The sequence below is a fragment of the Impatiens glandulifera genome, chromosome 1 (genome assembly GCF_907164915.1).
Source record: "Impatiens glandulifera chromosome 1, dImpGla2.1, whole genome shotgun sequence".
Taxonomy (NCBI): domain Eukaryota; kingdom Viridiplantae; phylum Streptophyta; class Magnoliopsida; order Ericales; family Balsaminaceae; genus Impatiens; species Impatiens glandulifera.
Genome location: NC_061862.1, coordinates 32,512,660 through 32,584,748, shown reverse-complemented (window position 1 = coordinate 32,584,748; position 72,089 = coordinate 32,512,660). Strand labels below are relative to the sequence as shown.

General features: G+C 32.3%; 1 protein-coding gene across 1 annotated transcript; it reads left to right on the top strand.

Annotated features, from left to right (window-relative positions):
• Positions 1-33,559: 33,559 nt before the first annotated feature.
• On the top strand, positions 33,560-60,463 carry LOC124923890 (subtilisin-like protease SBT4.3). The gene is made up of 11 exons (XM_047463878.1): positions 33,560-33,597; positions 33,856-33,997; positions 34,433-34,483; positions 57,153-57,247; positions 57,508-57,599; positions 57,819-58,065; positions 58,173-58,659; positions 58,896-58,990; positions 59,152-59,482; positions 59,645-59,843; positions 59,928-60,463. Exons 1-11 carry the CDS (start codon positions 33,560-33,562, stop codon positions 60,461-60,463), a joined length of 2,313 nt encoding a protein of 770 aa, XP_047319834.1.
• Positions 60,464-72,089: the final 11,626 nt, after the last annotated feature.

Genomic DNA, 72,089 nt, shown 5'->3' with positions numbered 1-72,089 from the left:
TTCTAGTTGTGATTCAGAAATGACTATTGAAACACCTACTTTCAACACGAGGATACCGATTCCCGCTAATCATCTAGATAAGCTAGAAAAGTTTGATTGCGCAAACTTTAAGAGATGGCAACAAAAGATGCTTTTCTACCTCACGACCTTGAGTCTCGTGCGATTCCTCACAGATGATCCTCCCACTTCTAAAATTGATGAACCAGGCGCGACTTCATCATCGGATGCAAACGTGCATCCGAAAGTTGATGTGCAAGCGGCTTCGGCCATTGATGCTTGGCACCATTCAGGTTTCTTATGTAGAAATTACGTATTGAATAGTTTGTCAGATTCATTGTACAATGTGTACAACGAAAAGAATACGGTCAAAGAACTATGGTAATCTCTTGAACGTAAGTACAAAACCAAAGATGTGGGTGCAAAAAAGTTTATGGTCGATCAATTTTTGGACTACAAAATGGTAGATTCAAGACCGTTCATTAAACAAGTTCAAGAGATCCAAGTTATTTTGCATGAAATTCATGCCGAGGGCATGATTTTGGGAGAAACTTTTCAAGTGGCGACTATTATTGAGAAATTTCCACCGCCTTGCAATGATTTCAAGAACTACTTTAAGCACAAGCGAAAGGAGATGAACGTAGAAGAATTGATGATTCGTCTACGCATTAAAGAGGAAAATAAAACCTCAAAGATATACTTTAGTCAACATGTGGCTAAAGCAAATGTGATTGACCATGGGAAAGACAAGAAGAAACACAATTCTTTTGTCAAAAACCGGAATCTTAATTCTAAAGGAGGAATTTCTAAGAAGTTCGTGGGAAAGTGTTTCAATTCTTATGGCATATGCCATAGATCTTTTGATTGCAAGAAGCCGAGAAGAGTTCGAGAGGCTAACTTAACTCAAGGATTGTCAGACATGGATCTATGTGCTATGATATCTAAGGTTAACTTGGTGGGGTCTAATCCACAAGAATGGTGGGTTGACACAAGAGTTACAAGACATGTTTTTTCCAACAAAGACGTATTTTCAAGCCTCGAAGAAGTGAAGGATGGTGAAAATCTGTTCATGGGGAATTCAGCCACTTCTGACATACAAGGTGAATGAAAAGTGATGTTAAAGTTGTCTTTAGGGAAAAAATTAACTTTGACTAATGCGTTGTATGTTCTGGAGATCCGGAAAAAATTGATATCCAAATATCTTTTAAGTAAGCATGGTTTTATAATTGTGATTGAGTCGGATAAAATTGTTTTATCCAAATGTGGAATATTTGTAGGTAGAAGTTATGCTAATTCTGAGCTTTTTAAGCTCAATATAATGGTAGTTAAGCTAAGTATGCATGAAAAAATAACTTTTCTATTTATTTGTTAGAGTTTTCCATTTTATGGCATGGTAGATTAGGTCATATTATTTATGATTCAATGTATCGATTAATAAAACTGAACGGTATACCTATATTCAAAATAAATAAAAAACAAAAGTGTGAAATTTGTGTTGAAGCTAAATTGACGAGATCATCATTTCGAAACGTTGAAAGAAGTAATAGACCGCTTGATTTAATTCATACAGATGTGTGTGATTTAAAAATAACACCAACACGTGGTGGAGGAAAATACTTCATTACTTTTATTGATGATAACATAAAATATCTTAAAAGTAAGATAAAGCCATAGAGAAATTCACTCTCTATAAAAAATGAGGTTGAAAACTAACTTGATAAAAAGATCAAGGTGTTAAGAAGTGATAGAAGAGGTGAATAAGAATCACCTTTTTCCGAACTATGTTCTCAACATGGTATAATCCATGAGACAACATCACCTTATTCTCCTCAACAAAATGATACGGTTAAGAGAAAAAATAGAACATTAAAAGAAATGTTGAATTCACTTCTATTAAGTTCTGGTCTACCACAGAACATGTGGGGAGAATCTATTTTGACGGCTAATTACCTTTTAAATAAGGTTCCATGAAAGAAGCTAGATAAGAGTCCATATGAGTTATGGTCTGAAATAAAATCATCCTATGAATACTTACGAATGTGGGGATGTCTAGATAAGGTAGCCATACCATTACATAAAAATGTAAAAGTTGGACCAAAAATTGTTGATTTTATATTTATTGGATATACACATAACAATAGTACTTATCGTTTTCTTGTGTATAAATCAGACATTCCAGATATTCATAAGAATACGATAATGGAATCGAGAAATGCAACGTTCTTTGAACATGTAATTCCATTTAAGTCTAATGAAGAACAATATTCTCCAAAAAGATTTCTTGAACTAGATGAACAAGAAAAGGAGAATGAAGTTGAGGTTGAACTTAGACGAAATAAACAAGCTAGAACAGTAAAATCATTTGGTCCAGATTTTATTACTTTCATGATGGAAAGTGAACCTCAAATGTATAATGAGGCAATTACCTCGTCTAAACTCGAAGGGCCTCAATGGAAAGAGGCAATTAATAGTGAGATGGAATCTATCTTACAAAACCATACATGAGAACTAGTGGATCTGCCTCCATGAAATAAACCATTAGGTTGCCGATGGATTTTTAAAAGGAAAATGAAAGTTGATGGATCAATTGATAAATGTAAGGCAAGAATGGTGGTAAAAGGATATCGCCAATGAGAAGGTCTTGATTATTTTGATACATATTCTCCGGTTGCGAGAATAACTTTATTCGGTTGATTCTTGCGATTTCTTATTTGCGCAATCTAGAAGTTCATGAAGTGGACGTAAAAACAACTTTCTTAAATGGAGACTTGGAAGAATTGATTTACATAAATCAACCTCAAGGATTTTCTACTCAAGTACAAGAAAACAAAGTCTGTAAGTTGGTTAAGTCTTTGTATGGCTTAAAACAAACTCCAAAATAATGGCATGAGAAATTTGATCATGTTATGATCTCAAGTTGATTTAAGATCAATGAATGTGAAAAATGCATTTATATTAAAGAAACAAAAATGGTTACATCATTTTATGTCTTACGTAGATGACATACTTATCATTGGAAGTAATAATAAAATGGTTAAATCCACTAAAGATATGTTAAATTCAAAATTTGACATGAAAGATATGTGATTGAATGATGTGATTCTTGGAATCAAAGTGATTAGAACATTAGAAGGGATAGTTCTAAGTCAATCACATTATGTGGATAAGATCCTTGAAAATTTTAACAAGGATGATTCTGCATTGGCTAAGATTTCGATAGATGCGAGTCAATGTCTATCTAAAAATCGCGGAGAGAGTGTTTCTCAATTAGAATATTCTTGAATAATTGGGAGTCTAATGTGCTAAATGAGTTGTACAAGACCAGACATAGCCTATGTAGTAAGCAAACTAAGTAGATACATGAATAATCCAAATAATAAACATTGAAAATCCATTGTACGATTACTTAGGTATTTGAGAAATACTCGTGATTATGGTCTACACTACACGAGACATCCTTTTGTTATCGAAGGGTACAATGATGCTAATTAGATTTCAGATATGAAACACTCTAAGTCAACAAATGGCTATGTATTTACACTTAGAGGTGCATATATATCTTGGAAATCTTCTAAACAAACTGTTATTACTAGATCCACGATGGAATCTGAATTTATAGATCCTTACAAGTGTGGTGAAGAAGTTGAATGGCTACGTATAGTCTTAGAAGATATTCCAATATGGTCTAAGCCTGTACCAACAATTTCTGTTCATTGTTATAGTTAATCTGCATTCGAACGAGCTAAGAGTCATATGTATAATGATAATCTAGACATATACGTCATAGTCATAATACCATTAGATAATTACTCTGTACATGAATTATCTCAATTGATTACGTAAAGTTAAAAGATAATATTGCGGATCCGTTAACCAAAAGGTTAAATAGAGAGTTGGTGTTAAAGTTCTCACAAGGAATGGGACTTAAGCTTACAATAAGTTATTATGAAGGGAAACCCAACATATGATGATTAGATATCCCAAGAACTAGGTTTAATGGAACAACCTAATTGTATTAAACTGGGTAGATTGTTATGGGCAAAAAATCCTACGATAAAATAGTATTTTGGGAAAGGATAAGCACACGAGCTTTTAATGATTCTTTGTGAACAAAGAGATCACCTATGTGAGAGAGAAGTGGGGCCTCTTCAAAAGAATTACACGGATCAATTCTATACCTTCTCAATTCTAGACCCTCTCACTAAACCAATGAACACAATCATGTGAACTGACATGTATCAAGAAAATTCTATGTGAAAGTGTGTAATCGCTTACACAAAAGGCAGAATAGTTCAAGAACATCAAGTCTACTAATCAGCTAGTAAAGTTATATAATTTAATAAGGGAATGTTCAAATGGTTACACCTACCTATCCTATGTAGAATTCAACTGTTAAACATTTCACCGGGTTAATCTTTCAATTTCCATTAACATTGAGGATTATTGGACTTAAACTAATTTAATTCATTAAAAAGAAATGATATTTGGGCAAATAAATTTTACACTAAATTCAAATGTGAATTAATGGTGAAATTTAATCCAAATGAAATTCACACCAAATTCAAATATGAATTAATTTTGAAATTTAATCCAAATGAAATTCACACCAAATTCAAATGTGAATTAAAGTGAAATTAATCCAAGTGAAATTCACATCGAATTCAAATGTGAATTAAGGTGAAATTAATTCAAATGAAATTCACATCAAATTCAAATGTGAATTAAGGTGAATTTTAATCCAAATGAAATTTACATCAAATTCATTGTGAATTAAATATGTTAATTGTTACAATTAACTTTAATTCCTTGAATGAGGCAATTAACAATTGAGGTTAATTGCTATTGTAACCATTAAATGAATGGTTGATGGATTACTGGCCGTTGGATTAAAGAATTGATTATGAGTTTAATTTTCAACTATAAATATCCCTTAACCCTGTATTCATCCACATACATTATCTTATCATTGTATTGGTGAAACTATTTTAAAGGTACTGTGATTTCACATGCCTCGGAGCAAACAAGAAGACTTTTCTTCATCTCATTACATAATCTATTGTATCGGTTCTATTATCATTATATTGTATTTATATATTATTTACGTGTAATTGTTACGAGAGAATATTACCAACATCTTCCACTTCAACTTAGAGGGATCTAAATTGAAGCAATACATTATCTATTTGAGTTAATGTACTTTGTACACTTTTATTCATTTGTTTTAAAAGAAACTAGTTTTTTTTTGGGAAAAACGACTTAGCGTCATTTCATTAAAAATTCCCAAAAATGGGGAAAAAACCACGAGTTTAAGAGATCATTCTAGACAGGTCTAGAATGATTTTGAAGTCGTAACATTCTGAATAAAAGCTAAAAAGCTAAAAACGTAAATGAATTATCTGCTTACAATGCTTTTAATTCTAGTGAGTTTAAAAAACGGTAAATTCCAGTTTCTACAGATATTCCAGTTCTGCTTCGTGCTTGGAATTCTTGTCCACGTTCCCGCGAGGGCGCTACAATCCGATATAATATCTTTCCATAACTCTTCAACGCTCCTACGGGTTATTCCATATAACCTTGCATTCCGTTCTTGCCAAATGTTATACACCACTGCTCCAAAACCGCACTTGAACACGCTTGTTAGAAATCTATTTCCATTGGCTTTGAGTAGTGTTGCATCTTTGACTTCATTCCATTTGCTCGGGAAACAGATCAGCTTCAGGCTTTTATAGAATCTGTCCCAAAGCTCTGAAGCAATATAGCAACTCCCGAATAGGTGATCTATGGTTTCTTCATTTCCTCTACATAGAAGACAGTTCGTGTCCGAGATGCTCATATACTTGCTGATACGATCACGAGTTCTGAGTCTTTCCCAGAAGGCAAGCCATAGGATGAACTGGTTAGACATGAGACTTTTAAAAATTACCATCCTACTTAGCTCATTGCACAATTACACTATGTTAGGATCTAGGTCGCGGCTGACGGACCAGGGTCTGACCGATTTGCGCTTCTCACTCAAAGGTGGTGATTAATCCGGTTAAAGATTAATACCGGGGTTTCAATACTACACAAATTGTCACAAACCCTTGAACCGAGTTCAAGCGCGGAAGTGGTTTGTTTCAGGTTGAAGCAGCAAACACACGAGATAGGCAGAACCGGATTTGAATAAGACAAGTTTGGAGATTGCTGGGTCGGTTTTGGAGCTTAGTAATTTGGTTTAGATGATGTTGAATCGGTTGGAGCGGTATTAGTAGGTTAGTGCAGATCGGTTAGAAAGTAAAGTAGGCGGAAAGTAAATAACAAGACAGGTTTTTATGGATGTTCGGAGATGAAACTCCTACGTCACCCCTTCCTCTCGAAACCGCGAGAAGGATATTCACTAAGGAATACAAACACAATCCGATCGAGACTTATTTCCTACTCGATAACACCCGTACAATTTTAACCAAAATTGTAAATACACTTCAAATAAGCGCTTAAGCTTTCTAGAGATAGGACACAATCTTTTACTTAGGCTGTAGAAAATTCAGAACTTGTAACCGCATTTATTCCTCTTCAGCTCCTTCTTTTATGGGTGAAATGTGTCAACGGTCACATTTCATTTCCTTGAATCTGATTAGTTGAGCAGAAGTTTAGTGATTCAGACCTGACGGTCTAGTCTTCAGACCTAGAGGCCCAGTCTTCTAGTGTGTAGGTCAAACCGGCTAAGTTTGTCTTTTACTCAATTTGTCAACTGTCGGTTGGACAGTTGCCTGTACATGGAAGATTGCCTTTCTGATTTATCCTGGAGTGGAAAGATCTTGTAGGACGGTCTTTTGCAGCCTGCAGACTGTCCTCAGACTTGTATGAATATGGCAATACTAAGTCTGTTCCTTTGGTATCATTCTCAACAGATACCCGAAGTGTCTTTTTATGCTCGTCGGTTGTTTATGTTAACCGGATGACTTCCGGTTTTTCCATATCTTCTGATTGACCTACTGTTCAATGATTTTGGCCTTCTGATTTGACCGATCTTTGTCTTTCTTGTTCGGTCATGTTTTTGGTCGGTTTGATTGCTTGACCGGTTGAGTTTCTTAACCGGTTGATTTCTTTGACCGGTTGAGTTCTTTGCCTATTCCTGCACAAGAGATTTGTTTTTGTTAACTTTTGTTTAACCGATCTAATTTTATCTAACAATTTCTCCCTTTTTGATTATTTTATTTAAAATATTCAAAATCATGTAGGAGTGCAAATGTAGGCCGATTTTGTTTTTTAGAGTTTATTTGGCCGGATTTTTGGAAACTGACTTGGGAGAATTTTTCGAAAAATTTTGGAAAATTTTGAGAAAAATTTTGAAAAATTTTGAAAATTTTTATCTTTTATCTTATCAATTTCTCCCTTTTTGATTATTTTATTTAAAATATTCAAAATCATGTAAGAATCAAAAAGTAGGCCGGTTTCCAAAAATCACTTTATATATATAAGAAATATTCTAAGGCAAAAATACTATTTATATAAAACCGAAATAAACATAAGGAAAGAAAGTAAGTGAAGCCCCTATTTCTTCGATCTGGGCGGTAGGAAATGTTCCAGCAGTTCATCGGCTGTTTTTCCCTTGTCCGCTTGAGCCGGCCTGGATGAGGATCCTCGACCGCCTGAGGTGCCGGTGAGAGGAGAGATCGGTTGACCGAACGATCTAAGTGGAACCGCATTCAAGCACCGTTGTCTTCTGAGCTGCGGCTCGACATCTTCCTCGAAATCTTCATCGGTTTGCAAAACCGGGTTAAATTGAGGTTCAACTACCGTGTTAGTGACCCCGTCCAGTAGTCCCGTGATCTCCGCCCTCCTTGAAGCAGCCTTTCTTTTGCGTGTAACCGGAACGGAAGGAGAAGCAACCGTCTTGGACTTCTTGTGAGCCTTGGCGAACTTATTATACGTTTCTTGTTGGGCCCTTAGCCGGGTAGCATCTTTGGCTTGTTGAACCGCTATGGACGCTGCGATGAAGGTGCATTGATCGCTATGTTTTGCATATGTCCGACTATGTTCGCATCAGCCGCTGTTGTTTCCTTCTGTATCCGGGTCTGTTCGTCCAGGGCATCTTGGATCTGCTGAGCCGCGAGAACATTCGCCTCCTCAAGTGCCTTATTGGCAGCCAACTTAGCCGCTATTAACTCCGCCACCTGTTCGGTGACCGCCTTGAGATCGGCTTCAAGCTTGACATTCTTTTCTTCAAGGGTCGTAACCCTCTGACGATCAGATCCGGCTTGGGCACCGGATTGAGCCAGGTCTTCCTCGACCTTTGTCAACCTTTGATCGGTCGTTTCTTGAGACCGTTCCATCTTAGCTACCTTTTGGCTGACCGAAGCTAGGTCGTTCACCAGCTTCGGAGTTATATTCTCCAATGCCTTGGTTCAATCAAGATGACCGCCGTACAGTTGATCCGTATTACCGTAATTTGTTTCAACGGACGTGATCCGATCGACCACCTTTTTTAAATCATCCTTTGTTGTCTCGGCCATCTCGAAGGCTTTAGCCGCGGTTTTTTTGATTTACTTCTTCCATGGCTAAACCGCATCGTTGACAAATTCTTCAATGAGGGTCTTGACCCTCTCTTCCGTTATGGCCGGTTCCGAATCCCCGGTTTGAACAGATGATCGCTGGTCGTTGGGAGGTGTACCTGTCCTGACTTCGGTTATGTTGATGTTCTGGTCTGGTGGAGGAGAGGATAGCTCTTTATCGGGCAGATTCTGACCGCCAACATCCTCAGGAGGGGATCTGGATGAGTTCGATGTTTCTTGGTGGTCGGACTCCGTTTCGAGCCGCGCCAACTTCTCGGTTAGTGCCCTTTCCTTGACCGCAAGGAATTCTAACACCAACAGTTCAAGTTGAGAATTCGGTGTCCCCGGAGTATGCTTTTCTTGAAGGCGTTGAATGTGTTCGGTGAGCCTTTGTAACCGAGCACGCGGTTCGACCATCGTGTTTCGTTCTAAGGCGGTTGTGACATCTTGAGCCTTTGTGAGGCTGATGACCTCCTCCTCCATCTCAACCAACTTCTCGAATTTCTGGCTAACGGTGAGATCCGGTAACATGTTTTTGTAGAGTATCTGATGCCGGTGCCGGATCCATTGAAAGAACACTTCGGATGCCGCGCTAGCCTGCTGATGTATTTCATCCATGATTCTACTGACGAGAATCTCGGCCGTTTTCCGGGTGTTATCATCAGCGTAGTCATCTTCCTCCCCAAGTCTGTCCGAGCCAGCATCAGCATTATCATGACTGACTGATTGTTCCTCGACTATCGGTCCTTTCCCCTTACCGGACTGATCTCCTCCGGTATGTTGTGAATCGGTTCGGCCAGAGTTGGATGCCGAGTCTTCCGTGTTGGGTATGTCGGACATCGGATTAGCCGATCCAGTTAGTTGTCTATCTTTCTTTCTTCCGGAATTTTCTTTGACCGAAGCTGCTTTCTTACCAGTTGCCTTCTTCTTTCGGCCACCTGTAGAACCGGAGGCCTTCCTTTTGCTTTTCATGTCCTTGAATTAATGAAACTTTATTATTTTGCTGGGGGCGAGGAGAACACCAGGGCTGGTGTTGATGTTGAAATGACGCATGATTTTTCCAAGTGGGATGGCGTATCCCCATGACCGAGTGGATGTCGGATCCACCATTTCACATAGGTTAGTGAAGACTACCTTAGCCCAGTTTATTTTGATGCCGTTGACCAAACCGGCAAGCATCTCAATCTTTGCCCGGGTAAGACTGTCAAAGTTTCCCTCTCTTGCTTGGACTGATTTTGTGAAAATATCACATAGCGGTCTGTACTCCGGTCGAAAAGATGATTTCTTTCCGGAGATCTCGATAGGAACCGCGGTTTCCGAAAGAACTTGGCAAGCTGCCTCGAAGGTCTCCTCATCTAAAGCCGGCGAGAAGTTGCTCCCTTCGGATGGTAGATGTAGTATTTTAGCGACTGACTCCTCCGTCAGTTTGTGCCGTTGACCGCCTATGGTTGCAATTATTGATCCTTCGGTGATGAATGCGGTTAGGAAAAATTCGTTATCCGCATCCTGGTATAATACGAATGGACCGCCCAGAAAATGTTCAAGACCAGACTCGGATATCCGGGATAGCACCTGCTTTGCCTAAGCTGAACCATTTGCCCGATTTCCTCAAAATCAACTTGGACAATATGTTTGAACAGCACGGAATCGCGACCCATTTTAGATAATCGAACCGAGAAATCAAGAGAATAAGGATTTGAGAGAGTTTGAAGAAGCTGAAAGCTAGAGAGAGAAAGCCGATTCGCGTGAGAATGAAAGAAAATGACTAAAGACCCTATTTATAGTTGCGGTTTGGAATTCCAACCGTCGCGAACCGTCCCATCATGATTTAGGCGGGAATTTTCCCTCCAAGGACTTTGAGCGGGAAAGTATGGGCGGGAATCCATGGGCGGGAAACTATAGGCGGGAATCCATAGGCGGGAATATTCCCTCCAAAGGTTTTGAGCGGTAATTTTGATTGTGTTTTCCATTGCGGTTATTTAACCGGCGATGAGACGATTTTTCGATTTTGACCGGATTCATCAACGAAGTGATTTATTGATATTAACCGGTTAGTTAGATGGATATTCCAATATTGCGATTTTTGACCCGATTAACAAGCTTAAAAATTAGATAGTCATTTAAAGAAAAGGTACATGATAGAAACCGATTCATTGATCAGTTTAGAATACATAAAAAATAAAATTACAACCTATGTAATGACTATTCTGGAGAGGTTGTCCTCCACCCCATCCATATTGAGAATATTAGATGGGGATGCCGGTGTACCTGGTCCAAATTCTGGACGGTACTTAAGAAGGAGCCGACTTAAATGAAGAGCGTAACCGAGACCTTTCTTGGTCTCCACCATAGTCCTCAGGTTTTTGTAGATGACCGATGACCAATTTATGGGTGTATAGCTAACAATGTATGTCATCATGTCGAAAACCCTCTTGGAGTAGTGTTGGTTCGGAGATTGGCAGATGATGGATCGGTTGACAATCTCGTAAAGGAGTTGGATGTGGTGGGCAAGGCGGGTTTTCAGCCCGTGGTTCTCCACCGGCACCTCGGTTCCGGAGAACAATACGGAATATTCGGTCGCTGCGCTTCCCACCCTGGTTGGGAAATCAGAAAACCCTTCAGTGGGTAAGATAAAAATTTGAGCGAGGGCGTTTTCGTCCAGGAAAAAGAAGTGGCTTCTCACTGTGGAAACAATGAAGTCTCCTCTCATAGAGGCATTGTTGAAGAAGTCGGTTACGTCCGGAAGGAGTATGGGTCCGGATTCTTCAAGAAAATCACGAAGGCCGGTGTCGATTAATGATTCAAACATGAGTTCCTTTGTTTTCAAATCATAATGTTCCATGCAAGAATCGAAATCGATGCTCAAATAGTTCCTTAGAGTTCGGCTCGACATATTTTGAGATTTTGCCAAGATAGAGAGGGTTCAAGAAGTTTTGATTTTAGGGTGTGTTGAGTTGATAAGGTGGGGTTCTTTATATAGATCTGAAATTGGAGGGAAAATATCAACATTTAATGCTGAAATTCAGTTTTGTCTCATTTATGAAAGTAATAATTATGTTTCCAAAACTCCTTGAGAAGGAGTTACTTTTGACCGGTTGCGGAGCTCGAGGTAAGGAATCTAGTTAGAAAGTAACTAAGCTTGTTAGATAGTAATTACTCATGTAGTTGGAAGTTGAAAGTTACTTATCATTAATGAGAGAGAGTACAAGAAACCGGAAGTTGAATAATTAAAAACTGAAATTATCATAGACTAAACTGAAATGATTATGATAGAGTGGAACGCTGATACAACCGGCGTGTACAGCAAAATGACCGGTTGTAGGAGGGAGTGACTTAGTTGCTTGAGGAGTTGAGGTGGCGGTTCCTCCTCTTCCAGGCCTTCTCAAACCGCTCATAGAATGAGTCGGTGACCTCTTTGGTGATGACCTAGGCTTGGTTCAACCCTTCTCCCGGACAGAGTGGAACCTCAAGTTCCAAAAGTAGGCAGCTTATCTGGGGGATGAGGCCGGTTTGGCGAATGTCGATCATCCAGATTAGAACATCGAACAACACCCTTGACCAGTTGACTGGCGTACCCGTGGTTATGGCAGACATCATGTTAAAAACTGCTGCACAATAGGTGTTTGTTACATCCCGACCTAGGATGCTTCGACCGATAACATCGTTGAGAAGCTGGTACTCAGCTCTCAGTGATGACCTGGCACCGTGGTCATTGACCGAGCGGTTTGACCGAGCAAAGCATAAGGCGATTTCGGCCTTTAGTTCATCCGGAACGTTTAGATCGGTTAGCCCTTGCTTCGGAAGGTCGAAGCATCTGGCGAAATCACTTTCTGTGAAATCAAATACAGTCCCTCCTACCTTGGACTGAATGTTTGTGTCGAATTGAGGAGTACCTCGGAAAACCCTGGCATTGTAGAAAAATTCCAGGACTATTTCAGGAAAGATAACGTGTTTGTCATCTAGAAGGTGTTTGAGACCGGTGTCTTCAAGTGACTTAATCATCTTGAAGACTTCATAATGCTCAGTGCCTCGAGCTAAATCGAAATCCACTTGAAGGATGTTTGGAAACTGAGACATTTTGTCTTAGTAAGAGGATAAGTTGGAGCTTGTGATTGTTTTGTTTAAGGTTTGCCTAAATTATATATTAGTGGAGAGATGATACTATTATCCAGTGTGTGACATGTAATGATGTCTATTAACCATGGGGTAATGCATTTTGCATGAAACAAGCATGTCTACAACCTAGGATCTAGGTCATAGACCTGGACGGTAAAAGATATCGTATCTTCACGTCTTTTGAGGTATGACCGTTTTACTTTGAAAATGTAGTTTTTCAGAACAGATAAGTTTAAACACAGATAATTATTCCACTTTTGTTTGGAGGCCTAATAATCCGAAGTAAACTATTTTCAAACTGGTTGGTTTTCAGTCATTCGTTCCGATGCGGATAATTGGTGCATGCACTAAGTAACCGGTCGGTTTACTTTAACTGATAGACAAAGCGGTTCTTCCATAGGTACCTTGGTGAATTTGGAGTATGACAATTTAGGAGGAACTACCGGTTTTGTCTGTCCGAACCGATTTCCCTTTTGAACATTTTTAGAGATAAGTTGATTTATATCGGTCAAACCGAGTGTGAGTCTGAATTGAGAAAACTTAGCTTCCTGCAGAGACTTTGTGAAGATATCGGCTACTTGTTGTTCTGTTGATACGTATTCCAGCCGGATATGCTTCAGCATGACATTTTCCTGAATGAAGTGATGCCTTATGTCAATGTGCTTGGTTCTAGAGTGTAGAATCGGATTGTAGGTGATTGCTATGGCACTCGTATTATCAAAGAAAATTTGAGACTCTTCGGCTGTGATACCGAAATCCTTCAATTGTTGTTGGATCCAAAGAAGTTGTGAAAAACAACTTCCGGCTGCCAGGTATTCGGCTTCTGCGGTTGATGTGGCCACCGATGTCTGTTTCTTGCTTTGTCACGAAACAAGCCGATCACCTAGGAATTGGCATGTTCCGCTGGTGCTTTTTCTATCAACGTTACAACCTGCATAATCTGCATCTGAGTAACTTGTGAGGTTGAAGGATGAATCCTTTGGATACCACAAACCGACTTCAGGAGTTCCCTTTAGATATTTCAAGATTCGCTTTGCGACTGTGTAGTGAGATTGTTTTGGATTAGCCTGGAATCTTCCACACACACCGACCGTAAATAGTATATCCGGTCTACTTGCTGTCAGGTATAGGAGAGAACCGATGATTCCTCGGTAAGCTGTCAGGTCTACTACTTGACCGTCATCATCCTTGTCCAATTTGACCGATGAGCTCATTGGAGTAGCGGCTGAGGAGCACGTGTCCATCCCAAATTTCTTTAGAAGTTCCTTAGTGTACTTGGGTTGGCTTATGAAGGTTCCTTCTTCGAGTTGCTTGACCTGAAGGCCTAGGAAGAAGCTTAATTCTCCCATCATACTCATTTCAAATTTGTTAGTCATTAAGGTTGAGAATTTATCACATAGTTTAGGATCGGTTGAACCGAAGATGATATCATCTACATATATTTGAATAGTGTATCATACCGAGCTCTAAGAGCTTGCTTTAGACCGTATAAAGCTTTGTTTAGGCGGTATACATGGTTGGACAGTTTAACATTTTTGAAACCGGGTGGTTGTTCAACATATACTTCTTCACGTAGGTCACCATTCAAAAATGCACTTTTAACATCCATTTGAAAAACTTTAAAATTTTTGAATGCAGCAAAAGCTAGAAAAATCCTAATAGCTTCAATCGTAGTTACAGGGGCAAATGATTCTTCAAAATCAATGCCTTCTTCCTATTTGTATCCTTGTGCCACTAATCTGGCTTTGTTCCTCGTGACCAAACCGTCTTCATTGAGTTTATTTCTAAATACCCATCTTGTTCCTATGACTGGTTGATCTTTCGGTCTAGGGACTAGGTACCAGACTTTGTTACTCTGAAACTGGTTTAACTCTTCTTACATTCCCAAAATCCAGTCCGGATCTGACAATGCTTAATCCACTCTTTTCGGCTTAATCTAGGATATAAAAGCGGAATTGAAATATTCCTCCAGGATTTGTTGCCTAGTTCGAACGGGTTCTGAAGGGTCACCTATAATTTTCTCAGGAGGATGATTTGTGTTTCTTTTGAAATTCGGTTCAGGAGCGTCTACAAAATCACCGTTTATTTGATCAAGGCTAGACGTATCGGTACGCTGAACAGGAGTGTCAGACCGACCGATTTCCTCGGTTTGAACCGAAGTGTCAGCTTCCTGCCGTGGGACTACTTGATCCGGCTGGGTTTCATCATTACCCATTTGGTCATGGACAAACCGTCTAAGAACCGGAATCTCATATTCACTATTAGAATAGATATTGTTATTTTCCAAACTGTTGTGTAGATTAAAGCATGATGCAGTGTTGCTTTCAACCGATTCATCGAAAACAACATGAAGTGATTCCTCCACGGTTAAAGTTCTAGTGTTATACACTCTATATGATTTGCTAACTGCTAAGTAACCTAACATTATCCCAATATCAGATTTTGCATCAAAAGCAGATAGATAGGTTTTGCCATTTATGTGAATGTAGCATTTACAACCGAAGATCTTAAGATACCTAAGGTTAGGGACCCTATCAAATTATACCTCATAAGGTGTTTTGTTGTGAAATTTGTTAATCAGAGACCGGTTTTGTGTATGACATGCGGTATTGATAACCTCAGCCAAGAATTTCTAGGTAATACCCGAATCGGCTATCATGAACCCTGCGGCTTCCTTGAGAGTTCGGTTTCTTCTCTCGGCCAGGCCGTTCTGTTGAGGAGTCATAGCACTAGACAACTCGTGTCTAATACCAGATTCATCAAGGAATGCATTTAGAGTACTATTTGTAAATTCGGTTCCTCTATCACTTCTAATGCTATTAATGCGTGTTGATTTTTCATTTTGCAAACGTTTAAGCAGTGTGATCAAATTTGATGCGCTTTCACGTTAAGATGGCAAGAATATTACCCATGTATACCTAGAATAATCATCAACAACTACCATAGTGTAAAGCATACCTCCTAGGCTGACGACCCTAATTGGTCCAAATAAGTCCATGTGAAGAAGATCTAAGCATCGGTTTGATTGAATGTGTCCTTTACTTTCAAAGGTTGACTTAGTTTGTTTACCCATTTGACATGCTGAACAGATCTTATCCTTATTAAATACTATATCAGGAATTCCTTCAACTAACTTTTTACCGCGGATATAATTTAAGGTTTTCAGGTTTAAGTGGTTTAGTCTTTTATGCCACAACCAGGTTTGATCGGTTTTAGCTATCATGCAGACAGGATATTCTACTTTGTTCTTCCAATCTACTTTGTAAATGTTTCCTAACCTATTTCCGGTTAGCAGTATGATTCCTTGAGAGTTTTTAACTAAGCATGCATGTTTAAGAAATTCTACAGTGTATCCAGCATCACACATTTGACTAATGCTTAGCAGGTTAAAACGTAGGTTTTCGACTAAGAGTACATTATTAATTGTTAAGTTACCATGGACAATCTTACCCTTGCCCACAGTTCTACCTTTTGAGTTGTCACCGAAGGTGCTCAATGCACCGGTTTCTATTCTGATGTCGGTTAGAAGACTGTTGTTCCCGGTCATGTGTCTGGAGCAACCGCTATCCAAGTACCATTCAGAGTTTCCTAGTCGTTTCTTCATATCCTGTAAAATGTACATATTTACAACTATTTGGTACCCACATTTACTTGGGTCCACAGGTGATTAGTCCCTTGGGTATCCAGACTTTGACAAGTCAGACAACTTTCCCGGTTAAGGTTTTAACTAATTTTCTTGCACTCAGTTTGGAGTCTTTCTGCTTTCCTAAGAGGGCCTTATGTGGGGATGATTTTTGGTTTGTCCTATGTGGTTGTGAGTTGGCTTGCCTATTTTTGAACCGGTTGACTTTCCTTTTCTCAGGGTGAAGCCATTTTTCAGAATCAGTTGGACCTACATAGGTTAGTTTGTCTTTCGGATATGAGGCACTTAATTCTTCTTCAACGGTTAAGGAACTTCTGACAAAACTTACAAAGGGGAGATTATCTTTTGTGAGCCTCATGATGTCGAAGTGTTTCCGGTTGTTGGATCTGTTGTTTTTGTATCCTAGACCAAACATGCACATAGGGTGTCTTTTATAACTACACATTCTGTTTATCATTTCACTAGATCTTTTCCATGCGGCCATTCGATACTGGATTCGGGCATTTTCCTCTTCGGTCAACTCTTGAACTAACTCCTTGAGCTGTTCGGTCTCACATGATAGTTCAATTGTTGCCTCGGTTTCTAGGGTTTCTAGGGTTTCATCAGGTTGTATGATCTTTGGTTCGGTCAAGGTAGGTACTATGGGGTCGGCTCTAAAGTTGAGTTGAGTAGGTAATAATGTTAATAGGTTTTTATACTCTACTACCATATCATTTAGTGCATTAAATAACTCATCTTTAGTAAATTCGTCACAGGGAGAGTCAAATACTTGTTCCTCGTTTGCCATAAGGCAGGTGAGTTCATCATCACTGTCACTGTGAGCCCATAAGCTTCCTCCATCATCGGCTATCAGTGCTTTCTGAACTTCATTTCCTTCACCGGTTTGTTGATAGTTATTTCGGTGATTCTGATTGTCCGGTTTCCGGTCATCTCTCCTTGGTTTTCTGCATTCCCACTTGAAATGTCCCAAACAATTGCAGTTATAACATCTAACATTGGATTTATCACCGTAGTTATAGTTGTTGTTTGTCGGTTGGGTTCTCTTCATGAATCTGCCGAATTTCTGTGCAAGCATTGACATGGCATCCTCGGTGAACTGTTCAGCGGTTTTGATCGATGTGGGAGCAACTGGTTCTGTGGATGTGATCAATGCTCTGGTTGAGGTTGAGGCTGAGACTTCTTCTTCAGTCCTAGATCTCATTTTAAACTCATATGCCTTAAGATCTTCGAATACATCATGTAGCTTCATCTTGCTTAGGCAGTTTGATTCCCTCATCACCATTGTCTTTATTCCCATGCACTTGGAAGAGATCTTAACGTTTTCATGATGACTTCCTTGTTGTCATACCTCTTGCCAAGAATTGCCAGCTCGTTTATCACACCAGTGAACCGGTCACTGTATTCTCTCATTGTTTCTCCCGGTCTCATCTTGATGTTTTCAAACTTCTCAGTAGCCACCATTATCTTGTTTTCCTTGTTTCTTTCATTTCCCTCATGAATCTGAATCACTGCTTCCCATGTTTCCTTTGCTGTTTTGCAATCTCTGACCTTGCAATACGTGTTTCTGTCCAAGCCGTTGGAGATGCGGTTTCTGGCATGATTATCCAGATTATTTCTTCTCCTATCTTCAGTTGTCCAATCCTTTCTGTCTTTATCAATTATTATCGGTCCTTCAGCTATAATGAACTGCATCTCGTCATCCATGGTGATTAAATGCAGGTGCATGCGTGCCTTCCAGCTGGCAAAGTCGTCAACTTCTAGCATTGGGGGCCTATCGAACGACATGCTTGTTTGAGTATTGAAACTAACTGATCTGATACCAATTGTTAGGATCTAGGTCGCGGTTGGCTGACCGGAGTCTGACCGGTTTGCGCGTCTCACTCAAAGGTGGTGATTAATCTGGTTAAAGATTAATACCGGGGTTTCAATACTACACAAACTGTCACAAACTCTTGAACCGAGTTCAAGCGCGGAAGTGGTTTGTTTCAGGGTGAAGCAGCACACACACGAGATAGGCAGAACCGGATTTGAATAAGACAGGTTTGGAGATTGCTGGGTCGGTTTTGGAGCTTAGTAATTTGGTTTAGATGATGTTGAATCGGTTGGAGCGGTATTAGTAGGTTAGTGCAGATCGGTTAGAAAGTAAAGCAGGCGGAAAGTAAATAACAAGACAGGTTTTTATGGATGTTCGGAGATGAAACTCCTACGTCACCCCTTCCTCTCGAAACCGCGAGAAGGATATTCACTAAGGAATACAAACACAATCCGATCGAGACTTATTTCCTGCTCGATAACACCCGTACAATTTTAACCGAAATTGTAAATAAACATCAAATAAGCGCTTAAGCTTTCTAGAGATAGGACACAATCTTTTACTTAGGCTGTAGAAAATTCAGAACTTGTAACCGCATTTATTCCTCTTCAGCTCCTTCTTTTATAGGAGAAATGTGCCAACGGTCACATTTCATTTCCTTGAATCTGATTGATTGAGCAGAGGTTCAGTGATTCAGACCTGGCGGTCTAGTCTTCAGACCCGGCGGTCTAGTCTTTCAGTGTGTAGGTCAAACCGGCTAAATTTGTCTTTTACTCAATATGGCAACTGTCGGTTGGACAGTTGCCTGTACCTGGAAGATTGTCTTTCTGATTTATCCTGGAGTGGAAAGATCTTGTAGGACGGTCTTCTGCAGCCTGCAGACTGTCCTCAGACTTGTATGAATATGGCAATACTAAGTCTGTTCCTTTGGTATCATTCTCAACAGATACCCAAAGTGTCTTTTTATGCTGGTCGGTTGTTTATGTTAGCCGGATGACTTCCGGTTTTTCCATATCTTCTGATTGACCGACTGTTCAATGATTCTGGCCTTCTGATTTGACCAATCTTTGTCTTTCTTGCTCGGTCATGTTTTTGGTCGGTTTGATTGCTTGACCGGTTGAGTTTCTTAACCGGTTGAGTTCTTTGACCGATTGAGTTCTTTGCCTATTCCTGCACAAGAGATTTGTTTTTGTTAAGTTTTGTTTAACCGATCTAATTTTATCTAACACACTAACATTTCAAACACTATTTTTTTTTTGTTAATTTGAAACTGTTTATTTATGAAAACTTTGTTTGTTTATATTTTTAATACATAAATATTTTATTTTACATATCAAATTCTAGAAAAAAAACATTGAATTAAAAAAACAAAATTGAAAAGAAGATTGCATTTCAGAATGGAAGAGCATTTCATGATAAATATTGCCACGGTGACAATGTAAAGGACACAAAGTAATGTACAAACATAATAATGAATGATAGAATAATGATAATCAGGTGGTGGCCAACTCCCTTGCTCCCTCCATTATTTGCTCTATTGTGTTTAGAAGATACTGAATCATTTGGGCATTTGTTTAATATATTTTAAAATATATTAATGACAAATAAATTATTTCATTGATAAAATAATTAATCTTACTTTATTTGTTATAACATTTTAATTATTAATTTAAATAATCAACTTTTTTATCAAACAATTATAATTTCACTAAAATAACTGTACTTTTATTTAAATAACCTCACATCAAAAAGTCCCTGATTTAAAATGAATATCATATTATGAAAATAAATAGTTATAAGTTGGTTGAGTAAGTTATCAAATATATTTGTTATTCTTATACGAAGTTCAATATCTTGCCTCAATAACTTTTTTTTTATTTGCTTTTTTTATATTTTATTTTTGAACATAGGATGTTAGCATTATATCCTACGGCCATAGTACTCACTTCAACCAAAATAAGTGAAACTGTGTATATTTTATTTATTATTTTCACTCAATTTTGTGTTGCAATCTACTATTATACATTAAAAGATCTCGTTTACAATCATTAGGATAGTATTTCATTCCTTAGGATAGTATTTCTTACAAATTTTATTTTTTCAATTAGGTGAAAAATGGGTTTTACCGAGAGATATTCCCGACAGATTTATATATATGTCGGTATAGGTGCCGAAAGGAAGATTCCTATCGCGAATGAGAAAAAAACCTGACAGTCTCTACATATCTTTCGCTTTTTAGAAACAATACCGAAAGATATAGACTATATCTTTTGACTTTAATCCCTTCCAAAAAAAATCAAAAAATCGCTAAGTATTGAGTTTTTTTCAAGGGATATACCGAAAGATATATATCTTTCGGTTTTGATTTCATCCAAAAAAATTCAGAAAAAATGGCTAAGTATTGAGTTTTCTTTATGGGATATATCGAAAGATATGGTCTATATCTTTCAAATTTGACCCCTTTTGAAAATTTTTAGAAAAATGGCTAAGTATTGAGTTTTCTTTAAGGGATATACCGAAAGATATAGACTATATCTTTTGGTTTTGACCCCTTTTGAAAAAATTAAGAAAAATGGCTAAATATTGAGTTTTCTTTAAGGGGTATACCGAAAGATATGGTCTATATCTTTCGGTTTTCATCCCTTTCAAAAAAGTCAGAAAAATAGCTAAGCATTGAATTTTCTTTAAGGGATATACCGAAAGATATGGCCTATATCTTTCGGTTTTGATCCCTTTCAAAAAAATTCAAAAAACGACTAAGTATTGAGTTTTTATTTAAGGGGTATACCGAAACATATGAGGCAAATCTTTCGGTTTTGATGAGTAAAACTGAAAGATATGGGGGAAATCTTTCGGTTTTGCCCAATTTCCTGAAGTTTGTTTTTTGGTTATTTAAGGCCAAAGCCAAAAAAAATAGACTACATCTTTCAGTTTTAGTACCAAATATCAAAAGATCTAGTGTATATCTTTCGGTTTTGGTCACCCTCTTCCCTAATTTCCACACCCTTTTCCAATTGGTTTTTTGGTTTCTAAGTACACGAATCTTGTTTAATTGTCCAAACATATCAATTGTGAACCAATATTCCAAGTATGGGGTTTTGATTAAAGTCACAAGTATATGTTTGTGTTTGATTATAATATGATGTATAAGGTTTGTGTTTGATTATACTTAGAATGAATGATTATGTTTTATATTTGTATGTGTAGGGTTTGTGTTTAATTTATAAATATAGGATTGTGATTAGATTTTAATGATAAAATATTATCATGCTTCAAATGTTTAAAATAATTAATTTAAAAGGTCAAATATCGAAAGATCTAAGGGAAAGCTTTCTGTATTCAAGGGTAAAGCCGAAAGAATTATGTAAATCTTTCGGTTTTTCCCTTTTTCCACTAGTTGTTTTTTGTTATGAAAGGCCAAAACTAAAGATTTAAATATAATTTTCGGTTTTAGTACCAAATAATGAAAGATCTAGTGTATATCTTTCGGTCTTGGCCACCCTCTTCCCTAATTACCACATCCTTTTCCAATTGATTTTTTAGTTTCTAAGTACATGAATCTTGTTTAATTTCCCAAACATATCAATTGTGAGCCAATATTCCAAGTAGAGGGATTGTGATTAAACTCACAAGTATAGGGTTGTTGTTTGAGTATATAAAATGTATATAAGGTTTGTGTTTGATTATACTTAGAATGAATGATTATATATGTTTTATATTTGTATGTGTAGGAGTTTGTGTTTAATTTATAAATATAGGATTGTGATTAGATTTTAAGGATAAAATATTATCATGCTTCAAATGTTTAAAATAATTAATTTAAAAAGGTCAAATACTGAAAGATATGAGAAAAATCTTTCGGTATTCAAGAGTAAAGCCGAAAGAATTATGTAAATCTTTCGATTTTTCCCTCTTTCCAGCAGTTTCTTTTTATGAAAGGCCAAAACCTAAAGGTTTAAATATAACATTCAGTTTTAGTACCAAATACCGAAAGATCTAGTGTATATCTTTCGGTTTTGGCCACCCTCTTCCCTAATTACCACACCCTTTTTCAATTGGTTTTTTGGTTTCTAAGTACATGAATCTTGTTTAATTTTCCAAACATATCAATTGTGATCCAATATTCCAAGTAGAGGGATTGTGATTAAACTCACAAGTATAGGGTTGTTGTTTGAGTATATAAAATGTATACATGCTTTCTGTTCGATGATACTTAGAATGAGTGAATATGTTTTGTATTTGTATTTGTATTTGTATTTGTATTTGTATTTGTATGTGTAAGGATTTGTGTTTGATTTATAATGTTTAAGTTTGAAAAATAAAATATAATATTTTTTGAATCAATTTAAAATATTAAAATTTAAAAAGGTCAAATACCGCAAAATTTAGGGGAAATCTTTCAGTTTTGATGTGTAAAACCAAAAGATATATGGGAAATATTTCGGTTTTGCCCAATTTCTAGAAGTGTTATTTTGGTTATTTAACGCCAAAGCCGAAAGAAATAGACCATATCTTTCGGTTTTTCCACTTCCAAAGCCGAAAGATTTATATAAACCGTCGCCCAATAAATTAGTAGCAATACCGACAAATATAGGTAAAATCGTCGGTATTGATTCATTATATCGCGATTCTAGCATAAACTATTTTCTTCTCTCTCTTCCGCCACTCTGTCGAAACCCTCCGACGCCACATCCTCTCTTTACATCGCGAACGACGACGCCTCTATCTCTCCGCCGCCGCCTCTCTCTCTACGATGCCACCGCACCTCCGACGCCGGCCAGTTCACCGATCTGTTTGCAGGTAAGTATATATTTAGTATACTTCCTTATAACTTTACAAATCCGTTCTCCATTTATTTTCTTTCTTTCTTTATAGATTTAGCCACTAATTTTATGTTTCTTCTTTTGTTTACAGATCTATTGCACATTTCTTTGAATTCATAAAGATTGTTCTTCAAATCAGGTTAGTATCTCTAATTTATATATTTAGTATCTCTAGTTTGGTCTTTTGTGATATTAATTAGAATTACTAGTTCAATTAGATAAGTTTGTGAAATTAGTATGAAGTTATTGTGAGATTAGGCTGAAATTTGATGAAATAATTCAATTGACTGAAAATTTGTGAACTTTGTATGAAGTTATTGTGAAATTAGGCTAAAATTTGATGAATTAGTTCAATTGGCTGAAAAATTGTGAAATTTGTATGAAGTTATTGTGAAATTAGGCTGAAATTTGATGAATTAGTTCAATTGGCTGAAAATTTGTGAACTTTGTATGAAGTGATTGTGAAATTAGGCTGAAATTTGATGAATTAGTTCAATTGGCTGAAAAATTGTGAACTTTGTATTAAGTTATTTTGAACTTTGTATGAAGTTATTGTGAAATTAGGATGAAATTTGATTTATTAGTTCAATTGGCTGAAAAATTGTGAACTTTTTATGATGTTATTGTGAATTTTGTATGAAGTTATAGTGAAATTAGTTCAATTGGCTGAAAATTTGTGAACTTTATATGATTTTTGTTGAATGATTTTCATTGTGATATTGAACCCGAACTTAGTACATTTTGGTGAATTAAAAGTATATGGATTAATATTGATGTTATTGTAGATAGTTATAAGTATATATAATTGATTTGAATTACAACTTTAGCCTGATACAAAGAAGATCTAATTTTCAATTGATACATAATAATTTAGGTTAAAGAAACCCATCTAATAGAAGTACCCGACAAAACTTGGATGAGCTTACGTCGAGATCATCCAAAATATGAGGAAGGAGTTGACCACTTCCTACATTATGTAGTGAGTAGTACAGGACGACAGAAAGTGAAATGTTCTCGCGTGAAATGTTTGAACATGATTTTAATGGATATAGTTGATGTGAAGACTCGCCTCATTGTTTATGGAATACATGTGAATTATGAATTCTAGTATTGTCATGGAGAAAAGAGGAGTACTACTAACGTGATTTATGATCATGATAATGATGACGATGATAACGACGTTGATGATGAAGTGGTGCCGGAAGTCACAAGTTCATCGAACTTGAATAATATGGTTAATGAAGAACAATATATGCAATATTTTATACACGATATGTTCTCCAACCTTAATGCTGGCCCGAGCAACGATGAACCAGTCGAGGATGCGCAAAGATTCTATAAATTGCTTGATGATTTTAAACGAAATTTATATGAAGGTGCACAAATAACCAAATAATCAGCACTATTGAAACTCCTCTACATAAAGAATGTCGGTCAATGGACAAACACTTCATTTGATATGTTGTTGCGTCTACTTAAAAAGGACATATTACCGATGGAAGCTCAATTTCCAAATTCATACTACGAATTTAAGAAGTTCATTACAGATATTGGCTTAAGTATGAGAAGATAGATGCATGCAAGAGCAATTGTATGCTTTTCTGGAAAAACGACAAAAATTTGGAGTCTTGCAGAGTTTGTGGCCTTTCCAGATGGAAAGTCGACCAAACAAGTGGCGTAGTTCGGAAGAAACAAAATGAAAAATTTATGCTCACTAAGGTGTTAAGATAATTTCCTCTCATAAATAGACTATAGAGGATATACACGTCTTTAAGACCGCTCCAATGATGAGATGGAACAAGGAAGTAAGAGTTGAAGGTGATATGTTAAGACATCTAACTGATTCATACACTTGGAAAACGTTTGATGAGAGGTATAAGGACTTTGCGTCGGACTCCCATAGCGTGAGACTTGGTTTATCAAGCGATAGGTTCCAACCTTTTGCAAATAGAAAAAAATTATACAGTATTTGGCCGGTTATTCTAATTCCTTTTAACGTGTCACCCACTATTTGCATGGATTCTAACAATTTCATTTTATCTATGTTAATTCCAGGTCCAAAGAGTCCGGGAGATGCAATTTAAATATTTCTACAACCATTGATCGAAGAGTTGAATGAACTATGGCATAGTGGTATGAGAACGTTTGATGCACACACCTCGCAATACTTTAATATGTGTGCAGCGTTGCTATGGACCATTAACGACTTTCCAGCATACACAAATTTTTCAGGATGGAGTACAAAAGGGAAACTCGCTTGTCCTTGTTATAACAAAGACACTATATCTCTTCGATTGGTTAATTGGCAGAAACAATGTTACATGGGTCACTGACGCTTCCTTCCACCAAACCACAAATACAGGAGGGATAAAGAGTCGTTTGAAGGTCGAACAGATTATAGAGAGCCCTTGAAAATGTTAACGGGATAAGAAATTTACGAACAAGCACGAGATCTAGAAGACACCATTCTAACTACAGATCAAAGGAAGAAAACCAAGATATATCTTGAAAAATGGGTAGACAATTGGAACAAACTTAGTATTTTCTTCAATTTGCCTTATTGGAGATCATTATTATTGAGACATAATTTGGATGTGATGCATATCGAGAAAAATATTTGTGATAGCGTGTTGGGAACAATGATGAATGTGAAAGAGAAGACTAAGGATGGTCCTAAGGCCCGAAAATATTTACAAATTTTGAACATAAAACATTGGTTACATCATATAGATGTCAAAGGAGCAGTTCATTATCCAGAAGCCCCTTTCACTTTGTCCTCTGAGAATAAACAACGTCTTTGTAAATTTATGAAGGATCTTAAGTTGCCCGATGGCTTTTTCTCAAACATTGGAGGTTGTGTAAATTTGCAAGAGAAGAAGATTACAGGATTAAAGAGTCATGATTGTCACATTTTAATAGAATATCTTATTCTTCTAGCAACCCGTGGATTACTTCTAGATGATGTGTATGATGTTATAGTAAATTTGTCCTGGTTCTTTCGTTTGTTGTGTTCCAAAGTGTTGAGTGAATCGAACCTAGAATAATTGTACTTGGATATTGTGACGGCACTGTGCAAATTGGTAATGATTTTCCACCATCGTTGTTCGACATCATGATGCATCTCCTGATACACTTGTCACTTGAGGCTATTCTTGGGGGTCCTGTCCAGTTTCGATGGATGTATCCGATAGAATAATACATGGGTACAATGAAAAGATATTTGCAGAATAAAAATCACCCAGGAGGCTCAATAAGTGATACATATCTTGTGAATGAAAGTATTCGTCTATGTGCCAAGTACATGGAAGAAGCTCCAAAATAAAGTTCAATCACGGGTCTCTTAGTATTTTCATCATTGGAAGAACTATCCAACGGAACAATATACAACTTGGATTATTGCGATCGAGATATGGCTCATTCATACATCTTGAAAAATTGTCCTAAAGTATAACCATTTTAAATGTATGATTTCATATTGATATGTTAGTACAAATTATTAGCATTAAAGATATAATTTTAGAATTTCATATTGTGAACACGTACAACGAGTATGTGCAGGATTGCAATAAGCATAGAGTGAGTAAATTCCCCCAAAGTATGCTAACTATTTTAAGCATAGAGTAAGTAAATACCAGAACCATGCATATCTAATAAATTTAAATTGATTTACAATTTACGAATAATTTAACTTGAGTCTTAATTTACGTATATAGGTCGCCCAATTAATAGACGATAACGATATATCAAGAGACCTTAAGATCTTAAGCTATGGTCCAACTATGTACTCATTTAGTTTTGTTTGGTGTAAAATAAACGAATACAAATTTTGTACAGAAAAACACGACGAAGGTCTAATCACTCAAAACATCGGAGTTGTTGTTGTAGGCAACAATGGATCAAATACTCTATCATACTATGGAGTTTTAACGGACATAATCCAAGTACAATAATTTTCTCATAGACGAGTTGTCCTCTTCAAGTGTTAGTGGTTTGATGCACATTCTGGGGAACGCGGAGTGAAAGTAGATAAATATGGCTTCGAAAGTATAAATGTCAACCGACTTTTAAAAACTCAAATGCAAGAACCTTATATTTTGACGAGTGAAGCAAAACAAATATTCTACGCCCCTGATATAGCATCATGACCCGGTTGGAAGATTGTGAAAAAAATAAATTCACGTTTTACAAATATTTAGTTAAAAATAGATTAATGTTTACCATAAACTTCACATCATATTGATTTCATACTAATAAATATTCTCGTACTATCTTTTTTAACATGTACGTATAATGCCGCCAAGAAAACTCGTCAAGACATTCAATGGGCTAATTGTTAGATATATTGTCTTGAATAACATAAAAAATATATATACATACGATGTTACAAATAAATAAAAATAAAATAAGATATACGAAGAATAATATCATCGTATTTGATGGTTGATTCGAGGCATGTGTTAGACACATTTCCCTTAAAACAGTTCCACCGTCTCCCCGTGTGCTAGAGCTTATCACAGATGGCTGTCTCCCAGGGTATAACGAATCTAGTAGTGATTCAGCACCGGAATCACTACACAACGAGCTTGATAAAGTACCTGAACTATCACCGGGTTTCAACGGAAAATATTGAGCGAAGAACTCGAAGAACACTCACAAAACAAGAAGAAGACTTTTGGAATTCTAGAGTGAAAAAGAAAGAAAATGATGAAGTGATGTGTATTTTTTGTCCATTGGATGGTGTGGAATAGAATGGCTATTTAGATTGTTGAAATAATAAACAGTTAATTAAATCATCAATTGATCCAACGGTTTGCATTGTTTGCCTCTTCATTTGCCTTAATATTTCTTCTTAATGAAGGGTAATTGTTTGCCAAAATTAATGAAGACATTTATTTTGCAATACTCACGTTACATGGTTTTTTAATATGTTAATAATAATATTAAATTATCATAACAATTAATAATAATAACAAACTCATGTAAGTCACGCTATAAATTAACAACATTTTGTTAATTGGTCATCAAGGCATTTTAATTAATTAATTTAAATTAATTAATTCAAACATTTGGATCAAATTTCACCATTTAATTCATGTTTGAATTTCATGTGAATTTGATTTAATTTTATTACCCACATTCTAATTTCCATTCATTAATGGAATTTATAGAATTAGTTTAAAAATTCCAACAATCCCCCACATTAATGGAAATTGAAAGATTAACCCGGTGAAAGATTCAACAGTTGAATTCTATATAGGATAGGTAGGTGTAACCCTTTGAACCTTCCCTTGTGAAAGCATATAACTTTACTAGCTGATTAGTAGACTCGATGTCCTTGAACTATTCTGCCTTTTGTGTAAACGATTACACACTTTCACATAGAATTCTCCCTGATACATGTCAAGCTCTCATGGTTGTGTCCGTTTTGGCCATGGAACACACGCCTGGTTCTGTGAGAGGGTCTAGAATTGAGACGTGCAATTCTTTCAAAGCGGCCCCACTTCTCCCTCACATAGGTGATTTCTTTGTTCACAAAGAATCATTAAAAGCGATATGCTTATCCTCGTCAAAATATATATTGTTTCATTATAGGTTTAATCCTCAACAATAACTTTCCAAGTCAGTACAATTAGGTTGTCCCATTGAACCTAGTTCTTGGGATCTCCAGTCTGCATAGGTTGGGTTTTCCTTCATACCAACTTATAGTAGGCTAATGTCTCAAAAGACTTCAAACTATCTCTCTATTCAATAATCTGATTAGTGGATCTATAATGTTATCTTTGACTTACATAGTCAAATTTGATAACTCCATTAGAGAGTATAGTCTAATGACATTATGTCTAAGACGTATATGTCTAGACTTGTCACTAACTCTAAGCTTGTCCAATTTCAAATTACTATCACAATAATTAGAAATTTATGTTGGTACATTCTTAGTTAACCTTGGAACATCTTCTAATAAGAAGCATAGTCATTCGTACATTCTTATCATTTAAATTTTTTATGAAAATATTGTTTACTTGGCTAACTAGTAGACAAAATGTCTTTGAACTATTCTGCCTTCGTGTAAACGATTATATATTTTACATAAAAATATTTTATTTTTCGACATAAGTCAAAAATATAGATTATAACGTTTAATCTATCCATCATAAGTTTCTTAGAAGATTTCTATACGTAGATTGCACTTCTAAGTGTAAATATATTCACTTTAAGACGTAAAGTCTTTAATTTAATAATATCAATATATCATTTGATAACAACATGATATTTCGTTTAGTGCAATTCATATCCTTTATGGATTTAATCATTTTTATCGTAATTTTCAACGATAAAAATATTGTACAAAAGACACGTAATGAAATAATTTTCATTATCTTCATGATATATATAATTGTCACATCCACTTTTTAATAAAAGTATGATCAAATTTTCATATCATTATTATAAAATTTGTTATAAGTCATATCAAGACTTTATAAACATTCTTTTTCATTTATTTCATAAAATCCTTTTGAAGACATTTGTTCTTCAAAGTTTTATGAAAATAATGTCAAACTATGACACATTTCTTGATTTCAAAATCCTCAAATCTAAAATATCGATTTAAACACCAACTCAGCAAATATAAACAAGACATTTTCTTGTTATTTTATTTCTTTTTATAAAGTTGCGCAACTTTATCTTTTATAGAGAACATATTTCTCTAACAATAAATTATCTTTATATTTATCATAATATACACAATTATTTTTGTGTTATAATCAATAAAAATATTTTCCCCCACATTCGTGTTGGTACCCTTTTTTAAATCACACACTTATATGATTTAAATCAATGATTTTCAAATCAAGAAATTGTCACACAATTCTTTTACAAATTTCTTTTGTTCTACTTATCATACAATGAATAAGATAACTATATCATAAATATTTAATTGAATAAAATATAATTTTTATACAAGAGATTAGAATGTTTATTCATATATAAATCATTCTTCACATAATCTCTACATAAAAAATTAAAATATTTAATCAAATAAAATATTTATTTCAACACTTAATTTCTATAAAAGAAATTAGAATATTTAATCAAATAAATATTCACCATATCACATGATTCCTACAAAAGAAATCATAATGTTTCAAGCATCTTTGGCCGAAGTCGCTTAAACATTTATTTTCGGTTGCACGTTTGCATCCCGCAATATTGGCACGTTTGCCATATTATTCTTAAATTAAACAAGAGTTTCCTTATAATTATTTGATTTCAAAATTATCAAATTAAGTAAGTCTTTATGATACAATTAAACAATTTATATCAAATATATTATATTATACCAAATTTAATATATCCATATATATGATATTATATATTATTGCTTCTTTAATTTTAGTCACCACAACAAAAACAAATATATATATATATATATATATAGTCAATAACTTAGAAACATAATCAAATAAATAATATGTCATATATTATTTAAACAAATATATATAAATTTTTATATGTATAAAAATACATTTATAAAATACATAATAATTAATTAGAATGTTGACCGTTTAACTTTAATCAAATATAAAACTAACTAATTATAAGTATTCATGTCATCAATTATTTGTTTCTTAATTAATTAGATGACCTTTAACATTCTATAACAAATATTTGTCAATCAAAAAATACATAGTTTTGTGACAAAATTCAAAATTATCTATTAAAATAAAATAGATTAAAAATAAATCTTTATTTATATATGTATATAAATTTTTAGATAATCATACTTATTATGAATGAACATGAATCATCATATTATTAGCTAATATGCATGATATATATAAATAATCACTTAGCAATATAATCAAATAAAACATAACTACAAACGTACCTCGTGTCTTAATCGAAGTAATTACATTATCGTGTTATGAATGATAATCCACGTGAAGCGACAATGCTAAAAACAAATCTAGGTGGATCATTCTCACCGAGATAATTCTTGCGAAAATATTTCGACTTACATAATTGTCTCTTTCAATGTATGATTAGAATAAGTTTTAAAACAAATAACTTATTTAATCTCATTATACATATGACCTTCATTTTCTGTCATTATGAATCATATTTATATATATATTTTATAAAAATCATTATGAACACATTAATCTCATAATTTTTACACAAGAAAATTATAATGATTTCTACCAAAAAATCATTGACTACTCATTCATCTCATAATTTCTACACAAAAAATTAGAATGATTTCAACATCAATGACTTTAACAAGTCTGATTTCTACCAAGAAATCATTGACTACCCATTCATCTCATAATTTCTACACAAGAAATTGAAATGGTTTCAACATCAATGATTTTATCAAGTCTGATTTCTACAAAGAAATCATTGTCAATTTCATTCATCTCATAATTTCTACAAAAGAAATTGGAATGGATTTTAACATTAATGACCATAGTCATTTTAGTAGATCTGATTTCTACAAAAAGAAATCAAATCATCTCATCAGTTGGATTCAAACACAGGACCTCTCTTCCGCCACGCACCATTGCATCTGAACTTTAAACCACTACACCAATGCGTCATTTCATTGTTGTACTGCTTTTATGACCTTTTGTCTTCTTTTTAGAGACAACTTATACATCATATTTAACTAGACTCTGTCAACAAATGAATATATATACATTTAAAACGATAACTTATTACCAGAATAAAATGTAATATATAAAACAATGTATAAATAAAGATATCATATTTCTTTATTTATTAAATCATCCTACTATATTCTTATTAATTATATTACTTAATTAAAAAGAAGGTATATATTATAATTAATTATTTTAAAACTGAAACCATATGTTTCAATTATAATTAATTTTAACACCATTAATTTTCTAAAAATTGAAAGCTAACATATTAGTTACTTTCTTATTTTTATTCTTTATTATTAATAATTTTAATAACCAACAAACATTTAAGTAAAAATAAAATAAATTATTGTTTTCTAATTTATTTTGTATAAAATGTTTAAATAATGAATATACATCATTTTTCTTTAGAATATATATCTACATCAACATATATTAGCTTATAAAAGTAAGCTTTCATACAAATAATATTAATAATAATTAACATTATATGTATAAATAAAGACTTATCTTTATTTGTAGATTCTTTTATTCCTTTAGATGAACAACTTTATCTTATCGAAATAAGCAATCATCTCCTTTGCAACATCGCGACTTGGATTCTGAAACATCAAAGACAAAGATTTTCGACGGCAAAAGCTGCTAAATAACTTAGCACACAAAACTGTTTTAAGATTGTTAGATATATTGTCTTGAATAACAGAAAAATATATATACATACGATGTTACAAATAAATAAAAATAAAATAAGATATACTAAGAACAATATCACCGTATTTGATGGTTGATTCGAGGCATGTGTTAGACACATTTCCCTTAAAACAGTTCCACCGTCTCCTCGTGTGCTAGACGAATATCACAGATGGCTGTCTCCCAGGGCACAACGAATCTAGTAGTGATTCAGCACCGGAATCACTACACAACGAGCTTGATAAAGTACCTGAACTATCACCGGGTTTCAACGGAAAATATTGAGCGAAGAACTCGAAGAACACTCACAAAACAAGAAGAAGACTTTTGGAATTCTAGAGTGAGAAAGAAAGAAAATGATGAAGTGATGTGTATTTTTTGTCCATTGGATGGTGTGGGATAGAATGACTATTTAGATTGTTGAAATAATAAACAGTTAATTAAATCATCAATTGATCCAACGGTTGGAATTGTTTTCCTCTTCATTTGCCTTAATATTTCTTCTTAATGAAGGGTAATTGTTTGCCAAAATTAATGAAGACATTTATTTTGCAATACTCACGTTACATGGTTTTTTAATATGTTAATAATAATATTAAATTATCATAACAATTAATAATAATAACAAACTCATGTAAGTCACGCTATAAATTAACAACATTTTGTTAATTGGTCATCAAGGCATTTTAATTAATTAATTTAAATTAATTAATTCAAATATTTGGATCAAATTTCACCATTTAATTCACGTTTTAATTTCATGTGAATTTGATTTAATTTTATTACCCACATTCTAATTTCCATTCTTTAATGGAATTTATAGAATTAGTTTAAAAATTCCAACACTAATTTCATAGGTAGGCGACCTTATGACCCGAGGGGGGTCTTCAGGGAGCCGGGGAGAGCATTCAAGTGACCCGGTGCTTTCAGGGGGTCCGGTATTAAATCCTGTCCCAATATCTTCTTTCATACCAAACCAACCACAAGAGGAGTATGATGTTGATGATTTCATTAAGAGTACGTTTCTGGGGGCAGAGCATGAGTAGGAGGATGAGGAGGCTGAGCATGAGCAGGAGCATCATGAGGATGACCAGTCCACTCTAGACACTGCTGGTACCGGTAAATTTTTTATAAATATTGATTATTTATAATGTTTATAATGTTTTTGACCTGATAATATTAATTTGCTTCTTTTATAAGTTCTTCCTCCACGCGTAGACGAGGTCGGAATAAGAATATCTAAAAGGGATCAATGATCTAAAGTGCAACTAACTTTCGGAGACATGGATGGGAGGCCAGATGGTGATGCGAGGCGTATGTGGTCTCTGCATGTGGGGTCGATGGTGCAGGACCCTCAACTCATCTCGCATCGCCAATTAAAGTGGAGAGCTTTGAGTATCGACCAACTCGATTCACTATGACGTGCTATGATGGTAAGAAATTGAACTTTAATTAACATTAAAATGAAGTTTTTATAAATTTGGTGGTTTTATTTTTCAGGATCCATTTGAAAATACAGATATGTCTATAGATACGTTTAGAGAGGCGGGATGGCACACTCCAAATAAATATGGGATAGGTGGCGCTCCGATTTGAGTCGGGATTACGTCCAGATTCATAACGGAGATGAGACGGCCATTCTTGCGCATCCACTAACATGTTATGATCCAGTAGATTGGGAGTTCCTCTACAGACACTACTTCTTCACCGAGAATTTCAAGGTACGTATAATTTCAGAATTCAAATTTGTACTGACGGGTTTTGTTCTAACTTCTTTTTTATTTTAAATACAGAAAAAAAAAGTTCAATCAATATTGGCAATAAAAAAAAAGTGAAGTTTGCGCACCATACAGGCAGTAAACCATTTTCGCGCGTTGAAGAAGAATTAGTATGTACATTATTCAATTATACCTATTATAAATAATTTAACTAATTTACTAATTAACACTAAATTATTTGAATAGACGACTGAACTCGGACGTCCACCAACTATCATAGAGAGGTTCAGAAAGACTCAAACTCCGAGACCCACCAAAGACAACCTGATCCCGACGCTGAACCTAATGTCACAAGAGAAGATCATAAGTTAATAAATAAGTTTAATTGGAATTTAATAGAACTATACATGTTATACAATGAAACTTTGAAATGTGTAGGTGGAGATGGAACAAGTGATTAACGACATGCCTGATATCTCCGACTTCAAAGTGACCGAAAAAGTGTTCGGGCCGCAATGACACGGGACGGTCAGGCGTGCGGCTAACACGTTTTCATGGGGATCGGTGAAGGGGAAACAATGCACAACGTGGAGGGTTGTCGTTAAGGGAGGAGAACCAACAGCTCTAGACACGGGTCAATGAACTTAAAAGTAATAGCGACAGAATGCAAGCTGAACTAGAGGAATCTAAACGACAAATTGCATATATATTGTCACAGTTACCGAATCAACCACTACCCATGCCACCACCCTCAAGTTAGTACATTTCAGTAAATGTTTTTTTCATGCATTATGTACTTTTTGGATGTCATGGATTAGTTTATCGTGTTGGAGTAAGTACTTTTTGGACATGGTTTAGTTTATCGTGTTTGGTGTAAGTACTTTATAGATCAGTATACTATATTTTGTATTAGATTAAGAATTTTGGAAATGTAATGAATTTTTTTGTTAATGGATTGTATTTTAATTTTTTTGTTTGGCTGATAATTAACATGTTAAGGTTATGTAAAAAACAAATGAAATAATTAAAAATCTGTAAAGAGAGAATACCGAAAGATATCAAGGAATTTGTCGGAAAAAAGTTTTAGATAATTTCGACAAATATATACAAATATGTCGATAAAGACCAATAACGATAGATATATACAAAACTGTCGGTAAAGCTAAATAACAACAGTTTTGTGCATATCTGTCGGTAAGAGTTATATCTCTTGTATAGATAATACCGAAAGTTTTATTAGAATCTTTCGATAAAGCTATTATCGAAGGATTTTCCATACCTCTTTCTGTAAAGTCATTTCCGAAAGATTTCAATAAATCTTTCGTTATTTATCTGAAAAAAGATCAAAGAGCCTATTCGGTTTTCAATTATCCGAGTTGTTGTCAGCCTAATTAGAAAAAATACGATCTATATTAAAATGTCATTTTATAATTAATATCGAAAGATCTAATCATATCTATCGGAAAAGGATATACCGAAAGAAATGTATAAATCTATCGATATATGTTCTACCAACATATTTGCAATCTGTCAGCTAAAACGTCTACAACTTTACCGACAAGAGGAATACCGACAGATGCCGACAGTTTGATGACCCTTTGGAAAAAGACCTTTACCGACAAATATAGGGCCTTTACCGACAAATATTACTTTCGGAAAAAGGTCAATTTTAACTAGATTCCATTCTATTATAAATGCCACTCTTCAATAATTATCATTCCCTAATTTTATTTCTTTTAATGAGATTCTTGTATTAAAATGGTGGAGTAGATTTGCAACGAAACTGAATATATAGTTTTGGACATTGTTAATCAGATGTAAGTATGATAATGATTTGTCTAGTTGGTTTATCAAAATGTCTAATTATCCAATGGGGTGTAATATTTGGAGGGGATTTATTCTATATAGAAAAGTTTCTGTGAGCAATCTAGATTCATTGTGGGAATGATTCTTCGATTAGATTTTGGGATGACATTTGGTGTAGTGTCAAAAGTCTAGGTATGACGTACAATGGGTTTGCTTCCATTGTTATATGTTGAAATGCCACAGTTAATGACATGTTTGATCCTCGATTAAGTGGTTTCGCTAGTCGAATTAAATATAGAAGGAGATTAAACATTTTTTATCCTCGTTTTAGTGGTTTCGCTAGCCGAAGAAAATAAGTGTACTCGTCTAAACAAGACGTTATGCGTGAACAATATATGCATAGTTTGCATGTTGGACATTGCTACAAGTTATTTCTTAAAATAATTTCATATAATTTTTGTTGAAAAATACTTTGGGAATCAAAGATTTCATGGTTCTCGTTTTTCGATAGATGAGTAGAGAAATACTCCACTCCATGGTTCTCTATTTTTTAGAAGTTGGATAGTTACAGTAAAATTGACTTATATTTTATTATTTTTTCATTTGTTTTGAAAATACTTCCCGTGTTCAAATAGGGTCATGTTGTTTTTTTTGGAAATTGAGTAGTCCTCTAAATTAAGGGTGATTATTTTACGGATTATTCCGAAATCTAATTTGATCTTAATCCGAAATACTAATATAGATTACATATTTCGAATTAAATTGAGATCAGACCGGGTTGAATAAATTCGAATTGAATTAAGCTTATTTAAATTATCAAACTAACCAACTAAAAATATAATTTTTAATTTATTTTTCTCTAAATTATATTTCACCTTAGTATAATATATATTTTACTTATTTCGATATCAATTAGTCAATAATTTATTTATATATATTTTTTTCTTCAGATACATATTTTTTTTACTTTTAAATTTAATTATTTAAATAAAATATTCAAAAGTAATGAATTATAGGTTTTAGCAAAAATAAATAAAATACTATTATAAAAAAAATTAATTATAACAATAAAATTTTAATAATATTTTTTTAATGAACTTAATTAAACATATTACTTAGTAAATATTAAAATAAATCGAAAATTAAGTAGTTAGATAAAGAAAAAATTAAATTGAACAATCCAAACTATACTAAATTCAATCTGTATTAATCAATATAATATAATAGTTTGTATTAATCAATATAATATAATAGTTTGAATTACGAATAGTATAAATATAATTTGGACTTAATACGAATAGTATTTAACCATTTGTTCACCCCTAATCCAATGTCAAGCGACTTATACCTCTTTTTTATTTCTTTTGAAAAGACCCTTATTGTTGAGGTAAGGATCTCATTTTATATAGCAATACACTTTTACACCAAGATTCTCCTAGTACATGAATAAGGTATTTCATTGCTTAATTTTTTTATTTTGAAAAATTATCATTAGTGTTGATATAGGGATCTCATCACTTTAGTTTGTATGGAAGTTACATATTCCAAAGACCATCACTTCATTTGTTTTTTTAAAATGCCCTTAGTGTTTATATAAAAATAATTTTTATTCGTTTCTTTTCGCCGATTGATGCCCTTAGTGAAAAATAAAATATTGAAAAATCATCTAACTAATTTGCTTAAGTTTTTTATATTTTTAATATCGATAATAATTTTGATTATTTAATAACCAAATTTAGTAAGAATTTGACCTTTATCAAAAATAAATATATAAATAAATTTAATTAAATGTTTAAAATAAATAAATTAATATAATATGTAAATGGATAAATATAAAAATATTTAAAATTAATATATATATATATAATTAAAAAAATATGTGCTAATAAAAAATATGTGTTCTCGACATGGCAAAATCAAATTAAGCATTATTATTATTATTATTATTATTATTATTATTATTATTATTATATATATATTATATTATTATGAATGTTCAACAAATGTTTAAAATATAAGGTTTTGTTAACTTAGTTGGTTAAAAGGTTTTACTTGTTTTGTTAGGTTGTAAGTTTAAAACATACCTATAGTATTTTTTATTTTATTTTTAATCGTTTCAAGTTTATGGGTAAGTCAACCCACGATCCGGTCCAAGTATCAATTTATTCTCACATATATATCAAAATTAAATACAGCTCTCGACCCGAAGAATTCAAATTAAACATTATTATATATATAGATTTTGTTAAGTTACAAATTCGAAACATACATATAACATTTTTAATTTTATTTTTAATCATTATAAAATTATGGGCGGGTCAACCAACGATCCGACCCAAGTGTGCAACAAATACAAATTAAGTATTATATATATATATATATATTTTGATAATACTGTTATAAATGTTTCTTTCACGTTTCATCAAATTTTGTGTAGAATTTAAAATTTAAAGTCTTATTAATTTAGTTGGTTAAGTGTTTTGTTTTGTTAGGTTGCAAGTTTAAAACATACATATAACATTTTTTATTTTATTTTTAATCGTTTAAAATTTATGGTCGGGTCACGATCAGACCCAAATATCCATTTACTCTCACATATATATTCAAATTAACCACACCTCTCGACGCGGCAAATACAAATTTAGCATTATTATATAGAGAGATGTTGTATTGTTATAAATGTCGCGCGTTCATCAAATTTTGTGTATAATTTAAAATATAAAGTCTTATTAGCTTATTTGGTTAAATAATTTTACATGTTTGGTTAGGTTACAAATTCGAACCAAACATATAATATTTTTATTTTTATTTTTAATCGTTTCATGTTTATGTGCGGGTCAACTAACGATCCAACACAATTATCTATTTACTCTCACATATATATCCAAATTAAGCATAACTCTCGACCTGACAAATTCAAATTAAGAATTATTATATATGTATATAAATTATATTGTTATTAATGTCGCGCGTTTATCTAATTTTGTGTAAACTTTAAAATATAAAGTCTTATTAGCTTAGTTGGTTAAAGAGTTTTACTTGTTTTTGTTATATTTTAAGTTTGAAACATACAAATAACATTTTTATTTTTATTTTTACCGTTTCAAATTATGAACTGGTTAACCCAAGATCCGATCAAAGTATCCACAGCTCTCGTCCCGACAAATTCAAATTAAGCATTAATATATATATACATATAAAAATTTCGAAATTTTAGTTTTTTTATAAAATTCAAAAATAATATTGGACCATTTTTTATTAATAAGCTAAAACTATTTTTTAAATAGCCCAGCAACGACAAGTTCAACTTCACACACCAAGGGTTGAACTAATCTCCGCGCTTCATCGCAGATGGGGGCATTAAGGAGTAGTCACCGCTCGTCCGCCATTAGCACTCGGGGCTCTTTTACACCATAAATTGACTAGGTAATATTTCTATTTAGACATCTAAAAGGACGTCCCTTTTGAAACCAAAATGAATTTTCTTTGATACCTAACATAATGCATGTAAAGATCCTTGAACAACCATAAAAAAGCTTGAAAATCCTTAGCATAAACTTCTACAATTTATAGTTACAGACAAGATGGAAGAACTTCTTTTTGAATTCCCATCTAAATTCACAGTAGATTAAAAATAGTATTTATCATTTTATGTTAAATATAAAGTGTATATAAATAATTAAAAAAATAAAATAATTTTTAACTATTTTTTCAGTATAAAAAATATAATATACCTGTCAAATATAAATTGTAGATAAATTATATTTATATAAATTATAAAAACTAATTAATACAAATATAATTATTGATATATGTATATATTTATTTAAAAAATTTATAAAAGAACACTTATTTTGTTAATATATTTAGATTAGTTTTTTTTTTAAATGATTAATTCTTGAATTGTTAATGTTTTATTTATTAGTTAAAGAGAGAAATGAAAGAAATAATAAAAAATATATATAATTTTAAAAAATAGTGTAGAATTATTGATATATATATATATATTAATTAAATTAAATTTTTATTCTTAAAATTTATTAATTTTTGAATTATTAATATTGATTATATTTTTCATTTATTAGTTATAAAGTGAAATGAAAGAAGGGATATAAAGAGTTTTATGCGTTTTCCTATTTAAACCGATCCACGGTTTGGCCCTTACGAGCCTTGGTAACACTGGTGAAAAAGGGGTCAAAACCGAGAGTAAAAACTCTCGGTTTTGACCCTATAACTTTCGGTAAAGACACCTTACCGAAGGTTTTAGTAACTCTCGCCATCCCTCGGTATTGACTCTCTCGGTTTTTCCACAAAGAGAAAAACCGAGAGTTATATGAAAACTTTCGGTTTTTCTCTTTGTGGAAAACCGAGGGTTTTACAAATAACTTTCGGTTTTTCTCTTTGTGGAAAAACCGAGGGTTTTAGAAATAACTTCCGGTTTTTCTCTTTGTGGAAAAACCGAGGGTTTTAGAAATAACTTTCGGTTTTTCTCTTTGTGGAAAAACCGAGGGTTTTACAAATAACTTTCGGTTTTTCTCTTTGTGGAAAAACCGAGAGTTTTCTAATAACTCTCGGTTTTCTCCTTTTGAAGAAAACCGAGAGTTTTGTAATAACTCTCGGTTATTCTTCAAATTGAGAAAACCGAGAGTTATATGAAAACTCTCGGTTTTTACCCAAAGAGGAAAACCGAAAGTTTTCATATAAATCTCGGTTTTCCTCTTTTGGGTAAAAACCGAGGGTTTGTTATATAACTCTCGGTTTTCTCTTTGGGTAAAAACCGAGAGTTTTCTAATATCTCTCGTTTTTTCCATTTGAAGAAAAACCGAAAGATTTCAATATTACTTTCGGTTTTTTCCCGTAAATTTTTAAAAACGTGCGGATTATTTTGCTCGCAACCAAAACCTGTTCAGCCAAATTAATATATCAATGATAAAAGAAATGCAACATACATACATTAAACGATCACATTAATTGATCATCAACATTACAAAATTCGAAACCAAACTAATATTCCGAACAATCTGTTATAAATTCAACTACTAATGAAAACATGTTCATAATCGAAACAACCTTAGCTTGTGGGAGGAGGAGGTGGTTGTTGCCTCATAAACAGTTCGATTCTCTCCATTCTTGCGTTCATCTCTGATTTCTCCCTCTCCATTCTCTCGTTCATCTCTAACTTCTCCCTCTCCATTCTTGTCACCATTTCTTCCTTTTCCGCTTCCATTTCTTCCATTTTGCGCCTTCTTTCTTCATCCCTCTTCTCCAGTTCCTCCAGCTTGAGCTTCATTATTTGATTCTCTTCTAACAATCGCTCATTGTTTCGCTGTGAACTGTTTCCACTTCGACGATCCTCACGAAAGTGTGTGGGTCGGACGCCTGATCCCATTCCGAACACTACCCCGTGTTTTTGTTGTCCGAACACCCTATCCGTCAATTCAAAATCTGATATTCCCGGTTCGTTACTAACAACCTCCTCCATCTCCACCTGCACAATTCAAATAAAATATAATTTCTCTAATAAAAAACTAAGCATATTCAATTCACTTACAATTTTCTCTTGCACGTGTTCGTCTGGGACGGGTGTTGGGTTTTCTTTTGTCGGTTTAGGGGTACGGGTCCTCTTGAATACTTCAATTACAGACGGTGCCCGTCCAATTTCAATCGCCTGTTGAAATAAATGATTTATATAATTAATAACAATATTTAGATTAAGTTATTACAAATAATGTACTTACCAACTCGTCTTCAATTTGTGCAAACGGTCTACTTCCCGTTCGATGCGGGAATTTCAACTTCTTCCTGTTCTTCATATTGTAGAACTGTTTCTCTTTATTTGAAAAAAAATGAAGTTAGATTAATTAATATCAACTTTTATTTGAATTATGAAACCATACCTTAAATGTTTCTGTGAAGAAATGGTTGCGACACACAAATTCCCAATCATCTCGATCGTAGTCCGGTGGAGGATTAGCCAGTACCGCCGCCTCGTCTCCTTTGTGGATGCGGATATATGTCTTGTTCAAATTCGATCGCCATCTATCCCATATCTGATTGGCGTGTCCCAATCCGGTCTTTCGGAAAGACTCAATATCACCATTAGTGGCTTCGAACGATCCTGAAAAAAATAACATCCGAATGTTAAAAATAATTATTTAATGACGTAACGTATAATCAAGTAATAAGTATTACCTTGATAGCAGTCCACAGTGAATCCAATTGGTCTGCACTTAAAGCCTTCCACTTTAGAAGACGGTGTGAGACGGCTGCGGGGTCCCGGATAATCGACCCCACATGTCTAGACCACCGTGTTCTTCTCACGTCTGTACCGCCTGGCCTCCCATCCTTCTCCCTAAATGTAAGAGGAATCCTTGTCCCCTCTAACCTCTTAGACAGCGCAATATTCTTATTCTTCCCCCGTCTCTTGCGGGCAGAAGATTCTTCAAAATTATCAAAATCATAATTATATATATCAATCAATTTAAACACTAACTAATTTGTAAACGAGTTACCTGTCGATGATGGGTCGGGAGTGGTCCCGTGTTCCTCCTCGCCATCCTGCTCCCCAATAGGCTCCTCGAGACCCTCGTCTACTGCCTCATCGCTATCCACCATATCAGCAAATGTGCTCTCTATAAACTCTTGGAGCTCATCATCGTCTTCAGCCTCGTCTGTTCGGGGAGGCGCGGTAGCTATCGGGACCACAGCAATAGGTGGTTGGTCTCTAAAAGACAATCCTCGGAGCTTTAAGGACTCGGATTGGGCAAGTAGGTTTTGGTAGCTTTTATCCAATTTCTTGGGTGTCTTCCTCATACTCTTCCAAGTTGTTTTAGGACCTTCAGACATTCTTAATTCACACAATTAATAAAATTGAGTGAATAATTGAAATAAAGTAGTAATAAGAATGAATATAAAGTTGAAAACATAAATCTACCTAATTAATTAATCTGAACTATATGTTTGTAAACTGCGGTTTTATTTTTGTCACAATCTTCCAACCGGGTCGGGCTGACATATCAGGGGCGTAGAATACTTGTTTTGCTTGACTTGCCAATAAATACGGGTCTTGACTCTAGGTTTTCAAAATTCGGTTTACATTTACACTTACGAAGCCATATTTATCCACTTTCACTCCTAGTTCCCCCGAGTGTGTATCAAACCACTTACACTTGAATAAAACAACTCGTTTGTGAGAATAGTATTGTACTTCGATTATATCCGTCAAAACAACGTAGTATGACATAGTTTCAGATCCATTGTACCCCTCAACAACCACCCCACTATTTTGAGTGGTCAAACCTTCGTCGTGTTTTTCTGTACAGAATTTGAATCCGTTTACTTTACACCAAACATACATAGACGAGTACATACTTGGACCTTCTCCTAAGATCTTGAGGTCTCTTGATATGTTGTTAATTTCTGCTAAATGGGCGACCTATATATGTATCCGAAATGAACTTGTTAAAATGAATAAAAAGAGTTAAGATATATGGTTTATAATTTACTCACTCGATGCTTGAAATATGCGGCAAACGTTTCTCCACTGGACTCGTTGTTATAATCTTTGCAAATAGATCGAATATTAAATAGCATACTCTTTAATGCTAATTAGTAACAGCAACATCGAATCTTACATGAAAAAAGGTTCTGCTTCGGGACAATTTTTCAAAATGTAAGAATGAGTTGTCACTCGATCGATATAATCCAAGTTGTATACTTTTCCGTTAGATAGGTCTTCCAACGATGCAAATATTGAAATGCCTGAGATTTCAGGTTGTGCATTTTCTTGCTCTTGTTCCTCCATATACCTGGCACATAAACTAATACTCTCATTAACAAGATAGCTCTCGCTTATAGAGGCTTCGGGGTGGTTATTATTCCTTAAATATTTTTTCATTGTACCCATGTAATGTTCGAACGGATACATCCATCGATACTGAACAGGTCCTCCAAGCAAAGCCTCAAATGACAAGTGAACTGGGAGATGCATCATGATGTCGAAGATTGACGGCGGAAAAATCATTTAAAATTTGCAAAGTGTCAATGTAATATCCATGTACAATTGTTCGAGTTCCTCTTGAATCAACTCTTTGAAGCACAACAACCGAAAGAAACGAGACAAATTTACTAACGCATCATACACATTATCTGGAAGTAATCCACGAGTTGCTAAAGGAATAAGATATTCCAATAAAATGTGACAATCATGACTCTATAATCCCGAAATCTTTTTCTCTTCCAAATTTACACAACCGTCGATATTTGAGCAAAAGCCATCGGGAAACTTGAGATCTTTCAAGAAGTTACAAAGACGTTTTTTACTTTCTGATGTCAAAGTGAAAGGCGCTTCTGGATAATGAACAACTCCTTCATCATTTATAGGATGTAACTATGATTTTATGCCTAAGAGTTCTAAGTCTTTACGGGGTTTAGGACCATCCTTAGTCTTCTCTTTCACATTCATTATTGTTCCCAACACGCTATCACAGATATTTTTCTCAATATGCATCACATCCAAATTATGTCTCAATAATAGTGATTTCCAATAAGGAAGACGAAAGAAAATGCTAAGTTTGTTCCAATTGTCTCCCCGCGTTTCATGATATATCTTAGTTCTCTTGCTCAGATCCGCACTAAGAATTATGTCTTCTAGGTCTCGTGCTTGCTCGTAACATTCTTGCCCCGTTAACAATCTAGGGGGATCTCTATAATCAGTTCGACCATCAAACGACTTTTTATCCCTTCTGTATTTGTGCTTTGGTGGAAGGAAACGTCTATGACTCAAGTAACATTGTTTGGAACCATGAACCAATCGAAGGGATACCGTGTCGTTGTTACAACAAGGACAAGCGAATTTACCTTTCGTACTCCAGCCTGATAAATTCACGTATGCGGGAAAGTCGTTAATGGTCCACAACAACGCCGCTCGCATGTTAAAGTATTGCGAGGTGTGTGCATCAAACGTTTTCACACCTGTTTTCCACAGTTCATGCAACTCTTCGATCAATGGCTGGAGAAATATGTCAATTGCATCTCCCGGACTCTTTGGACCCGGAATTAACATAGATAAGATGAAATTGCTAGAATCCATGCAAGTCGTGGGTGACACATTATAAGGAACGAGAATAACCGGCCAAACACTCTATGATTTTTTCCCATTTGCAAATGGCTGAAACCCATCGCCTTATAAACCCAGTCTTACGTTTCGAGATTCTGAAGCAAAATCTGTATAATTTTCATCAAACGTCTTCCAAGTTAAGGAATCAGCGGGATGTCTCAACGTATCACTATCAACTCTTCCTTCTTTATTCCATCTCATCATTGGAGCCGTTTTTGAGGACATGTATAGTCTTTGCAGTCTTGGTGTTAAAGGGAAATATCTCAACACCTTTTTTGGAATGAATTTCCCGTTTTGCTTCTCCCGAACTGTCCCACTTGTTTGGTCGACTTTCCATCTTGAAAGACCGCAAATTCTGCAAGAATCTTCATTTATGTCGTCCTTCCAAAATAGCATACAGTTGTTCTTACATGCGTCTATCTTGTCATATTTAAGCCCGATATCAGTAATGAATTTTTTACTTTCGTAGTATGAGTTTGGCAATTGAGCGTCAATCGGTAATATGTAGTCTTTAAGCAGACGCAGCAACATATCGAACGAAGAATTCGTCCATTGACATACATTTTTTATGTGAAGTAGTTTTAGTAGTGCCAATGATTTCGTTATTCGAGCACCTTCATACAATGGTCGTTTGCAATCATCAAGCAATTTATAAAATCTATGTGCATCTTCGACTGGTTCATCGCTGCTCGGGACGTCATTAACGTTGGGGAACATATCGTTTATAAATTCGTGCATATAACGTTCTTCATTGACCTCTTCATTAACTGTATCGTTGAATTCCGGCACGGCATCCTCCGACTGATTATCGTCGTCATCATCATCGAAGTCATCGACATCTTCATCGACATCTTCATTAACCACTTGAGTAGTACGTCTCTTTTCTCCATGAAAATACCAATACTCATAATGAACATTTATTCCATAAATGATCAGGTGAGTCTTCACTTCGTCTATTTCCATAAACGGTGTGTTCAAGCATTTCACGTAGGGACATTTCACGGTTTGTCGGGATGTATTCCTAAGAGCATACTTGAGGAATTTGTCAACGCCTTCCTCGTAATCTGGATGATCTCGACGTAAGGTCATCCAGCTTTTATCGGGTACTTCCATATTTCTAATAAAATGGAAAACAACTCGCATTATTATTTACTTAAATTTGTCTAAATTAATTAGGCTTACATAATTGTAACATAATCGCTACCTAATCTATCATTATTCAAACGAAATTCAACATAAATCTAACATTTTCTAACTAAATCTAACATTTTCTAACTAAAATTCAACCTAAACAAACTATAATAAAACCTAACATAAATCAAACTTAAATCTAACATACATATAATCTAAGATTATTTCATTCATACACATTTCAAATCAATCAATTTTAATCCAACATAATTTTATTCATACACATTTGAAACCTAATCTAACCTAAAATCAAATATAATTCAAAACAAATCTAATTCAACATTATTTCATTCATACACATTTCAAACCTAATCTAACATAAATCAAACCTAAGCTAACATAAATAAAATCAAACATAAATCAAACTTAAATCTAACATGAAAATCTAATATAAATGTAATATTAAACTAACCTAACCATATAATAAACGAACAATAACTAACCTTGCACAAAAAGAGCGACGAAGAAGAGCGGCTGTGGGTAGATCGAACAATAATAAACCCTATTAATCAAACAATAAAGTATTAATCAAAAACCAAATCCAACAAAATCAACAAATATAAACACATATACCTTTTAATCAAACAATAATAAACCAAATCTAACATGAATCCAACAAAATCAAACATAAACATATACCAAATCAATCCAATAACATTAATCCAACAAAATCAAACATAAACCTATACCAAATCAATCCAAGAACATTAATCCAACAAAATCAAACATAAACCTATACCAAATCAAAATCATATAACCTAATATATAACTTAATCTAACCAAATCATTATCAACATATCTATATCAATTCACATATACAAATAACCAAGAATGAAATCCGATTCTAAATAATATGAAATTATTCACATATACAATAAATCGAACCTAATAAACCTAAACTGTTATAAACCTAAACAACATAAACATATACCAAATCAATCCAAGAACATTAATCAATCCAAAACCTAAACTAACCAAAATCAAACATATTTTCAACCTAATCTAACATTATCTAACTAAATCATACAACCAAACTCAATATAACCTAAACCAAATCCAACAACCAATTCCAAAAAATAAATCCAATAACATAATCCAATACATAATCTAAACTAATCAATCTAACAATAATATAAACATAATGTAACAATTCAACATAATTAATCCAAAAACTAAATCCCAATCATACATATATCAAATTAAAAAACATAAACTAACCCAAACCAACCACATTTTCAACCTAATCAAACAAATAACCTAATATCAAACAAAAAACCTAAAATAAAACTACAAAATCATGAATCAAACTAATATCACCTAAACTAACCAAAATCAACCATATTTTCAACCCAATCAAACAAATTTAACCTAAAATCAAACAAATAACCTAAAATCAAACAAATAACCTAATATCAAACAAAAAACCTAAAATCAAACTACAAATTCATCAATCAAACTAAAATTAAACTAATATAACATAAACTAACCAAAATCAACCATATTTTCAACATAATACAACAAATATAACCTAAAATCAAACAAATAACCTAAAATCAAACTACAAAATCATCAATCAAACTACAAAATCATTAATCAAACTAAAATTAAACTAACATAACCTAAACTAACCAAAATCAAACTAATATAACCTAAAATGAAACAAATATAACATAAAATTAAACTAATATAACTTAAACCTAAAAAATAAACTAACCTTTGTAGGGCGGCAGCAGGCGGCGGCAGTAGGAGGCGGCTGTAGGGCGACAGCAAGAGGCGCCTGAACTTGAAAACCGAGACGGCAACCTTCAATCTGGCGCGGCGGGACTTCAATCGGACCAAATCCAAGCGTCGGCGGCCGGAGGAACTTCAATCGGCGGCGGTGTGGCTTTCGTCTGGGCAGCGGCGTCGTTCGTTTGCGGAGGCGGAGAAGTCGATCGAGAGGCGGAAGGAGAAACGGGGAAAGAAAGAGGAAAGGGAGAAAAGAAAGCGTTTTTTAATTTTAATAAAGGGTCAATACCGAAAGTTATATTATTAACTTTCGGTTTTGATCATTTAATCAATTCCGAGAGTTAATCATATAACTCTCGGTTTTTATTATTCATATTTCCGAGAGATTTTGACATGTCTCTCGGTTTTGATAAATTAAATTTCGAGAGATGTGTCTAAATCTCTCGGTTTTGAAATATTTACAATTTTATTTAATTAGCTAAACCGAAAGTTTTATATATAACTTTCGGTTTTGATAACTATTTCCGAAGGTTATAATAATAACCTTCGGAATTACCATTTCATAAATTGTTAAACTAATTAGTTTTTAATCATTTAATGACCTTCAATAACATTGATTTAACAAATTTGACATCCTTAAAATATTACACAAAAGTTATATGATCAAACATTACACACATTGATAGGATATTCAAACATTATAAACATTCATATAAACTTTCTATATAATTAAACACAATCATAAACATTTTAACATTAAACACCATCTAAATTTTTTAAAATACAACACACTTGATCATATTAGTTATGAGTCTAGATTGTAAAGTAAAAAGCCCATGAATATTACAAATTATGAAATGGCAATTCCGAAGGTTAATGGTATAACTTTCGGTTTTGATAGCTATTTCCGAAAGTTATAGCATTAACCTTCGGAATTACAATTTCACAAAATTGTTGAATTAATGTGTTTTTAATCTTCTAATGACATTGAACAAAATTAATTTAACCCATTTGGTAATTTTAAAACATTACACAATTCATATTATCAAACTTTATACACATTCATGTGATCATCAAACACAAACATCTATACACACTTCTTTATATAATCAAACACAATCATAAACATTTTAACATTAAACATAATCTTAATTTTTTTTAAACAACACACACTTGATAATATTAGTTAAGAGTCTAGATTGGAAGGTAGAAAACCAATTAATTTTCCAAATTATGATGTGGTAACACCGAAAGTTAATAGTATAACTTTCGATTTTGAAGGGTATCACCGAATGTTTTGAATAAACCTCTCGGTCCTGACCTTGATCAGAATGTTTTTGGGAATTGTTAAAACCGAAGGTTTTCAAATAAACCTTCGGTTTTTACCCTTCCTCATACTTAGAAATTATTTAGATTTTTTTAAAAAGGGGTCAAAACCGAAGGTTTTCAAATAAACCGTCGGTTTTTACCCTTCCTCATACTTAGAAATTATTTAGATTTTTTTTAAAAGGGGTCAAAACCGAAGGTTTTCAAATAAACCTTCGGTTTTTACCCTTCCCCATACTTAGAAATTATTTAGATTTTTTTAAAAAGGGGTAAAAACCAAAGGTTTTCAAATAAACCTTCGGTTTTACCCTTCCCCATACTTAGAAATTATTTAGATTTTTTTAAAAAGGGGTCAAAACCGAAGGTTTTCAAATAAACCTTCGGTTTTTACCCTTCCCCATACTTAGAAATTATTTAGATTTTTTTAAAAAGGGGTCAAAACCGAAGGTTTTCAAATAAACCTTCGGTTTTACCCTTCCCCATACTTAGAAATTATTTAGATTTTTTTTAAAAGGGGTCAAAACCGAAGTTTTTCAAATAAACCTTCGGTTTTTACCCTTCCCCATACTTAGAAATTATTTAGATTTTTTTAAAAAGGGGTCAAAATCGAAGGTTTTCAAATAAACCTTCGGTTTTTACCCTTCCCCATACTTAGAAATTATTTAGATTTTTTTAAAAAGGGGTCAAAACCGAAGGTTTTCAAAAAAAACCTTCGGTTTTCACCCTTCCCCATACTTAGAAATTATTTAGATTTTTTTAAAAAGGGGTCAAAACCGAAGGTTTTCAAATAAACCTTCGGTTTTTACCCTTCCCCATACTTAGAAATTATTTAGATTTTTTTTAAAAGGGGTCAAAACCGAAGGTTTTCAAATAAACCTTCGGTTTTTACCCTTCCCCATACTTAGAAATTTTTTAGATTTTTTTAACAGGGGTTAAAACCGAAGGTTTTCAAAAAAAACCTTCGGTTTTCACCCTTCCCCATACTTAGAAATTTTTTAGATTTTTTTAAACAGGCATAAAAACCGAAGGTTTATTTGAAAACCTTCGGTTTTGATCCCTGTTTAAAAAAAATCTTAGAATTTTCTAAGTACGGGGAAGGATAAAACCGAAGGTTTATTTGGAAACCTTCGGTTTTTACCCCTGAGAAATTTTTAGATTTTTTTAAACAGGGCCAAAACCGAAGGTTTTCAAATAAACCTTCGGTTTTTACTCTTAGAAATTTTTAGATTTTTTTAAACGAGGGTCAAAACCGAAGGTTTTCAAATGAACCTTCGGTTTTGGCCATGCTGTTTTTTTTAAAAAAATACGATAAAAAGTAAACAATAGTAAAATAATTTATTAACAACCTATTAAAACCAAACCAAACATAATAATAATTCATGAATATTACACAAAAACACATAAATATATTGTCATAGTTAGTACGGAAAAACTAATAAACACATAATAAATCTAGAAATTATTAGATGGGGCGGGAGGAGGGGGTGGTTGATTCAGTCGACTCCTCAACACTACAAGTTCCTGTTCGAGATTCTCTAATCTCTGGGTCATTTCGGCCCTGTCCGCTTTAATTTCACTAAGCAAACGGCCTCTTTCCGCATCCCTTAATCGGATTTGTTCCATTTCCAGCGTCATCTGGTTTACCTCCTCCTCACGTGCCGCAATTTCTGATTGTGTTATCAGATTCTGGTAACACGGATGGAGTTTCTTCGGTGTACGCTGAAGTCTCTTCCATGATGAATCACCCATATCCTAAATGCATTTCAGATAAATATATATATATATTAATCAAACAAAATAACGTAAACTGGCATAAATCTAGATAATATATATATAAACTTAAGAAATCTAAATCTCATAATAAACAAAACAAAAAAAACCAAATGAAACAAATTACCTGAACGAGAGAGGAGAAGAACCGGCGTAGAGGAGGCAGGCGGCTGCGGCGCGGAAGAGAGATAAAGGAGAGATGAGTGGAATGAAAAAGAGAAGGGTTAGGGTTTGTATTTATAGAGGTAGATGCCGAAGGTTTTAATATAACTTTCGGTTTTGATATTAGTCAAAACCGAAGGTTTATTAAAAAACCTTCGGAAATAACCATTACCAAATTTAGAATTTTTTTTAATTGAGCAAAACCGAAGGTTCTTTGTAAAACTTTCGGAAAAGAGAATTTCAAAAAAGGTAAAACCGAAGGTTCTATGAATAACCTTCGCAATTAAAAATCCCCGGGATTTCAAAAACGAAGGTTTTTGAAAAAACCTTCGCAATTAACCCACATCCAACACTTAGATTTTTTTATTTTTTTGGGAAGGTTAAAACCGAAAGTTCTACAAAGAACTTTTGGTAATAATTATTAAACCCGAAGGTTATACACCCCCCTCGGAATCTATTTTTAATACCGAAGGATTTGTTCCTCTCGGGAGTATTTAGGAGAGTTTTATAAAACCTTCGGGAAAAACCGTCGGTAAAGGTCCTTTTTTTACTAGTGTAATCTAAATTTAACCACAAATCTTAATTACACTTTTACACCTCTTATACATCGGAAAATCAACCACCAATCTCAATCGACCTCTAATCTCGTGATATTGAGATAATATTTTTTATCAACCTCTTATCCCACGTCAAACAACTACCAATCTCAATCATATTTTCACATTCTTTTTATCTCTCGGTAAACCAACCATTAATCTTACATTTAATATTTTGACAAATTAATCACCCATCTCAATCAACTTTAATCTATCAATATGTCATTTGTTACACGCTTTTTATCCACACATATAATTCACTTAAATTCGCATTTGCAAATATTCGAACTCTTGTCTCGTATATGGAAGACTTATCACTTTAATCATCAGACCGCTTATGATTGATGTGTTTTATTTATAATTTTGTTTATGTTTGTATTTGTATATTTTGTAATTAATAAAATTCCAAATATTGATTTTTTTTTTTGTAAAATTCATAAATAACATTTTGCTTTTTTTAATAATAAGCTAAAACTATTTATTTTTTAATATAAAAAATATTATTTATCATTTTATGTCAAAAATAAAATATAGATAAATAATAATAATGAAAAGGCTAATTTATTTTTTAACTATTTTTTTAGTATAAAAAATATTATTTACCCGTCAAATATAAATTATAGACAAATAATCAAAAATAATAATTTATTTTTATTTAAATATATTGAAAATTATGTTTTAAATAAATTGATATATATATATATATATATATATATATATATATATATATATATATATATATATATATATATATATATATATATATATATATATATATATATATATATATATATATATATATATATATATATATATATATGGTCCATATAATATTTATATAAACTTTAATATATAATTTATATATATATATAATATTTATATAAATTATAAAAATAATGAATACAAATATAATTATATATATATATATATTTATTATGAAGAATTATAGGAGAACACTTCTATTCTATTTATTAATTCTTGAATTGATAATATTTTATTTATTATTTAAAGGAATAAATGAAGGAAGGAATAAAAAAAAATATACAATTTTTAAAAATAGTGTAGAATTATTGTTATATATATATATATATATATATATATATATATATATATATATATATATATATATATATATATATATTTAAATAATACTTATTATTTTAATATAATTAAATTAATTTTTTTTTAAATTTACTAATTTTTAAATTTTTAATATTAATTATATAATTCATTTATTTAGTTAGAAAGAGAAATCATATATATATATATAATTCTTAATTTTTAAAGTGTTCAGATTGTCTAGTAGAAAGTTGTGGTTAATTTAGATATATATATATATATATATATATATATATATATATATATATATATATATATATATAAGAGTAAATGAATATTTGAGTCGGATTATGGGTTGACCCGTCCATAAATTTAAAATAGTTAAAAATAAAAAAATGTTATATGTTGTATATTTTAAATTTGTAACCTAACAAAAATAAGTACAACTCTTTAACCAACTATTATGACTTTATATTTTAAAGTCAACGCCAAATTTAATAAAAAACGTGGGACATTCTTAAAAATATAAGTGAAACTTTTTAACTAACTAATATATATATATATATATATATATATATATATATATATATATATATATTAAAAAACTCACTTAGACGTATATACTGGTACAACTAGCTCACTTAGATGTATGTACTAAAAAATATCATTTTCACATATGTATTATCAAAAATTGGCTAATTTAGCTTTTTTTAGTAAATCATAATTATTTTTTATTTTTTAATTTATATATTTATATATTTATTAATTAAATATTAATATATTTTATCTCTCCTTCTTTTTCACCCATAGTTTTTTTTTTAAAAAATTAATATATTTTCTTTCTCCCTCTTTTTCATTAATAAATGAACTAATTATTTTTATTTTTTTCATAATTTTTTATTATTTTTATATGAGTATTTATTATTGATTATTTTAATTTAATTATATATATATATATATATATATATATATATATATATATGCATTTATCCTTAATTATTTTAACTTTAAATTTCTTCTTCTTTTTTTATGTTTTTTTCTTATATTAACATTTATTATTAATTATTTTAAAAATGTTTGGTCCCATAAATATAAAATGACTTATCTTTTTAACAATAAAAATTCTACACAAAAATAAATAAATTAATAATCAAGAATTGGATAATAATAATAATTCATTCATCAAACAAAAAAAGAGTAATAATCAAATATTATTAGATAAAACAATGTTTCTTACTTTTACTATAAGTCATTAATTACAAATTAAATAAAAAATTATTAATTTCATTTTTGTTCCGATTAAATTTAATAAGAAAGAAACCTTTAAAAAAAATATTACAGTCAAATATAAAATTCATAAATAAGTTTTTAAATGTTTTTCGAAAATGAGAATTTAAGAATTCTGAGAAATAAAAATTATAAAAAAAGGAAAATAAAATAAAAAGGAGAAACTAATATAAAAATAATAAAAATTTAAGAATAAAATAATTTAACTAGTTTGATTATTGAAAAAGGAGAGAGAAAATATATTAATATTTAATTAATAAATATATAAATTAAAAATAAAAATTAACTATAGTTTACTAAAAGCGGCTAAATGAGCCAATTTTTTGATAATATATAGGTTTAAATGACTTTTTATTAGTACATACGTCTAAGTGAGCTAGTTGTACAAATACATACGTCTAAGTGGTTTTTTTTCATATATATATAATGTTGCTTAATTTTCAAAGTGTCCGGATTGTCGGGTCGAGAGTTGTGGTTAATTTGGATATATATGTGAGAGTACATAGTTACTTATGTCGGATAGTGGGTTGATTTGCTCATAAACTTAAAACGGTTATGTATATTTCGAACTTGCTACATAACAAAAAAGAAATACAATCTTTTAACCAAGTGTGATTGGGATGTGATTTGGCGAGAGATAATAGGCCGGTAAAAATTGAAAGTGGTTAAAAAATATGAATAAGATATTTGATAGACCAAAGTAAAAGTGTAAGGTTATGAGATGAGAGATTCATTGGAAAATAAATATGTGATGAGATATTTGAAAAGTGAGTTGTTTTATTGAAATGAATAAAATGTGAAATGAGAGTGTTTTATTTTTTATTTTAATATATTATTCGTGATTAATTAAGAATTTTAAACATTGAATACATATTATTATAATTTATTTTAAATTTATTTTGTTTATATTTTTTCGGTACACGATAATTTTTCTAATGAATATAAAGAGTCTTATCCATTTCTTATTCAAACGACCCACGTTTGACCCTTTGGGACCGTATTCATTTACTCTCATATCATGATCCAAATTAACTATGTGTTTCTATCCGACAATATAAATTTAAACATATATATATATATAATAATGTAAATGATGATTAATAATAAAAAAAATCTTTTAATAATGTAAATTTTTTATCTTACAAAAATTGTAAAGGATAAATAAATGAGATGTACTAATGGATGATTAAAGCTAATCCCTTCTAGACATTCTTGATATATATACAAAATTTCAAAATAAAATTATTGTAGTTTCTATATACTTTTCTATCTTATTTTATATATACAGTTCTATCTTACTGTTACATAGTTAAATTCATTTACAATATTTCTAATAATAAGAGTCACTATTTAAAAGATTAAATATCATGAATTAAATTTATTTAAAGATATTTCTAATAATAAGAGTCCGTATTTAAAAGATTAAAGATCATAAATTCAAATAAAGTTTTTGGTCATTAATGTGTGAGGGTCATCATAGTTTACTAAATTTAATTTGTTATAATTAAATTTATTTAAAAATTAGTATTTTGTCACACTCATGTAATAAGTAAAGAGTAAATTAATAATATTTTTTATGTTTTCTACTAAAGTTATGATTAAATTAGATTAAACCTATTTAAGATTTTAAGTGAAAAGGAATTAAAAAAAAAGAAGTAATTTTATAATTTAATTAAAAAATAATTGTTTTGATTTTTGATCAAATAAAAAATCTGTAAACCAAATAAGCTAAATTGTTATCAAATTTACTTTTTTTAATATTGCAATAAAATTTAAATTAATATTATATGTTTAACAAAAGTTATAATGAGTATTATAGTAAATTAATTAAGAAATTAATTTGTTATGCTTAACAAAATGTATAATTACTTAGAATAATATAGATTAGTATATTAATTATGCAATTAATTTGTTATGTATGTTTTAAAAAATTATAATGATTTAGAAAAATGCAGATTATGACTTATAGTAAATTGATTAATGGATTAATTTGTTATGTTTTAAAAAAATATATAATGATTTGAAAATTTGAAAATTTGTACTTTTATAGTAAATTAATTAAGCAATAATTTATTGTATCATAAATTAGGATAATGTTTTTCATAATATTGAAATTCCTAGAGATATTTTACCCAAATAGTATTGACTTTGCTCATTAAGCTTCCTCATGATACAATCAGGACCGGCCCCGGCCCGGGACAAGCTTGCAAGCTCAATTAGAAAACAAATATAAAAATTTTAATTTGTTAAATTTATTAATTATTTTTAACATAAAAATGTGTAGCTTAAATATTAGTTTAGACTGAAAAATAAAAAATTATTTGGTTATGGTTAAATTAAAAAGTAAAATAATTAACCATTTATTAAACTAAAATTAGTACGGCTAAATTTATTTATTTTTAACGTTTTATTACTTGGACTGGGGCCTAATTCCCGGGATACAACATATCAGTTAATTAAAATTATCAATTATTTTATTTTGGACACATCTAGTTTTATGGTTTATATTAATGCATATTACTAAAAAGAATTAGCAATAATTAGCCAGATTTTAAAAATAATAACCGAATTATGAATAAACATAAATATTAGCAATGTTTTTGGAAAGATTGATTCTATTATATATGTAAAGATCTTCCAAATAATTATTCCACAAGTTAATATTTTAAATCTAAAGAAATAAAAGCACATCTTCCATATATTACTATTTTCATTATTTAAATAGATCAACGATGGACCTAACTGTTTTTATTCTAACAAATAAAGATTATAGAGTTCTACCATGACAAAATTTAATGATTTGCAATTGTCTTATCATCTCTTGATCATTTTTATTGTCTCATTCACTTGTTTGTGCCATGAAGAAACTGTTGAAGAAAGAAAGGTCGGTATAATATCCTTCTTAGCTTTCCAATCATATATATAGTTACATACAATACAAAATTATTAATCTTCTTTAATAATAATATTTTTACTTATCATATTAAAAGTTTAAAAAATAAGATTTAATGGGTATTTTTTTTTGGTCTAATCTGGTTCTAATTAAAACTTGAAAATTTATGGATGAAGCATTTCTTTTGCATTCTTATGACGGATAAATTTTGTTTGTATGTAGGTACATATTGTTTATATGGGAAGTCTTCCTGAAGGAGAGTATTTAGCAAATTCCCATCATATTAGCTTACTTCAAGTTTTGGGACATAACAACATGTATGTAGTTAATTTATTTTGTTGTTTTTAGATGAATAATGGTTATGATAATGCTTGAACTAAACTTATTTGATGACATGTTTTATAACTAATTGGTAATGATAGAAATGTTTTAATAAGTTTTTATATGAGAATGATTAAAAACACAAAAACATAATTAGAGATAAGAGGAACATGGGCATATCTTATTATACATATATCATATCATACTTTTATTATTAGTAAGAAACATGTTATTAAATTTAACTTATATCTTGCAGTATGGCAGAAAAGCTATTATTAAAAAGTTATACAAGAAGTTTTAATAGTTTTAGTGCCAATCTTACTGCACAAGAAGCATTGAAGTTGAAAGGTAACTCATTTTAATAATACTTTATATTAAGAAAATCTACAAAATGGATCTTTCATTGTCAAATAAAATCATTATAAGATTAACTCACTCTCATTTGATACAAATATTGCTTTTTATTTGTTAGAATGAGATTAGATTCAAAGTTCATTGTTGATCTTTATAAATAATAACATAGGTACCTATTTACTTTCTAAATTTATCTTTCTATCCTATTTATAGACAAAGAAGGAATTGTCTCTGTTTTTGAAAGTCGCAAACTTCAAGTTCAAACGACAAGATCATGGGACTTCATGGGATTATCCTTGAAGATTCCAAGAAGTCCTTCTATTGAGAGTGATATAATTATTGGTCATATTGACACGGGTGTATTACCTGAATTAAAGAGCTTATCTGACCACAATTTACGCCATATTCCAAAAAAATGGAAAGGTGTTTGTCATGGCGGAAAAAATTTCACTTGCAACAAGTAAGTAATCTTTTCTACAAGATTTGAAATTTAAATTCAGTATATTATGTGTGAACAATTGTTTTTGTATTTTTACTAAATTTATGTTATTTAATGTGGGGAGACAGGAAGTTAATTGGAGCGAGATATTATGCCGGAGAGTCAGCAAGGGATATAGATGGTCATGGCAGCCATAGTGCCTCTATAGTGGCCGGAAGGGTTGTGAATAATGCTAATTTTGTTGGTATAGCAAATGGTACTGCTAGAGGAGGTGTTCCATCTGCAAGGATAGCAACATACAGAATATATGATAAATATTGTTATGATACAGACGCTATGGCCGCTTTTAATGATGCAATTGCTGACGGTGTTGACATTATCACAATCTCAATTGCATATCCTACCCCAGTTAAGATTAGTGAAAGTGTAATTGCAATCGGCTCTTTTCATGCAATGCAGAAAGACATTTTAACTGTACAAGGTGCAGAAAATTCTGGTATTAACATCTTAAAAACTGTTACAAGCAATGCACCATGGTTGTTTACTGTGGCTGCGAGTAGTATCGACAGAAAAATTATCAATAAGCTTGTTCTTGGAAATGGTCGAACACTCATTGTAAGTACAAGTCTTTACTGATTTATTTTAATATTTTAGATTATTTTTGTAGGGTAATTAGAGGTAATTTCACAACTTTATGCATATATTTTTGAGCCTGAATAAATGATTAAGTGTGTTTGCGGGTTATATACTTAATTCGTTTTCCATTTTTTTTTTCGAAAAAAAAATATTTTACATAATTATATTTAATGCAAAACTCAAATATATGCTAACTTGTTCTACTTGTTGACTAGAGCAATGCATTGAGTCCTTTAGGCACAGGAATACACAACAAGAGGTTGGTGTATGGAAGAGGAATCACCCATCATTGTAATGAATCAAGTGCAATGTAAAGTTATTTTTCATTTTTATCTTTCATTTTGTAATATCAAATATAATCTATGGACAATATTTTTAATTCTTTCATTGTTATACACCTTTACTCTATATATAGATGATTTAAGGTGTGTTTTACCCTCTTTCTTTTATTTTGATCATTTTGAATATCAGGCAATGTGTCTATGGTTGCATTGATCCAGACTTAGTCAAGGGAAAGATTATAGTATGTGATGCCAATGTCGATAAGTCGGATGCTGTATTTGCAGCTATGGATGCCAATGCAAGTGGGGTTATTCTTCGTTCAACCAATGATTCTTCATTCACACCTTTTCCCACTGCAGCTTTGAATGATCCTGATTTTCATTATATTCAGTCTTACCTGAAATCCAAGAAAAAAACAAATGCACGCATACTAAAGAGTGAGACTGTTAAGTTTCATGCTCCCATAGTTGCTTCATTCTCTTGTAAAGGGCCAAACATTATTTTACCAGAAATTTTAAAGGTATAACATATACATATTTGATTTAATTTCCACATAACCATTTTATCCCTTACTGAAATTTTGTTCTTCAATTTTTTTTTTTTATTATTATTATTACATTTTCACTTTGAATTCAATAATATATCATGTTATTCTTATATCTTTATTTTTAATGTTTGATAGCCTGATATAACTGCACCGGGAATAAATATTTTGTCAGAATATCCAACAAACATTATTCCCGACAAACTTACTAGTAAGTACACTATTTCAAGCGGAACATCCCTTTCAGGTCCCCATGTTGCTGGCGCGGTTGCTTATGTGAAATCAAAACATCCTAATTGGTCAGCTTCAGCTATTAAATCATCTCTTATGACTACAGGTAACAATCAACTATTTTTCTCCAATAAAAACATAATTTATTCATGAATGGTCATATCATTCTCATTGTTTGGCTTGCATGTAGCTTGGACCATGAATAAAAAATACAATTTAGATGCTGAACTTGGATATGGAGCAGGACACATTGATCCAGTGAAGGCGGTATATCCTGGGCTTGTATACGAGACATTTACAGACGATTATATTAATATGTTTTGTAGTCTTGGTTTAGAAGGAGAAAAGTTGATAAAGATGTTAGGAGCAAAACATAAATGCCCTAAGGGTATAAGAACGTCTGCAAAGGATCTCAACTACCCAACAATGAGTGCCCCCGTGTATAGTAATTTGTCTTTCACAATTCAGTTTACAAGAATTGTGACAAATATTGGACATGCTAACTCTACATATCACGCACAAATTAGTACTGAAGATAATAACATCTATGTCAACGTGGAGCCAAGTGTAATCTCTTTTGTTAGACTGAATCAGAGAAAAAAGTTTGTAGTGACAGTTAGTGGACAATGGCCAAACCAAGATCATGTTTCATGTTCCTTAATTTGGTTTGATGGTATTCATAGGGTTAAAAGTCCTATTCTATTGTATCGTGCATCTATCATTTGATTAAGTGAAATTATAGTTTGTTATTCCATAACTTGGACAAATGCCTCATATTTCATATTTGGTGATCTCTTTTTAGTTTTTATTTATTTAGGATGCTTTTTATTAATGAACCTCAAAGATACATTTTCAAATGCCTAGATCATTTGAAATCACTTTATTGTATTTGAGTTTGGAATAATTGTGTCTCAATTAGATTTTTTATGAGAAAACGTTAAGTTTATAAATTTATATAAGTTTAATTAAATTATTTTTCAAAATATTATCTTAATTAAATTTATATGCAAAGCAATTAAGTATGAAAAAATATTTAGGCCTCCAATCTGACCGGATTCCGCACATGGCCTTTAAACCGGTCTCTAAACCTCGAAAACAAATGCATTGGGAGCTTCTCAATGGCATGTATAGTTCTAACATTCCTCAAAGTCGTGCCTCACCGGTAAACCCGAAGCTTGGTTGGAAAATCAAAATTTTCCAATTTCAATTCCAATTCAAATTTAGGGTTGTCAAAAGCTTCCTTGTACCTGTTTGAACTAATGTTTGAACTAATATCAGTTTACCAAAACAATTATGCTAATTCTACACTAAATAGAAAACTCAAAATTGAGAGTTTATAAAATTTTGTGAAAATTTGAGCAAAACTCAACAAAAATGTGTAGAATTGATTTAGAAATGCTCACTTATTTAAAGAAGCTTTTTATTTCAACATAAAATTTCTAACATGAGCTAGGATCAATTCTTCAATCACAAATTTAAATAATAACCCAATATTTACAACACAATAACTCAACTTTATAAAAAATTTGGCTTGCCCTTTGAAAAAAAATAGATTCCTTAGGGGTTCGATGCTTGGTTACAAATGAAAAAAGCATTGGCACTATGTTTCACGTCCCCATTAGAAAAAGTGTATACTTCAAATATTTTGACAATTTTAAAAAATATTTTACATTTATTTTATTCGTTTATTTTTGTCGAGTCCTAAATAGTAAGACATAAAGTATAAAAATAAAAAACTATTTATTATAATAATACTTTAAGGTGGCGTTTGGTATGTGTTATTAGTTATATATATAAATATAAATTGTAATGATGTATAAATTATATAGGGTATTAAGATGTATAAATTATATATATTATTAGTGTTTGATTAAAAGGATAAAAGGGTATAAATTATATAGGTTTTATAATTTTGTGTTCCGTTGATGGTATAAAAAAATATTAAAAAAAAATAAAATATTTTAATATTTATCTTATTTAATTTTTATTATTAATTATATTTAAACTAATAAAAATATATTTAATTATCATATAAATATTTTAAAAAATAAATAACAATTATGTATGTGTATGTGTATGTCTATGTGTATGTGTATGTGTATGTGTATCTGTATCTGTATCTGTATGTGTATGTGTATGTGTATGTGTATGTGTATGTGTATGTGTATGTGTATGTGTATGTGTATGTGTATGTGTATGTGTATGTGTATGTGTATGTGTATGTGTATGTGTATGTGTATGTGTATGTGTATGTGTATGTGTATGTGTATGTGTATGTGTATGTGTATGTGTATGTGTATGTGTATGTGTATGTGTATGTGTATGTGTATGTGTATGTGTATGTGTATGTGTATGTGTATGTGTATGTGTATGTGTATGTGTATGTGTATGTGTATGTGTATGTGTATGTGTATGTGTATGTGTATGTGTATGTGTATGTGTATGTGTATGTGTATGTGTATGTGTATGTGTATGTGTATGTGTATGTGTATGTGTATGTGTATGTGTATGTGTATGTGTACATGGACGGACCTAGGAATTAATATTAAGATGAGCTTGAAAAACAAAATAAATTAAAATTTTGAGATAAACTTTAAAAATAAAAAATAAAATAATAATATATAATTTGAGATAATCAAATTTAAAATTTGGTCACATTAATCAATAAACCCTTAATATAACCTTCATTAAAAGTTTGTCACATAGAACTTATTTTTTATAATACTTAAAAATATATCTTACAAATATATAATTATCAAAGAAAAACTCATTAAATCAAAAAAATAAAGGAAAGACAAAAAAAAATCTAACACTTTTAAATTTATAGATAAATAGGTTAAATATTATACATTTAATAACTATAAGAAATTATGGGATAAATAGTATTGATAATTATGGGATAAATAGTATTAATTTTGTTTGTCTCAAATATACATAACTTTTATAATAAAATATTTATCTTTTCATTATCCACTTAATACATTATTTATATTAAAAAAAAATTATTTATACAATTTATCTTTAAACATCGTCTTATTCTAATAGACATAAAAAATTCAAAATAAGAAGGCTTCAAGTTTCAATTCTATTGACCTTTGAAATTTGATTTTGACTTCAGTTAAAAATTTATATATAAGAAGAGAAATGAGTAAAAAAAAGTAAAGTAAAAAAGAATAGTACTTTCTATGTGTTATATTAGAGAGAAGGAGTTAAGTCACAACATTCCTGGTCTTCTACACCACGGCTTCTCTCTCTTGTATGTACGCATATCACCATCTGCTACTAAATTAAGCTGAAGCTGGATATATATAAAAATTAGGATAAGCTTAAGCCCACTTCAGCTGTACGTGTACGTGTACGTGTACGTGTACGTGTACGTGTACGTGTACGTGTACGTGTACGTGTACGTGTACGTGTACGTGTACGTGTACGTGTACGTGTACGTGTACGTGTACGTGTACGTGTACGTGTACGTGTACGTGTACGTGTACGTGTACGTGTACGTGTACGTGTACGTGTACGTGTACGTGTACGTGTACGTAAATTTTTATAATTAAATAAGTATTTATCAATAATTAATATTAATAATTATATAATAATAAAATCACAAATAAATTAATAAAAATGAATCATTTGCCTAAACCTTTTATTTTTTTTGTTGGAGAGATACTGTAAAAAAACAATTTATTTTAAAATAAATAATAATTATTTCATAATTTAGTTTAATTTATGAAAGAATAAAGAAAATATTTTTTTTAAATTATTAAACTAATGAGCATTTAATATAAGAATTAATAATTATAATTAATAATAATTTGATAATTATTTTTTATATTACAAATTATAAAACAAACATAACCTTTTTTAAAAATAAAAAATAAAAATTAAATTTTTAAATAATAAATTTATAAAATATTAATTTTCTAAAAAAAGAGTAAATAATAAATATTCAAATTAAAAAATATTTTAAAGCTTAATAATTAAAATTTTAAAAGAAATATGATTAAAATAACTAAGAATTTAATACTTGTACTTGTAACGGTACAAGGTGTTACTAATTTATACCTTGTACCAATAATTTGACTGTCAATATAAAATTAATCAAACCAAACACTTATATAATTTTACTATTGGAATAATTATATCATCTCAACATGGGAATACTTATTACCAAAATAATAATGACTATTCAAAATTAAATAAATTAATGTCCTGATTAGGGAAAAATGAAAAATATATTCAAGATGGAATTATATATTTTGAAATTATTACCTCTTGTTTTATTTCAATATTTGTAACAATTTGGCATTCAAGATAAAATTTTGTTTATTTGATATTATTACAGTCTGTATGACTTTTAGTTTTCATAATTTAAGAAATAAGATTAAGACATATTTGTTTTATTTATATTACATTATTAGAGCTTTTATTATTTAATCTTTTTATCAATTTAGGAAACAAGTGCGAAGAGTACACTTACACTACTTTTACGTTTGTTTTGAAATTTTCTCTTAAAAAATGGGTCTGATGACTCTGATCAAACAGGCTGACCACCATAGGTGTAATAAACGTCACAATTTGAACTGTTTAAATATTTGTTCACTAAATTAAAACTAGCCCTTATCTTTCACTTTTATATCTATTCTTATATGTGATAAATGTCATGTAAAAGTGCATATCATATCATGCAAATACAAATATTTATTGTTAAGCTGAAATAAGATATTAGTACATTCAAGCAACTTTATTTTTTATTTGGTTAAAATGGAAAAGTTAGGCCAAATTGGTTGGTTAATAATAAATTTAATTATTGTAAGTTTTAATTTCCCACCCTTTTTCATTTATACAATATAGGTTGTACATGACATTTAGTTTTAAGATAAAATATGCATATTTGTAGTTTTTTAGGGTCAAATAATTTTTATTTTATATGGTACAATTACAAATGAGAATGTCAGGTCAAATGGTTTAGAATTATTTGAATTAATTTAGGATATTATTTTCACATTGCATTCCAATGTAAGTATTGGAGGTCTAAATTATTCATTTTATTATAAACATTTTTTTAAAATAGTTATTATACAAAAACATAACTAAGTATTTATTTATTGAGTTCTCTAACATACATATAAAGGGGTATTCAATCTGAATATATGATATTCTAATTCTCAATATAATTGGTGAGGAGTCGTTGTCACTTTTAGTTAAATTATAAATTACAATTTATAAAAAAAATTATTATAATAAGGTAATTAAGTTTTTGAAAGTATAAAAGTTAAAAGTAGGTTAAAAATATTAGTTCAACTATATTTATAAAAATTTTATAGATGAATAGTAAATTTATACTAAAACTAAATCAAAATAAAATTTAAAAAATATTTTTGATCGATCAAAATATTAGTGATTTTGTTTATATAAATACCTTAAAAGATGACATTGTTATATTAAGACTTAGAAACGGGAGACTTGGTCGGTTGAAGACGATACTAACTTTATTTCATTATTTACTATGACACATTTAGTTATGTTTTACTTAACTAATATGATTATTTTATCATGAGAACACATAATAAGATATATATTAGTGTATGAAAGAAGAATCATCAATTAATTAAGTGGAATAAAAATTCTTTTAACTCCATAAAATTTTCATCAGCTTATAAGTATTATAATCATAAACGTTGTCCTATTATATATTCTATGTATGAGACATATTTATTATACAAAATGTGAATATATAATTCAATTGGATTTTAAATACAAAATGTGTTTATTTATTTGATAGAGTAAGTTTGTTATTTTCAAATTAGCTTAATTATTTTGGTATTAATCATTTAAAATCATTTTTTTTGTTTTTGATTTGACTGTTGAAAAAAAGCGTATCCGTGATATGGCCTCGTGCTCTACACAAACAATGTATTCCCTTTGTCATTTTTTTTATTTCAAACAAGACCTATCAGTTACGGTCTCCAAATTAATGCATCGGTTCTAGAATAATTTCAGCACCCTTTATCGGTCCAATGGAAGACTTGGGTTTGAATTTCTGTTTTTTTGTTTAATATTCAGTTTTAATTCTATTTTCTGTTATTTCTCAAACTGAATTATGTTAGTTGTTACTAGGGGTAAGCATAATTTGGGTTTACTCAAACCAAACCCTAACCCAAACCTAAAATATTAATTTGAGTTGGGTTGGGTTGAGTATGAGTTAGATTTAATTTGAGTTGGGTTAGGATTACCTAAATTACCCAAATTATATAAATTTAATTTAATTATCTATTATTAATCTAATATAATTTAATTATCTTCCAACTTCAAGTCGAACACGTTTTTGAAATGTTTAACACATTTTTGGCAAGTTTAACACGGTTTTGACATATTTAACACGTTTTCACACTTATAATACGTTTTTTACACGTTTTCACGTTTTGACACATTTAACATGTTTTCACACGTTTAACACGCTTTTCATGTTTTTATCACGTTTAACACGTTTTTGACAGATTTACAATGTTTAACACGTTTTTGACAAGTGTAACATGTTTTTCACATTTTTGGCATGTTTAACACGTTTTGGCACGTTTAACACGTTTTTCATGTTTTTGACATGTTTAACATGTTTTTAACATGTTTAACACGTTTTCACGATTATGACACATTTAACACATTTGACACGTTTTTTATACGTTTAACACGTTTTGAGACATTTAACACATTTTTCACGTTTTTTATGTTTAACGCGTTTTTCACGTTTTTGACACGTTTAACACGTTTTTAACACATTTAACACGTTTTCACATGTTTTTCACGTTTTGACACATTTAACACGTTTTTAACGTGTTTAACACGTTTTTTACACGTTTTCACATTTTTGGCATGTTTAACACGTTTTTAACATTTTGAACACATTTAACATGTTTTTGGCTCATTTAACACATTTTTAGCACATTTAACACGTTTTGGTACGTTTTTCACATTTTTCACATTTTTCATGTTTTGGCACGTTTAACACATTTTTGACATTTTAACACGTTTAACACGTTTTTGCACATTTAACATATTTTTGATATATTTTACATATTTTTTATACATTAACATGTATTGATAAGTTTTAACACGTTTTTAACACGTTTTTAACACGTTTTCACATTTTTGGCACGTTTAAAATGTTTTTCACGTTTTGGCATGTTTAACATGTGAAAAACGTATAAACATGTCAAAATGTGAGAAATGTGTTAAACGTGTCAAAACATGCCAAAACGTAAAAAATATGAAAAACGTGTTAAACATGTCAAAAATATGTTAAACGTGTCAAAAACGTGTTAAACGTGCCAAAAACGTGAAAAACGTATGAAAAGCGTGTTAAACATGTTTAAAACATGTTAAACGTGCCAAAATGTGAAAAACATATGAAAACGTGTTACATATGTTAAAAACGTGTGAGAACGTGATAAACGTGAAAAACGTGTCATAACGTGTTAAACGTACTAAAAATGTGAAAACATGTCAAAATGTGTTAAATGTGTCATAATCGTGAAAAACATGTCAAATGTGTCAAAAACGTGTTAAACAATGCAAAAACATGAAAAATGTGTTCAACGTGTCAAAAACATGTTAAACGTGTAAAAACGTGTTAAACGTACCAAAATGTGAAAATTTTGTAAAAACGTATTAAACATATCAAAAACGTGAGAAATGTGCCAAAAATGTGTTAAACATGTTAAAATGTGTTAAACATATTTTAAAACGTGTTAAACGGATAAAAATGTGTTAAATGAGTCGAATACATGTTAAATAAAAAAAATGGGTTACTCAACCATACCAAACCCAACCATATTAGTAAATAATATGGGTTAGGTTATGGGTTGGGTAAATTTAATTTGGGTTGAATATGGGTTGGGTAATACGGGTTGGGTTTACCCGTTTGCTCACCCCTGGTTGTTACAACAATAATCCTGAACATTCTAGGGCAAGAAAGCAACTATATAAAGCTGATATCTCTTCTCCAAGTGGACATGAATAAATGAATATTTGAATTCTCTTGTGAAACTTCTTCACCCCTATTTTATTTTAGGGTTTGAACCTATGTTTTGGACTGTTTGGTATAGACCAACATTATTCTTTTCTCATCATTGATTCTTCTTTCCCCACATCTCAAATTCTCCACTACAAAACCTTTATGTTGCCTTTTGTTTATATATTTCTCACCCGGTCTTAGAGATCAAGAACTCGATTCTTGAAATCAAGAACCATAAATTCTAAGTTACAAATAAACTGTAACATCTTGGTATCAGAGCTGGACGATTCTCCAAATGGTAGAAACCCATCAGTAGACAGAAATGGATGCTCTTAAGACCCTAATTGAAGGTTTGTCCCAACAAACGCCTGCTATGCAAGTTGCAATGGACCGAAGGTTTGATGCCGCTAAAGAAAGACTTACAGCGATTGAAAGTGGTGCATTTGGAAATGGAAAAGATCCCCGCACCTAACCCTGTGATTATCATTCTTGCCACGGTCCTTCCCCGTATAGGCCCCAACACCCTGGCCAGAATTGTGACCCACACTATGTTTCTCCAACCCGGCTAACCAAGGTCAACTTTCCTCGGTTTGATGGGTCCGATGTGGAGGGCTGACTAATATCCACCGAGCAATTCTTCAGGGTGGAGAAGACTAAGGATGCCACTAAACTAGAAATTGCCCCCATTCACTTTTCTAGCGAAGCAAGAATGTGGTATGGGTCGTATCTCCAGAACCGCGACCATACGGAAACATTGACATGAGTTGTGTTCAGGAGAGACCTAATGACGCAATTCGGACCCTCTATACACAACATTTCAATGAGACAATTAATGAATATGAAACAGGTTGGTTCTGTTCAAGAGTACAATCTGTAATACATGTGGATTTCTCAAAAATTATATAGCATGCCAAGGGAATACATAATAGATTGCTACTTGTCCGGCTAGAGGGAGGAGATTGCGAACTACATCATATTGCGATTTCCTGGGTCCCTAAACGAAGCCATGGCCATGGCCAAGGTCCAATAAACAACGTATAGGTCCCAAATGAGCAGCGGGAAATTGTATAGCGCTGAAGCACCAATGCTGCCCAAGCCATCCAATATTAACATAGACTAGCCGAGCACCAACCCGAATATCAACATCAAGATTTCTTCCCATGCATCTTCTTCAAGAATAAACCAGGGTCAAATTAAGCAATTAGACCCAGTTGTAATGGACAAGAAAAGAAAGAAAGAAAGGCATATGTTATACTTGCAATGAAAGGTGGGAGCCCAACCATAAGTGCAAATCCAAATTATTCATGGTCTCGGTTAATCATCAAGAAGTCCAAGAACCCATTCAAGAACCTATTTTTGATGATCTACCGTTGTTGCTTGGGGAAGGGATGAACCATCCATATCCTTACATGCATTGACCGGTTCTAAAACTTTTCAAACGCTCCAAATTCTTGACAAGATTGGGAACTTGTCGGTGGTGATCCTAATTGATACAAGAAGCACCCATAATATTATCAATAGCAGGATTTTGTAGAAAATAGGCCACAAAAGCATGGAAATCCAGGCGCAATCGGTTAGAGTGGTTGATGGATCCAATATTTTATGCTCTAGCATTTGCAAAGACTTGAAATGGTCGATGGAAGGCAATGACTACCAAACAAAAATGAAGGTAATTTCCATGGACGGATATGATATTGTGTTGGGCATTGAATTGATGATTACTTTAGGTCCCTCATCTTGAAATTTCGAAAAACTGGCCCTTTGTTTATGAGAAGCAAGGCAGAACCACGATTTTGCAAGGTATCCCTCGGGCACAAGTCAATATCATGCAGGTCAACCAACTGGAAAAGACCTTGGAAAAATATAGTGTTGCTGCTAGGGTGCAAATAAAAAGTCAACATGAAGGACAAATTGTTTCACTTGTGACAATGACGTTAGAAGAAATTCATGAAGATCTCCAGCAACTATTTGATGTCTTCAATACTCTATTCTAGCAACCCGAAGACCGACCACAAGTTAGGAGAATCATTAAAAGTTATGGCTCTTTTGTTGACCTTGTGATGCTGATTCGAAAAAAACACTTGGCTTGGGTTTTTGAAGACACTATATAGTATAATCGGAGCTGGAAGAAGTTTTTATATATATGCTCCAAGTTCTGGCGACATTGCAGCAACAAAGGTCATCTATCAAATACAGAAAACTCGACTTTGGGTGCACACAAATTTTTTTTTAGAAAAACGACTTAGCGTCATTTCATTAAAAATTCCCAAAAACGGGAAAAAAAACCACGAGCTTAAGAGATCATTCTAGACAGGCCTATAATGATTTTGAAGTCGTAACATTCTGAATAAAAGCTAAAAAGCTAAAAACGTAAATGAATTATCTGTTTACAATGCTTTCAATTCTAGTGAGTTTAAAAAACGGAAAATTCTAGTTCCTGCAGATATTCCAGTTCTGCTTCGTGCTTGGAATTCTTCTCCACGTTCCCGCGAGGGCGCTGCAATCCGATACAATATCTTTCCATAACTCGTCAATGCTCCTACGGGTTCTGTCATATACCCTTGCATTCCGTTATTGCCAAATGTTAAACACCACTGCTCCAAAGCCGCACTTGAACACGCTTGTTGCAAATCTATTTCCCTTGGCTTTGAGTAGTGTTACTTCTTTGATTTCATTCCATTCACTCGGGAAACTGATCAGCTCCAGGATTTTATAGAATCTGTCCCAAAGCTCCGAAGCAATACAACAACTCTCGAATAGGTGATCTATGGTTTCTTTATTTCCTATGCATAGAAGACATCTCGCGTCCGGGATGCTCATATACTTACTGATACGATCACGAGTGCTGAGTCTTTCCCAGAAGGCGAGCCATAGGATGAACTGGTGTCGAGGGATAATCTTCGTTGACCATACAAGAGGAGCCCATTTTACTTTCTGCGCTTTTCCCGGATTATCTCCCATATTTTCTTCAATACCAGCTTCTCATTGTCCTCAGCTTTCCATTCATGAATATCCGGTCTATCGTGTAGTTGTATGTTACTTATATGATCAAGTATCCTCTTTCCTTCTGGAATTCTTCTCAAGAGCAAGTTCCAATTCCCGTCTTTGATGTCTCTGATTTTTTCTTTTGCGCAGTCCCTTCTGATACAAGTATTTTGAAACTCCTCCTTGTCGATGATAGGCTGGTTTTCAAACCAAGGGTCGTGCCATAATAGAGTGTCTTTCCCGTCCCCTAGTCGGATGTCATAAAATCTGCAATATCGCTTCTTAGTTTAAGAATCTTTTTTAGAGACCAGCTCATACCTTCGTGAATTTTGCAGGTCCAGATGCTGGTTTCGTGTTTCATAAACCTCGTATGCACCCATTTGATCCATAGTGACTCCTGATTGCGCTCCAAAGACCACAGATGCTTGAAGGTTAGAGCCTTGTTCTACTCGATACAGTTCTTCAAGTCGATGCATCCCTCGTCCTTCGGTTTGCAGAGATCGGTCCATTTGACTTTCTTTCTTCCTCTTCCACTACTACCCCATATAAAGTTTCTCATTAGCGTGTCGAGTTCCTTCATTACCTTCTTCGGAATGACCATTTGTTGTACCCAATAGCCAACTATGCCCATAACCACGGTTTTGATAAGTTCGATCCTCCCTACATAAGAATGTTTTTTCGTTTCCCAGCCAAATATCGTGTTTTTTACCTTTTCAATTAGCGGCTTGCAGTGTGAGATCTCGATCTGCTTCGTAGTTAACGAAATTCCTAAGTACCTTATGGGAAAGCTGCATTCCTTGATGCCCATGATGTTGAAGATGTCCTGCTTTGTTTCGTCCTTCACGACTCCATAAAATGCCACACTTTTGCTTTCATTAATAGTTAAACATGTTACCTCAGAAAAGAACGTTAGTGCAGACCTAATAGTTTTAATGGAATCAACGTCTGCGTGCGCTAGAATGAACAAATCGTCAGCAAAGCATAAATGTGTTACCTCCTCTACCTCACAGAATGGGTGAAAGATGTATGGACGATTCTTTCGGAACATCGTGAAGATGCTCTCAAAGATCGCCATGATAACTACGAAAAGGTAAGAAGAGAGGGGGTCCCCTTGCCTTATCCCGTTTTCACCATTGAAATAACCTTTGTGGACTCCATTGACGCTAACAATAAAGCAGGATGATGAAACGCATTGCATAATCCAATCGATAAAAATCATAGGAAAAGCATAAACAACCAGAAAGTCTCGAATGGCTTCCCATCTAACAGAGTCGAAAGCTTTCTTGATAGCTATTTTGAAAGCCACTCTCGGGAATATTTTCTTTTTCCCGTAGCCTTTTAATAGACTCTGCA

Bases quoted from the DNA above. Each gene is read 5' to 3' on its own strand.
- LOC124923890 (XM_047463878.1), top strand. From the start codon at position 33,560: ATGGATGGGAGGCCAGATGGTGATGCGAGGCGTATGTG. The intron at 57,600-57,818 runs GTAACTCATTTT...TCCTATTTATAG, and splicing joins AGAAGCATTGAAGTTGAAAG to ACAAAGAAGGAATTGTCTCT. The intron at 59,844-59,927 runs GTAACAATCAAC...GCTTGCATGTAG, and splicing joins ATCATCTCTTATGACTACAG to CTTGGACCATGAATAAAAAA.